Below are 72089 nucleotides of genomic sequence, written 5' to 3'. Positions count from 1 at the left end.
GTGAAAAAAGGAACTTGATCTACCATGGAAGACGATATCCTTGTGAACTATGTTTAAGTCCATGGAAAGGGAAACCATAGAGACTTTCACAAAAGATTTGGTACCCAATGCATTCATTATCATTTCGTTTGAATTCTTTTTGAATGGGGCTGATTCAAGAATGAACATCTGATTGTAATAGATGCAGTTTAATTTTATTTTTGAATTTTGTTTTTGTTATTAAGTTTGTTATAGAAACTGAGATGCATATATTTGTAAAGTTACATGGACCAATACTTGTTGAGAGTGCTAAATGAAGCATACTTGGATGTCCAACATTTTTATTCGATTAATGTTGAATAAGTTGCGTTAGATCCACAAAAATATATGGAAAAACTTTTTGATGTTGATAATAATAGGTTGAAATGGACTTAGATTCTTCGGCATTACGAATCATCATCTTATGCTGACAATTACTGAATTGTGTATAAAAGTTATAGGTTAAAATATGTTCGCACTCTTGATATATCCTTGAGTTTTGCATTTGTTTCTTGATAAAATTTTCTTTCGTTTATGCTCTGTCATATTTGAAATTTTTTGTCATAGGTCCCGCCATTTGCTTCTGTCAATTTGGTGTTGACGTGTTTCCTAATATATATCCGTTAAGCATTGAATAAGCGGTTAGGGACTGAGTTAAGTCTTGGCATTGCATTTTAGACCTTTCTATGGAATCATTAGTATCCATTGGCATTGGTCTCTGATAGAGTTTAATGGCTGCAGTTACAATTTGGCTGATGTGCAGAGAGAGGTTCTTTAAAATGCTAAAAAAAGGGCCACTTGCAATTTAAAGATTAGACCCTCTGTGTAAATATGATTGAAGTCACAATTTGTATGAAATCACAATGCTGACAGTTCATTTTTCTGTCATAATTTTTCAGCAAATAGCAAGTTTAATTAGTTATGCAGAGAGGTCTTTCATTATAATTTTTTTACACTAATATAATAACTCTTTTATATCTGCTATACTTCCTTGCCATGTTCCCTCATATATGTCCACATCGGTTTTTTGATGCTATCTGTCATTTATTATGTGCCTTCGTTATCTTCCTTGAGGTTTGACGTTGGCATGTGATATCTACAAATCAGTAAGTAATACTAAATATATGAATTTGATGAGTGGTGGCAAGGTTGTGCTAGTGTGGTAACTAGTGAGCTCTTTAGCCCCACCTCATATTTTGTATTTTTTGACTGGTATACCTTGCAGTTATACTAATTTTACTGTTTTTAAATTACTGCTTGTAGGTTATAGATGTCTGGTTTTAAATATGTCAACTTAGAAATGTTGGTGCAAATATGTTTTTGTGTTTTTATGCAGGTTGGGTACTGATTTGTGTACTGGTTGGAATGTTGTTTATTTAGGTTGCATACTATTCTGGCTTTTAAGCTTACATACTATACTGGTTTTTTTTTAATTCTTTTATTGAAAATTGAAATTCTGGTTTTTAAAATATTGTTTTTTTAAATTCTGGTTTCTTAAATTCTTGTTTTTTAAATTCTTGAAAGTGAAAATCATACATAAGCAACTAGTATATTTTTTGACATGTCTTGTGTACACTTAAAAAAGTTTATTCTGGTTCATCTTGTGTCTGATTTTTGAAGTCTGACAAGCTTCTTGCTTATGCTGTATTCCAATTGTCTCCAAGGAGTTCAAGGTGCAGACAACTTGGGATTTTCTAGTTGTTATGCGCTTTTCTGCTAATAAGAGTTTGTAATCATGTTTCGTTGTTTTTCTTTCTATTAATGGGGCAGATGTGAGTTGTTTGTTTAAGTTAGTGATGACTGATTGGGCTCTAGACTCTAGTTCATTTCAAAGGACTTACTGTCAGGTACATCAGCTTTACGGAGATATATTTTTTAATTAATTAATCTGAAAATTTCAGTTTTTCTCTTATCTAAGAATTGGTATGCTTTTATGTATCTCTTGATTTTGTTTATTCGTAGAAGATCATTGATTTAGACTTAAAAATATTATTTTCTAGATAAGTAATCAAATTATGAAATTTAATATTTTTAAAAGTAATTTGAAAATTAGTTTGAAATTGATTTGATTCTTTAAATCGATTTAAAACTAATTTGAAATTTATCTTGTTCTAAATTGATTTTAAAATAGTTTGGTTTCGAAGTGATTCATCAAATCAATTCTTAAATTTAATTAAAAATTGAACCTTTATACCGGTTAGGTTTAGTTTTTTCTTCAAACTCCTAATTGAGAATGCTATTAAGCATAATGTCCCAATATATTTATTGAACGTGCTAAGTGAAACAGATATATTTGTAAAACTACAAGCAAGCAGAAAGAAGGACGAATGTAGGTTGGGGCAAATGCCCCCACAAACTTCGTAGGTTCCTCTCTCTCTATATATATATAACACAAAAGTTAAATATAAATATTGTTTGATAAACTGAGAGGAAAACAGATAAGAAAAAGGAGAAGAACAAAGCTAATTTTTATTGATCTTAAAAACCAAGTTAAAAATAGTTACAATCCAGATATTTATAAACTTCTATACAACAGAATTAACTATAACTAACTCTAACAAAAAGTTAACTAACTCTAACAAAAAGTTAACTAACTAATCCTATTGAGGTGCCATTAGAAAACCCATTGTACTCCCTGAATTACTAACTAACACGAAATGGGTGCTGCAGGCAAAAGCTAAAAGCCCTTACAGACAAAATAGAAAATTGTTTTCATGGTTATACATTGACAATTTTGTTCGACTATGAAAAACTGGATTGTGAGCAATAGAAACAATACTCTAATTATCATAAAATATTATTGGAGTAGTGAAAGAAACTTGTAACTCTATCAGCAGAGTATAAATCCAAGTCAATTCAATGGAAGTATGAGCAATTTTGTGATATTCAGCTTCAGTACTAGACCTGGCAGTAACCTTTTGTTTGCGAGACCACCAAGAGACTAAGTTTGGACCAAGAAAAATGGAAGTCCCTGAGGTGGAGCGTCTGTCATCCAAATCAGACGCCCAATCAACATCACAAAATGCTCGAATGGCCAATGGATTTTTAACAAAAGCATGCTACAGAAGTAGACCATGAAACATAGTACTTTTAAGATATCTTAGAATCCTTTTCACCATTGTCTAGTGAGAATCCAAAGTAGCAACCATAAATTGGCAAACCTTATTGACAACAAAACAAATTTTAGGTCTAGTGAGAGTAGCTTATTGTAATGCACCAACTACAAACCTATAGAGAGAAGGATCATGAAAAACATCAGCACCATGTTTAGACAACTTGTAGTTAGAAACCATGGGAGGAGAGATTGAATGAGCTTCATCCATGTGAGTTTTGTGAAGCAAATTACGAATGTATTTACTTTGGGTCATTAAGATAGCACTGTTGGGTGGATATTTGATTTCCAAACCCAAGAAATAATCCAGATGACCAAGCTGTTTGAGAGAAAAAAATAGTATTCAATCTATTTGTGAGCTGTTGAATCAAAGTGGTTGAGCTACCTGTGAGAATTATATAATCCACACATACCAATAGATAAACAACATCCACTTGATGCCGATAGATAAATAAGGAAGAATCACTCTTGCTGCCAACAAACCCAAACTATAAAAGAGTAGACTTGAGTCTGTCAACCCAATTCCTTCAAGCCTATTTTAACCCATAGATAGCTTTATTTAGCTTGCAAACCAGTGACTTGCTTGTAACTTCAAAACTAGGAGATTGTATCATAAAAACAATTTCTTCAAGAGTACCATTTAGAAAGGCATTATTTACATCAAGTTGGAATAGTTTCCAACCATAGGACAGAGCAAGAGTAAGAATAATTCGAATAGTTACAGGCTTGATCACAGGAGAAAAAGTTTCATGAAAATCAAAGCCATGAACTTGATGAAACCCCTTAGCTACCAATCTTGTTTTGAACCTATTAATTGATCCATCAACATTTTCCTTGATCCTGTAAACCCATTTACAGCCAATGACCTGTCTGTTAGGAGGTAAAGATACTAAGTCCCAAGTATGATTTTTCAGCAAGGCATCATACTCTTGTTGCATAGCAGTGAGCCAATCTTTGTTTGCTAGAGCTTGTTTCACAGTTTTAGGCTCAAAATGAGTGAGAAAAAGTGAAAGGTGTAGTCTAAGATTATGAACACCATATTTAGACATTGTTTGCATAGGGTGGGTATTGACTGGGATAGAGTTGGGTATAGACACAAACTTTGAAGTAGACAAAGTAGGGTTAATAGACTTAGAATTTTGATGCTGAATAGGGATGGATGCATAAGAAGTGGAGGGACAAGGTACATAAGCAGTAATGATGGGGGAATTAGCAGGTAAGGGTGAAAAACCTAGAGGAATAAGAGGAACAAAGCTTGAATTAACATGTGATGCTTGAGATGTCTAAGGAATAGGGACAACAAAAGGTGGAGAAAGGTTAGGACTTAGGCTAAAATAAGAATCAAGATTTTTTATGGAATTAGAAGAAGAAGGAAAAAGATCAGTATAGGGAAATCTCAACTCATTAAATAGAACATCCTTAGATATGTAAATTCTACCAGAGGATGACAAGCACTTGTAACCCTTGTGAGACAAGGAATAACCTAGAAACAAACACTCTTGAGACCAAAAATTGAGCTTGTGTGTATGATATGGCCTTAGTAAAGGAAAACATGCACACCCAAAAGTTCAAAGAAAATGATAATTAGGCTATTTATTAAACAAAGTAACAAAAGGAACAACAAACTTGAGAGAAGCAGTGGGAAGCCTGTTAATAAGATAAAGAGTTGTAGTAAAGGCATAATCCCAAAATTGCAAGGGTCAAGAAGCATGATGCATCAAAGTTCAACCCAAATCAACTATGTGTATATGTTTTCTCTCAACCACACCATTTTGGTGATGAGTGTGGGGACAAATAAGTCTATGAGAAATACCAAAAGAGGCTAGAAGTCTAGAGAAAGGTTTGTATTCACCTTTCCAATCCGACTGAATACTCTTATTTTTGGTGTTAAGTTGTAACTCAACCATGGACTTAAAGTTTTGAAAAACAGAAATGGTTTCAGCCTTGGACTTTATAGGAAATATCCATGTGTACCTAGAGAAAACATCAATGAAGGAAACATAATATGTATAGCCAACATAAGAGGTAACATGGGAGGGTCCCCATAGGTTAGTGAAAATGAGTTCTAAAGATGAATAAACAAAAGTTGAGGTAACATGGTATTGAATATTGTCCAACAAATTGTTTATCAATGACCGAAGAATATGAACTTTCAACTTATGATCGCCACGAATTAAATTATAATCAAATTTCTTTGGGTAACCTATGAGCTTGACCCATACAACAAGAGGAACAAAACTCTGTGATGTTTTTATTCAGTTGAGAAATATTATACTATTTGAGAACAATTTTCATTACATGATCATTAGGATGTCCTAACCTAGCATGCCAAAGATTAACACTACTAGAAAAGGTAACATTAGAATTTGAAACAATATTAGAAGTATTATTGACAGTAGCAGCTGAAGTAGGAAACTCAACATTTGGAACAGATGCAGTAGTGGACATCAGCAGAGAAGGATTGCCTTGAAGCTTGAGGTTGTGAAAAGAATAGAGGCCATCAACACCAACCACTCCTTGTAGGAGAATTTTATTGGTCTCCTGAGATTTCACAAGACATAAATGAGGGTGAAACTCAAATAAAATAGAGTTGTCATTAGCAAATTGACTCACACTTAACAGATTTTTTGAAATTGAAGGAACATGTAACAACTTATGAAGCTTAAAGGTTATGGCAGTATCATTAGGAGAAACAAAAACTGAAGAACTAGTGTTGGAGATACTTAAACCTTCACCATTGCCTATGAAAATTTGCTCAGGTCCATCAAAATGAGTAAATTGTTTAATATTTTGAGAATCACCAGAAACATGGAAACTAGCTCGAGAATCTGGTATCCAAGTGGAGCCAAATGCACCATTACCATGAGAGGAGGAGTTTGTGAGCATGGCATTGGCCTGATTAGGACCAGGCATTGTGGACTTAGCATTGGGATTAACCCAAGTATTGGAGGATTTGGTTGAACCAATTGAATAGAGGATAGGTTGCAGCGTGGTGGGATAAAAAAAGGTTAGGGACTTATTTGGCTGAAAACCAATATCATTTATGAAATGACAGACATTGGCACTGTGCCCATACTTAAGACAGATTTGGCATTGAAAATTGGCAAACCGACCACCTCCACGACCTTTGCCTGAACCACCGCTACCACATCCAGAATTTTGATCAGAAAAGGTGTCGCAACCACCGCCACGACCATACGAGCCTCGAGAGCCACCGGAATCACTGTTTTTGTAAGTGTTTGGCTGCACATAACCTTGGGTGTAGTTCAACGGCACAAAGCTAACCAATTGAGCATCTCAATTATATCGTGTGAGCCTGGTTTCATAACCATAGAAAAGAACTTCGATTTCTACAATTGACGAAGTGTGCTTCTTACTCTCAATGACAGAAATTACCGGTGCATAATCAAATGGTAATCCTTCAAGGAGCACATCAACATACTCCTCATGCCGAACAAGAATACCTACACAAGCCAGTTCATCTATGTATCCTTTGATTTTGTGCAAATATTAATAAATCGATTTACCATCAAGAGTGACTGCACACATCGCAGTACGGAGTTGACGCGCACAAGATTTAGTGTGGAGATTGAAATATTCATGGATTTTGTCCCAAACATGATATGAATGGTTGGAACCTAGAACTCTTGACAACACATACTTCGAAAGCGTAAACTGCAGCCAAACAAGAAGTGTTTGGTCTTGAACTTCCTAGGTTCATACTCTGGATTGACACGATCAACAATACGATCATCCTTAGTGAGATAATAAGGTGGAACGACGGGATTAACGACAAATTGTTGCAGCTTGTGTGATTTGATCACTGGTTCGACGTGTTGTCGCCAGTGGAGATAATTCGAACAATCAAGCTTCTCTATAATAGAGTCAGGGAACGACTGAGAAATGAGATTTGACAGAGTGGAAGCCATGAAAGCACAGGACAGGACCTTGAAGAAACACAATAATTACAGAAAAAAGGGCTCTGATACCATTTTCGATAAACTGAGAGGAAAACAAAGAAGAAAAAGGAGAAGAACAAAGCTAATTTTTATTGATCTTAAAAACCAAGTTAGAAATAGTTATAATCTGGGTATTTATAAACCTCTATACAACAAAACTAACTATAACTAACTCTAACAGAAAGTTAACTAACTAATCCTATTGAGGTGCAGTTAGAAAAGCCTTTGTACTCCCTAATTACTAACTAACACGAAATGGGTGTTGTTAGCTTTGTTAGCAAAAGCTAACATCTCTTGAAGTAGATCTTCATTACATAATGGGTATTGTTAGCAAAAACTAACAGCCCTTACAAACAAAATAGAAAATTATTTTCACAGTTATACATTGACATATACTTTGACATATATTGATATATATACATATATATATATATATATATATATATATATATATATATATATATATCCCTGAATTACTGGACCACGTCATGCACTTTCTTCATCCCTTAACTTGGTAACCGGTTCTGTTAGTATGTAGCTATTTTGATATTTTAATTTTATTTTAACTTTACTTAATTATGTAATTCTTGAATATTTGAATCAGAAAAATGGAACCATTGAGGACAAGAACGACAACATCGACACCTCATTCTTGGTCAACTCTTTGTTCGATCCCTTCTCCAATCATCCTCCATTGTTGTTGCTGGAATTTATGTTTTATTGTTTGGATTTATTGCTGGTTTTAGATCTCTACCAAGTACAAGAGGATCTCGTTTGGGTTTGTGCCTAACTTGCTTGGTTATAGTGCATAGGGAGCTTGCAAATTTAGGATTCAATATTTTTTGATAATAATTATTTTGATATTGTTTGTGCAGACTTGGAGCATGGTGGTTATTGTTGATGTTGCATTTTGTCCCTTTGTGGTTTGAAGGTTCTGGCGGTGGCAGAATGAAGTTTGTTTTTCTTGTCGTGGACCGCATACAGTAGCAGCCTTGGCTAGTCGAAGTACTCTTCGTAGACAATAAAGACCATGCATGTGGTAATGATGTTCTCTGACGACGTGATATAGGTTTGATGGCAATGGCATGCCTTCAATTTTTCTAATTAAAAATAAAATAAAATTAAAAAAAATTAAAAAATCAAAATAGCTACAAACAAGGAGAAACCTGTTACCAAGTTGAGGGATTAAGAAGAAAGTGCATGATGTGACCTAATAATTGAGACAGAATTATAGTGAGCTTTCTAGAATGGGACCCTAATATTCCTGGTATCAACTTTATAGAAACTAGTTAAAAGAGTGTTTTTATTTTTAGGGTAAATAACTACTTTTATTCCTAAAAGTATAATTCGCTGACAAATGTGTCCCTGAAAAATGTAAATATAAAATTTAGTCATCAAAAGTGTTAAAAGTATGACAAATATATCCAACCATCAACTTTCATCCATCATCGTTAAAAAGTTGTCTACATGACACAGAGGGATGAATTTGTCACTAAAAAGATTGCCTACATGGCCATATTTAATTGCCAACGTGGAAACATATTTGTCATGTAACATTTTATTGGATTTTGATCTTCCCACATGAGAATAGGGATGTTTGTGACTTTTTCTTCATTCTTCACGCAACATTACGCGCCTCTTTCCCAAGCGTTAGCTCTTGGTCTTCTTCTCCTAAACTTCCATAATTGTTCCCCAAAGTGCTTTCTTTCCTTGTTTTTCTTCTTCTGGTGTTGTTTCATCTACTTTATCACACACCTAAGTATGGATTTTTTTCATCTACTCTCTTGTTTTTCTACACTTTTCTTCATTTTTTTGGGACTCGTATGGATTTTTTTGGACGTGTATGGCACTGTTGTCGTTGTTGGCTACTGCCTTTATCGTCAATGGTTGTTTTGGGGTTTCGACGACAATTGTAATGATGCTGTAACCATCATGTTCAATTTTGTGGTTTGGATTCAGGGTTATTAATTATTTTGTTAATTCCTTGGACATGTATCTCGGTGTGTAATAAGCATACTCGAATTACATCTAAAAAGGGTTGGAGATTCTATAACACAATCCCAATGGTTAACAATGTTTTTCTTATCCCAGTTAATTTCTATGACATATGATGATTATCTTTTCCAACTTTCAGAAGACCTTTTACTTCAATATTGCTACTGCTGCTTCTTTCAGAATTGCTTTTCTATGGACTATGGTCTTGTTTTATAATACTACTAAAATATTTTAAATTAAGGGTTTTTTTATCTTTATTAATTCTATTTGATAATAATTTTTAATCCACAATATTAATTATATTGTATTTGTATTGAGACATAATTTGATGCAATCCTACCCCCCAAGGGTATTGTATAGAAGACTCCAAGAAAAATGGGTCAGAGTGGCTAAAGAAGGCCTTAGGGTTCTCATGAACCTCAAGGTAGATTTTTGATCCCATGGGCCAAGGTTGGGTCCACTCTTCTTTGTAAATATTAGAATAGGTTTTCCTTCTTTTTGGCCTTCTATTTTGGCAATTCTAGTAGTATAAGATTTTAGCCTTGTATTTCAGGGCATTATGAGTAGTTTTTGTAGTAGAGACTTTTTTGTATTTTCATGTATTTTGGCAAGGGGTGAGCTTAGCTATTAGAGGGGCGTGTGTAGCTAAGCTCTAGCTTCTCATGGAAGTTTCTCAATGAAGCTTTTCAAGGAGGTGAGCTTAGCTATTAGAGGGGGTGTGTAGTTAAAATCTAGCTTCTCAAGAAAGCTTTCATTTAGTTAGTGACTGTCATACCCTAATTTCATCCGGGGACCATTGTTTATCGGCATGCGACCTTCGTTTGACCACCTCAAAATGTTTAACACCCATCGGGGTGGAATCCGTAAAGTTCCGAGATGTTTCAGTCAGAAACCGGCCAAAAACACAAAAACGGGAGTGATTTAGCAAAGTGGGGTGTGTGTAAATAAACTGTTACACTCTAATTTCATTTGGGGATCATTGTTGATCACTTCAGAAGGCTTAACACTCATCGCGGTGGAATCCGTAAATTTCCGGGACGTTTCAAAAAGAAAACAGCCAAAAACACAAAAGCAGGGGTGAACTTATCAAACATGGGGGTGCGCTCAAGAAACTTCATCCAGAACATTCTAGAAGGTGGGTGAACTTATCAATTAATGGGTGCGTTCAGGAATCATCCTCAAGAAGCCTCTGGGCGGCAACCACCTCCATTTTGTTAACAAATGGCATCCGGGGCTTCCGTAATGCTTCCGTAAAATTTCTGAAAATCTTGGGTTAACATATTTCACTTAATATTGGTGAAAGGGAAGAGAAAAAAGAGGAAAATCAAGTCTAAAATGCTCCCGCAAGGCTTTCGTAACTTTTCCATAAAGTACGAAAAGGGGGGGTGAACTTAGTAATTGGGTGCGCTCAGAAATGTTCCTCAAGAAGCCTCTGGGCGGCAAGCACCTCCATTTTCCCCTATAAATAGGGGAGGGAGGCTGTTTCAAAAATGTTCATGACCCCTAGGCTATGCATTTCAGCTATTTTGGGTGAAAAAACGTGTTTCCGTGAAGAAAATCCAAGCCGAGGTGTTGCCGTAACGCTTCCGAGACATTTCCGTGAGCAAGTCCGTGAAGATTTTCTGTTGTTCTTCATTTTTCTTCGTTCGTTCTTCGGTCTTCAATCCGTAAGTGTTCGAATCCGAGACTTTCAATTCATTTCTTGTTTTATTTGTTTTCATCTTCATCTCGTTTACTTTCAATTTTCTTTTCTTCCGCCCTTAACGAGCTTTTTACCGTTTATTTAAGCAGTTATCTCGCCTAATAAATGATAAAATGAATTTCAACCGATCATTTGTGTTGTAATCTCGTTTAATCACTGTTAAAATAAAATCCAACCGATCGTTCACGCAGTAACCTCGGTTAAATAAAAAAAAAGCAAAATAATAATAAAATAATCAAAATATCTTGAAAAAAAATAATAAAATAATCAAAATATCTTGAAAAAATAGTAATAAAATAATCAAAATCTCTTTGAATAAAATAATCAAAAAAATTAATCGGAAGTTTTTCTTTGGAATTTTCCTTGAATGAATTGACTAATAACCAAAGTGAAATTAAGACTAAAATCAACTCACAAATCAAGTTTTGTCCGCAAAAGTCACTTAAAACCGTTTTAAGGTCCAACGCCTTAAACGGTCTTTTTTGCTTTTATCGGTTAACATGGACCGTTCAAAAGCATAAAATCAACCCATAACTTCCGCTTTTGCAAGAACTACGTAGGTCTGATTTTCTCATCGCAATTGAGGATACGTAAGAGCAAAAGTCCTGCTTTTGTCGACCACCCCAAGAGATCGTTAATGGTCCAACACCTTAACGTTTATCTCCTTTCCAAAAATCAAAAGATTGTTTAATGGTCCAACGCCTTTAACGACTTTTGTTCGGTTAAAATATATCTTGCGAAAAAAGATAAAAAAACAACAACTTAACCAACGTTTAGTTCTAAAAGAACTACGTAGGTCTGATTTCCTCATCGCAATTGAGGATACGTAGGAGCGAGGGAAACACCCTTGTCGACCACAAAAAGATAAAAAATACAAAAGATCCATAAAAAACATAAAAACATAAAAAAGGGAAAATAAAACAAATTGAAGACATGATATTGCACATTTGATTAAAGGTTGTCGTCCTTTGTGACGGACACGTGGAGTGCTAATACCTTCCCCGTGCATAAAAACAACTCCCAAACCTTTCACACTTAAAGTTCGTAGACCACACGTTTCGGTTTTTCTGACGTTTTCCTCGAATAAACGTTGGTGGCGACTCCATGCATTTTCCTCCCATGGAAGACGCACCCGTGAGCCCCGCATCGTCCTCCCGCCGAAGGTAGGTTGTGACAGTGACCTAGGCTATAAATAGAAGCATGTGCTGTTATAACTTTGATGAATGAGAGTCTTGTGAGACACACTTCAAAGTTCAACTTCTCTCCCTTTCTTCCTTCAATTTTCCAAGCCATTTTCACTCTCTCTCTCTCTCATTCTCTTCCACCATTGCAGCTTCCTCTCTAAGCTTCTTATCCAAGACACTTTCTTGGTGGTGAAACTTCTTCTTCCAAGGCTTATTCCCTAGTGGATGACACCTCCTCTCCCCTCTTCTCCTTTATCTTCCGATGCAACTCCATGATTGAAAATCACCATTGAAGGACCTTAGTGAAGCTCAAAGATCCAACATCCATAGAAGTTTCTCAAGCAAGCTTCCATCATAATTTAGGACTAGGAATTGGATTAAGAAGTAACAATATATTTGTGTTCTATATATAACCTATGGACTAGCCTTTTGGGTGTAGGATTGAAGGAGAAATATATTCAAAATGGCTTAATTACATAGAGTAAACATTATGTGGACTTGTGGATTACAAAAACCCATAAAATCCAAACCATAAAATCCAAACATGTAATTTACACACTGAGATACATGTCCAAGGAATTTACAAAATATTTTTTGTGTTTCCATTTCAAGCTTCAATCCAAACCACATGTCATACAAAATATATTGTTTCTTGGGGATCTTGCCATGTTCACATATGTTATAATTCGCATTAGGGATGTTGAAGGATCATGGATAGGGGAAGAAGGCAAGAGGACCACAGCTGCAATAGCAAATCCAAAGCTTAACCCCTATATTTTTCCTTCTATTAGAGCCAAATTTGTTTGTTAATTAAATTTCCTAGTCATGGTTTGAAACTTTGTACTGGTTGTTGGATACCTAGATCAAACTTCTCTTATAGTATCAATTTACGTTCATGTCAACAATTTTTTATCTTATCCACGAGTACATGCAATTTTACTATCTGTTATAACATACATTTCTTTGAACTTATGATAATGTGCTAATTATATTTTAATGTATGTATATGCAATTTTGTTATACATATTGTTTGTATTTGTTTTTTTTATTATTATTATCATTATGAAGGAGGTTTGAGGCTTGGTGTGAATTGATTTACTGCTGTTAATTCACTGTTAACTTTTGTTAATTTTACTATCTTATTTGAAGGATGTTGGCTAGGAAGCTGATTTTAAAATCTAATTACTTGTCAGCCTAATGGCCCTAGAGGAAAAAGAAAAATAGTTGAATGATTACATATAAAACTTTAATAGGTAGACAAATGGAAGAAGCAGTACAGAAATCTTTCTTGATAATAATAACAATGCTTTGAATAAAATGTGAATTCTCTGTGTAAGCAATAAAATTCATTAATAAAAATGTTAATTGGTTTGTGTTATGCACGTGGAATTTGGTTTCAAGGGTTTATTGTCTTGCCTTGTATGGGGGATTACTTGCATGTAGACATGTGCTCAAGTTGATCTTGGTGACTTTTACCATCACTATCAACTTGTAGGATGTGATTAAATTTGTGCAGAGGCTAAACACATATCAACACTGTTGTTAGTCCCTTTTTTTTATAGATATATCAAAGCTTCAACACCCACATGTTTAAATTAATTTTGGAGAGTTCATTACTTGTTGCTCTTGTTAATTTTTATGTTACATATTTGTTGGATGAGATTAACTGCTATCAATCTACTCCACAAGTTGAACAACCTTCAACTAATTTGGAAATTATTCCAACTCCTAATGCCGAAAGTGCTCCAGCTCAAAGTGTTTCAACTCCAACTGTTGTGAGTAATTTTTACATATAATTGATTAGTTAATGTTAAATTATGTTATGCATAACTAATCACTATTTATTATTGTTTTAGAAAACAATCTTCATACCTCCACTAATGTCAATTGCGTTTAGACCTCCTCCAGTTAGGCCTCCAGCACCAATTCGAATTATAACCCCAAATGAAGTATCTCATAACAAGAACCAACCGAATTACATGAGCTTCATACCCACACCAGGATTGCCCAGCGCCAAGATTCGAAAAAGTGAAATATGAGATACATTTATTTTTGTTTATGGTAGATTGTGACTAATTATTATAATTTGGATAAATTTGTAATGATTGGTACACTGTTACAATGTTTATTTTAGTATTTTGGTACAATATTTATTTTGGATAATTTATAGTCACAAACAAATTATGGTTCATAATCACAATTATTGATATTATTATGTTTGTTTTAAATTATGTTTGCTAAAATATTTTTTTGAGTGATTATTGTGACATTATGGTTGTAAAGATAAAAAAAATAACGAAAATCTACCATAAAATAAATATTTTACCCTAAAATGAAATGGAATTACTAATATTTTCGTCCAAAATTTGTAACTTTTTGGTCTAATAGAATGTACTGACAGTTTGGTTCAAAAAAACATTACTGACAATTCCCTAAAAGAAAAAAATATTGACATTTTTTTTTCAACAAAAAGTTACTGAAATTTACGTCAAAAAATGGTATTTTTCTGACATTTTCATCCAATCTAGTCAGCATGACCACGTTGACAATCAATTTTATGACAAATGCGTCCCTCTGTGCCACGTAGGTAACCTTTTTAACGGTAATAGACAAAATTTAACGGCCGGATATATTTGTCGCATTTTAACACTTTCAAGGATTAAATTTTGTATTTACATCTTTCAGAGACACATTTGTCAGCGAATTACACTTTCAAGGACAAAAATGATTATTTACCCTTATTTTTATTTTTAAAAATAAACAAAAAAAATAATTAAAGAAAGTAGTAATAATAATGTTTTTAAGGGAAGTGACACTAATTATATTTTAAAAATTTTTGAAGGAAATAAAAATAATTATATATATATATTAAAAAGATAGTTTTATATATTAAAAAATAATTTAAAAATAAAAAATATGTAAGTCAAAGAAGTTATATTTATTAATAGTTATAGGTACACTTTCAAATTACGCCTTTTCACAAAATTATGAAGTTGTGGTACTTGGCTAGATGTATTGTCGTTGCCACATTGAAGCTGTAAGCTATGAGACGAACAAGAGAGATATGGATAACATCTCCTTATGATATTTTAGAAAGTAAGCTAGTTTTTATTGAGAATATTACATATATCTTTTCATATTTGTTGATATATATATATATATATTATTTTGCATTGTGAAATTTGAGAATGCTTTAGAATTTTCATAAACGCACTATCAATTTTTAGTCAAAACCATGATCTCCTAATCAAATTTCAAAATTAAACATTCTTCACTGTCATTTTTGCTCCTATGAAAATTATCCGTTTCTTTTAAAAATATATCAATCAAGATTGCATTACATTTTATTCAATTTAAATATTCCAATTCAATTTAGTATTTATGTACGTCCTTTTCTTTGATAATTTCTCTTAATTATTATTTATTAATTATTCATAAAAATTTAGGATATTAGGAAGGATGTAACCTCATATGTCATTACATGAATCATTAAGGCTTGCTAAAAGATTCATTTTTAGTTCTTAAAAACTCTTGAATTAATTTAATTAATGAAAATATGTATAAATTTTTTATAAATACAAGCCTGTCATATAAATTTTATTCATAAAAATTCTCAAGTCGCAAAACATAAAGGTATGTATGTCACAAGACACCGCATCATCAAACACCATAAACAAATTTCTATATAAATCTCAAAGGGTCCTATTAAGGGAATAAATACAACATAGATCCACAAAAATATTTATACACCCTTAGCTGGTCCCATTAAGACAACATAAATAAAAGACCAAGCGTCTTAAGTCCACCACTCCTCAGAGGCTACATCATAATATGCTCTCGTGTCAAGTGACACCATCATCACATCTCAATAAAAAAACAAGGCTAAGCTCAAAATATGAGAGAGAAAAAAAAGATCACATGTTTAAAGAGATATAGAAATCCTTTATTTCTTTTCAAGCATGTTCTAATACAACTCTCATGGTAACACATTATGCCATGTTCATTCTATTACTCTCGGAAGATTAATTTTACCTTTTGGGCGATTAATCCAAGTACATTCCTTAACATAGTCACACTCTATGATTTAACCATTCAGGGAGACTCAAATTAATCCTACAGAGGAAGTGTGATTTTATTAAAAATGGATGAACGTAGGTAGTGACTTACCTCAGTAAGACTTGCAAAGACGTTAACCTAGCTAGGGATTCACCCACCCATCAATTCTGTAGGCCGATTCAGCGTTAGCCACCACGACAACCTCTAGCTCTAGGTTGAGGGTCTTCTTAGCACCCACAACTTACGTGCCTAATCACATGCAATGTCATTCATTAATGCATGTATTGTATGATAATTCAAATCAATATCATTCGTCATCACAAATTCATTCACCTATCTAAACACCATAAAAGGTTATAATATCATAGATTCACCATTTATACGTTTATCACTCTCATGAACCCATGTATAGTTCAATAAGCATAGCAAGACATTCCAACATCTTGAATTCTTGCAAACAACCCACCAAGACTCATATGAATGTGAATCTCATGATCTCAACATAAAGTTCACTCTAATAATAAAACAACATCACCTCAATCGCTTGTCATATCATCATAAGTTCATTAAGATCTCAAAAAAATTAATTTATGCACGGAAAACAAGCATTAATCACATCCACATCAAAATTGGTCACTGGACTAAGACTGTTCATTGGATTCAAAATTGGTCATTGGGCTCGAAATTGGTCATTGGACTAAAAAATGGTCATTGGACTTAAAATGGTCACTGATGCAAAATTGGTCACTAGATGCAAAACTAGTTAGTGGACACAAAATTGATCAGTGGACGCGAAACTGGTCACTGGACACGAAACTGATTAGTAACTTGAAACTTGTCACTGGACATGAAACTAGTCACTGGATGCAAAACTGATTAGTAGACGTGAAATTTGTCTGTGGATGCGAAATTGATCAGTCGACACGAATTCTCTAGAATTTAAAATTATGTAGAATGGACTCTCATGGTTTCCAAAACAAATGCAAAACCTTTACTATCAAATTCAAACACATACGCAACATGAAAACTCCTTACAAATATGAATTTTTCATCAATATTCATCAAATAATCAACAACCCAAATTTCAAAACTCAAAACCTCAAATGCTCAAACTTCCATTTTTAACAACATGATTCATTTTCAACTGTTAACTTATTGGCAAGTGTACCAATTTTATCACAAGTAGTAAAGATTAAAATAGAAGTCCAAGTGTCGAATCCATAGGGACTTTGGATGTACTTAAGTGATGCAAACTCAATTATTAAGCAATGAGAAGAAGTAGAAGAGAAAAGGAATTGTAAGTGTGAAAATTGAGGGTAAAAGAAAAGAAGATAACAAGAAAAATAAATAATAGTTTTAAATGCGGAAAGATGAAGTCAAAATTCAATAATGTTGGGGGGCCTAGTATGCCAAAACTACTTATGATGTAATGTAAAAGATTTTCTCTATTTAATGAAATCCATGTTTCCATCCGCATCTACTCAATTATCCTATCTTTGGTTTCCTGCACGAAGGGCCTAGTTTATTTATCCTTTTCCCCCAAATTTCTTTGCAGAGACAAAAATAACAAACCACATTAAGATAAGAGATGCAAAAATTCTTTTGGGTAAAACAAATGTCAATCTATTTCTAGCAATGAATTTATTTAGATACCGTTCCTCAGTTTTTTAGAAAATAACCATTTTTCAATACATTACCCTCTAAACATTATATGGGTGATCAGACCATAATGATAGAAAAGCACATAGAAGAATAATAGAAACAAAATTGTATTAAATAGATAATAAGAAAGAATTACATTACAAGAGTTTGGCCTCTAGGCTCCCAACAAAAGGGGTTTAGCCTTTCATAGCTACGAGAGGCTTTACAGTTCAGGGGCTAATGGAAGAAGGGGATAGATGACTAATAGCAAGAAAAAGGGGAATGACTAAGGAAGAGGGTTTCCCCTAAGGGATAAGCTCAGGCTTTGGATAGCTCTGAAACTCGGTGTGTATTTTCCTTATGCTTTCTACTCCTTTTGTAGGCCTAAGATAGCTTACTTTATACGCTAAACTCGTGTTTAGCATGGGCTTTCATGCTAAGCGGGCATCTGGACTTCTTCATGGGCCTTCTCGCGCTAAGCCTGGGTTGTACACTAAACGAGATGCGCGCTAAGCCTAAACTTGCTCGCTAAGCAAGAGTGCACGTTGAGCCTAGGTTGCGCTGAATGAGCTATCCAATCCTTCTTCAATGCTTTTTCTTCCAGATTTGTCATCAATTTCCTCTAAAGTGCTTGAAATCTTTTTCTTTTGACTTCTGCTAATCAAAAATTGCAAAGATGTTAATTTCTTCGTTATTTCATTAAAATCAATAATAAAGTGAAGAAACTATTATCATTATTAGCCAAAATTGACTATCAAACTAGCTCAGATTTTGCAGTTATTAACTCCCCCAAATTAAAACATCTGCTTGTCCTCGAGCAAAAAACAATTGAAATAATGTTCCCAACTTTGCATTTCATCTTAGTTAATGCAATCATACATACATACTGTGGATCACTAAGGACTTTTTAGGCTTGTAACGTGGCTGGGCTAACAAGGAACTCATGGTTTTTCTTAGGATTCAAAGTTAGGTTCTAAGAGAGCACACACCCAAATTTTCCTGATAACTCATGGCTCATATTTTAGAGCCCTAACTTCTATGTTTTCTACTCTTAATGAATCTGTGATCATTAAATTCTTGACATGCAACAACAAATCCATGTTTGATCTTTATTTCGTTCCCTCACTGGAATGCCAGACTTGCGGAAGGCCAGAAGTTATGTCAAGACAACATATTTGGACACTTGAAATCACACAATCAATGCTTGGTGCACCAGGACCACTGGTAACAATGAAAACCTCTTCAATGTTGCTTATTAATTCATGCTTATATATCATGCTATTTTTTTCCCATGCAGAGACTCCCCAACTGTGCCATGACACATGTAAATGCCTGCGGTCAACACATGACCATTCTCAGAAGATTTGGACCGCCATTACAGTAGAATGTTGTGGTGGTTGATGGTGGAGTTGGGCGCAAATATGTTGTACAACCATGGTATCAATTCCTTGCAGATAATGATTTCTCCCACGGTGATGAAGTCTCCTTCTATTACATGAGCATTGATAAAATATGGGAAATTGTCATCCGCCGGAGAAAGAATTGAGAATATTAAGATTTAGTTTATGTACTTTGATTTTTCTATCTTTTTGTCTTTTGTGAACTACATGGTCTCTTTCTTATTTACTTATTTGACTTTGAACATCAAATATATTATAAATGTTTAATCTTTTTTATTATACACATTAGCTTAAATTTTATTTCTGTTTTACACATGAGTATTGGTTCATAAAAACATTTTTATTTTGTTTTCTAACTTCTCACAATACAATCTCTATTGTATGCACATGTTATTTTTATTTTATTTTCAACATGAATATTATTGGTAGAGCCAGAGTTAAGCATTCTACGCATGGAGTGTATTTCTGAGGCAGTTGAGATGTGTTACACATAAATTTTGGCTTTTAGATTTTGTTTTGTCATATGACATTGTTAAGGAATGTATGAGTGAGTTTTGAGTTTTCATGGTTTGAATTTGAATGAAATGAGTCTGTTTAATTTAATCTGCTATATTAGTAATTTATAACTGTTGTACTATGAATTTTTTGTTTGGTAAACTGAACATTGTTGATGGATGGATATTATTGTTTACTTTGCTCATCTTAGACATTCCATGCTACAGTCATCTCATATTTATTCGTTGCCTATTCTAGTGCTTATGTTTTACAAACCATGTAATATCCATGTTCTGTTTTCAGATTTACTTGATTAGAAGAAAAAAATCTTATCCCACCATGCTATGTTCTTACACCAGATTAATATATATAATTTATGTGTTTGCCTCTGTAGTTGTTCGATCTATGTCCACATATGACACAATCAAAGTTCTTATGTTTCATCGTTAAGCTTGATTACCATCACACGTTAGCCATTTTGTTGTACTAATTTGTTCGTATTAAATTCAATTATATTAACAACTTTGTTATATACTTAACTCAATCCTAATCTTTTGTCCTCTCCATTTAGTTATTTAACCCTCTATTTCTTTGTTTTCTTTTGCTATTTTGTCATAATACTGTATACCTATATTATTGTAATTATTATATCATATTAATCGCTTTTCTATTATCTTAATTGTCTTGATCGAAATTTGGACAAATAATTTTCCCTTTTTTCCCTTGCCATACATTTATATCTATTTTGTCATAGCACTATATACCTCTATTATTGTAATTATTATATTATATTAATCGTTTTTCTATGTTTGGAACTATCTATTTTCTAGGTTTGTTTCATATTATTTCCTGCAATTTTTAAAAGTTTTTACAAACATTCTACATAGTGTTTATGTAACTTACAGTGAAATGTCGCCTCGTGCATCGCATGGGCATTCAGCTAGTTGAATTTGAATTTCAACGTTCAGATAAATTGGTAATCGATTACCAATATATTGTAATCGATTACACCATTTAAAAATCAATTGAAACGTTGCAAATTCAGTTAAAAGCTTTTGAAATCAAACTTTGTCACTGATAATCGATTACAGGAAACTGGTAATCGATTACCAGAGAGTAAAAACTCTGGTAACTTAGAAAATTTCGAGAAAAACTTTTCTTGTAAAACAAAATTGTGCTATGTTTGGTTTTTGAAAAATTCTTTTCAATACTTCCCTTGTGAAATCATCTTCTCTTGAATCTTGATTCTTCTTGATGTCATTTCTTGAATCTTGAAAATAATTTTGATTTAATCTTGATCTTTGTTGACTCAATCTTGAAATCATTCTCTTGGGCTTTTTGTCATAATCAAAACTACTTGATTCATCATCATGAAGCTTGCTTCTACAGGAACAAGTCATGGTACTTATTGATTTGGAGCCTTTCATAATTTTATTTCAGCCACATTTTTGAAACAACAGGAATTAGATATGAATGCAACCTTCATTTATACTATGGAGGTGGGTGATGGGAGAAAGCTAGATTGTGAAGGGATATGTTCCAAATTGACATTGGAGATGCAGGGTCTAAAAATTCAACAAGATTTCTATGTCTTTGATCTTAGAGGAGTGGATGTGGTGTTGGGAATGGAATGGTTGGCTCGTTTGGGAGAAGTAAGAGCAAATTTTTGTGAATTAACTCTTAAAATTCCAGTTGCAAACAGATACCACACATTGAAGGGAGACTCGGCTTTAACTAGGGTTGTAGCCTCTTTAAAATCTATCCTAAAGACTCTAAGTGATCAAGATCAAGGATTTCTGGTGAAGTACTGTCACTTGCAAGGGGAAGGTAGAAAATCAGTAATTTATCCTGCTTGGACAAAATCAATTTTGGAAGAGTATGAATTAGTCTTTCAAGAACCTAAAGGATTACCACCCCCTAGGAGGCAAGATCATGCGATTCGGTTAAAGGAAGGGTCTAATATTCCCAACATCAGACCGTATAGGTACCCACATTACCAGAAAAATGAAATTGAAAGGTTAGTAGATGATATGCTTAACTCTGGTATAATCAGAACTAGTGTTAGTCCTTATTCTAGTCCTATAATCTTGGTGAAGAAAAAAGATGGTGGATGGCATTTTTGTGTAGATTATCAGGCTCTTAACAAGATTACTATACCAGATAAGTTTCCTATTCCTATTATAGATGAACTGCTTGATGAATTGGGAGGAGCGGTGGTTTTTTCAAAGTTGGATTTACATCCGGTTACCATCAGATCAGGATGCATGAGGAAGACATTCATAAAACGGCTTTCTGGACTCATGAAGGGAATTATGAGTTTTTTGTCATGCCATTTGGACTCACCAATGCATCTTCCACCTTCCAATCTCTTATGAACGAGGTGCTAAAGCCATATTTGAGGAAATTTGTACTTGTTTTCTTTGACGATATTCTGGTTTACAACAAAGGTGAGGATGACCATAAGGACCATTTACGGGCTGTTTTGGCATTGTTGAAGGAGAACCAGTTGTTTGCTAATAAGAAAAAAATGTACTTTTAGCCAAACTCAATTGGAATATTTGGGTCATATCATTTCTATAGAAGGCGTGGCAGCAAACCCCTAGAAAATTGATGTTATGTTGGACTGGCCTATACCCAAGGATGTTAAGGCTCTGAGGGGATTTTTGGGGTTGACAGGTTACTATATAAGGTTTGTTAAGGACTATGGTAAGATAGCCCGACCTTTGACTCAATTGTTGAAGAAAGATAAGTTTCAGTGGAATGAGGAAGCACAAGCTGCCTTGGAAAACTTAAAGCAATTGGTGGTTGAATTTCCTATTTTAACAGTCCCTAATTTTTCCAAAACGTTTACTATAGAAACTGATGCATCCAACAAAGGGCTAGGAGCAGTTCTAACGCAGGAGGGTAGACCTGTGGCTTTTCTCAGCCAAACTTTATCTGATAGGGCACAAACTAAGTCAGTATATGAGAGGGAATTAATGGCAATTGTGATGGCTGTCCAAAAATGGAGGCACTACTTGTTGGAAAGGCACTTCATAATTTTAACTGATCAGAAGAGCCTCAAATTCCTCATTGAACAACGAGTAATGGGCGAGGAATATTTCAGGTGGACCTCTAAACTCATGGGTTTGGATTTTGAGATACAATATAGACCAGGAAAGGAAAACGGGGTGGCTAATGCTCTCTCTAGAAAGATGACATTTTCAGCTTTGTCTCAGTCCACTTTGAGCAAATAAAAGATTGGGAAACTGAAATTCACCACAATCCTAAGCTCCAAGGAATCATTCATGATCTGATACAAGATATTAATTCCCATCCGGGCTATAAATTTCAAAACCAGAAACTGTTTTATAAAGGACGGTTAGTGCTTCCCAAAGGCTCTTCTCGAATTCCATTGTTGTTACAAGAATTTCACAATTCAACTGTGGGGGGACATTCAGGTTTCTTTAGAACCTATAAACGAATTTCAAAAGTTATTTATTGGGAGGGAATGCGGAAAGACATTCAGCAACATGTAGCTACATGTGAGGTATGCCAAATGAATAAATATCAAGCTCTTTCTCCAACAAGACTTCTTCAACCATTGCCTATTCCAAATCAAGTGTGGGCTGATATATCCATGGACTTCATTGAAGGGCTACCCAAGGCTCATGGAAAAAATGTCATCTTAGTAATGGTTGATAGATTGACTAAATACGCTCATTTCCTTGCACTTAGCCATCCCTTTTTACTGCAAAAGAGGTTGCTGAAGTTTTTATCAAAGAGATAGTTAAATTGCATAGGTTCCCTTCTTCAATTGTATCGGATCGTGACAAAATTTTTCTTAGCCACTTTTGGTCAAAATTGTTCCAATTGGCCGGCACTAGACTCAAATTTAGCTCTACTTACCATCTCCAAACAGATGGCCAAACCGAGGTGGTCAATCGTTGCTTGGAGACTTATCTGCGGTGCCTCACATGGACTAAACCTCAACAATGGCCTAAGTGGTTAAGTTGGGCTGAGTTTTGGTTTAACACCAACTACAACAACTCTCTGAAATTGACTCCTTTCAAATCCTTGTATGGTCGTGACACATCCCATCTTTTGAAAGGAGCCACTATTCCATCAACTATGGAAGAGGTAAACGTGATGACTAATGACAGGGACCAAATGTTACATGATCTCAAAGGAAATTTGGCCAAGGTGCAGAATCAAATGAAGAAGTATGCTGACCGATCTAGGCGTTCAATACCATTAAATGTTGGTGATTGGGTGTATCTCAAGTTACATCCATATAGGCTACGGTCATTGGCTAGGAAGACAAATGAGAAGCTTAGTCCATGTTTTTATGGTCCTTACCAAATCACAAAACAGATTAGGGCAGTTGCTTTTGAGTTAGCCCTTCCACCGGAGAGTAAAATCCACCCGGTATTCCATGTTTCTTTACTCAAGAAGGCTCTCTCCCCTTCAGCGAATCCTCAACCTTTACCACCTATATTATCGAAGGAGTTGGAGTTGTAGGTAACACCGGCTGCTGTAAAAGCCGTGCGTAACACTGCTGCAAGGATTGCCGAGGTGCTTATTCAATGGACTAACCTCCCAGACTTTGAAGCCACTTGGGAACCAGTAGACACCATCATGCACCAATTCCCGACTCTTTTGGGGGGGGGGGGGTATTGTTAGGCCTCTTATAAGTAAATATTATAAGAGGAGAGCCAAGACTTAAGATTTATTAATAGGACTGAATTGTTTCAGTTGTTGTTTATGGTAGTTATTTCAAGCAGTTGTTATTTTAATTAGATGTGTGTGTTTTTAGGATCATACGTAACTGCCTTAAGCAGTTATTGCAGAATAAATTTTGTGTGTGTTTTTAGGACCATACGTAACTGCCTTAAGCAGTTATTGCAGAATAAATTATGGAGTAACAGCTGGGGGGTTAGGCAATTTTTGGGTGGATTTTCGGGAAGGGAGAGACCAGACTCTCGAACATCTTGGGGGAAACCTATGTATTAACTAGTCTACTCAGTTTCCTGTGCAATTTGTAATTTCTGTTATGTTTCTTTGAATAAAATTCAGTCCTTATTCCCTTACCAGTTGATATCTATCAGAATGTTTCGCCAAAAGAAAATTGATAAAGCTATTGAAAGAGTTCCTGACATGGAGCCAGTTGATATGGACATCAATATGATTGGAGGAAAGGATGTGGTGGAGAGAGCTGATGTCGTTCGAAATTGTAAACCTAAGAGTGCCTCTTCGATGGAGGATTATAACAAACTAGACATTCAAAATTACAAGAGTTAATTAAAAAAATAATAAGAAATGATGAGGTTTGGATAAAAAAAGTAACATCAATATAATTTTTTAATAACTATATTGATTCTAACTTTATGTCCTCCTATACTAATCTTTCTTACAATAACATATTCTCATTCTTACTTTTGGATTTGAACAATAGATTTAAAATTATACATTAGTTTTCTGATTTTTTTTTTAATTAGTACAATTATTTTATGATATATAAATCTAATGACATGTTTAAATGAGATGTAATAATAAGCATATACTAAAAGTGAGTAGTGAGGGTGGAAGATTGGTTGAAGGGTTACACAGTTATGTGGATAACCAAATTAAGGGTGACAGTCCTGAAAACATCACGTCGAACAAGTAACAAACATAATTAATATAAGGGAAGCATGATTAGCTAGTCTTAGCACATAAGACAAATATTAATTTAATTTAAAAAATAAGGGAAAAATACATAGGGGAGAATATATTTGATATTTTTTATTCCAAAAGAATAAGAGAAATATATATGATGCACACATCTTGAAAAATATTAAAAAAAAAATATGTATATGTGTGATGAGAGAAAACAAACTCTAATAATCAATAAAAAAAGAAACAAAAAGTCTACCAAAATCTCAAATTTAAATGAGATTGTTTAATAGATATTTTATATTAAAAAATTTAATAAAATCCATCATAATCCTTCTTGAAAACATATTCATTGAAATTTGTATATTTTTTAATATCAAAAAACTTTTTATAAATTATAAAAAAAAATAATTAAATATCATCATATTTTATTGTCTTTCTTAAAAAATCTTAAAATTCTTAATTAAATATTACATGACTTATTAATACTATTTAAAAATATTATTAAATATCATAAGACTTTTACTTTTAAATTCGATTAAAAAATCTTTTAAAATTCTTTAAAATCCTCTGAAGTATTAAAATTATTAAGATGAAGAATGCAAGAAACGTGAAAGAAAGACGAATGTTCAATAAGCATTTTCCGGACAAATGGAGTGATGGGAGCAGAGAGCACGCAATGAAAATGATCCGAAAGCAAGGAGTGCCACTCTGCTTTCATCGTATTATACAACAAAATGGTTTGTTTCATCATATTCTGGATATTTTCGTTCTTTTCCACTTCTTTTTTTTTTTCTTTTGTCCTTAAATCTTTTGTTTTGTCTTTTTGTCAACCCCGAAAAAAGAAAATGAAAACTTGTTGAGAAAGTTTCACTCAAAGAAAAAAACTGCGCTTGTGACGGTTCGAAAGGCTGAAGAAGAAAGAATAGAAAGAGCTTCTTCTTATCACTCAAACCCAAACCCCATTTTTCGTGTTATGGGGTTAACAATTTGGAGTTGAAGAAGGCCTTCATCATTAACATACTCATACACTACTACATTGCTTTCATTTTTCTGAAGAAAAAAAAAATCAAAATATTAGTATTACAGTTTTCTCATCACTCTTGGACGGTGGGGTCCACCCCGTGTGGCTTTGTCTTCCTTTTGCAGTTTCCACTCTTTCCCAGAACAATAAATAGATAAATTTAAAGACTACAATGATAATATAAAACTTATTTTAGTTTATTTTTTTCAAAAAATAATGTCACAATACTTTATATTTTTAGAGACTAAAATGGTAGTATACCATGATTATACCTTCAAATTCAGTAAAATGATTTTTTTTACAAAATAAAAATAAAATTTCATGAAAAAAAATACTTTTTTTTTCCAATGAGGAGAATGAGAAGATAATAATACTATTTATATTTATGGAGAGAAAAGTGTTAGACTCTCAAACATATTTCTTTAAATATATTTTTTCTAATGAGTTAAAATTTATTGAAAACTAAAACAAAGAGAATAATTAATATGATGCAATGTCATAAAATTTTGTTATTTTTCATAAATTTCAATTGATAAAAAAATATGTAAAAAAATATATCAAGATTATGTTTCTGAGCATTTCTCTTTCTCTTCGGGAATTAACCAATCGATGAGATTATGTTTCTGAGCATTTCTCTTTCTGAGCATTTCAACTTAACCCTTCCATTTATCATGGATGAAAATATATAACCTAGAAGAGAAGAAGACAAAGTTAAAATTGAAGTGTAAATATTAGGAAAAAGCGAAGACACAGAAAAACGCACGTCATCGAACCTTCACAATGCAGCCACCACCCAAGGAAAATGACAAGGTAAACAAAAAAACAACACAAAAGCTCATTGTAATTTTTACTTGTTCTTTGGTTTTTCATCATTTTTTTCTTTCTTTTTATTGTTTGGTTTTTCGCTGATACTATGAACTTATATTGATGGTGAGTGAAGTTGCTACTGGGGTTTATCTTCTTTCTTAGAGCATTTTTTTTATTCGCGGGAATTTGCTCAACCAAATAAACTAAGTCCCTTACAAAATTTCATATCACTAGTTACTTGCTAAATTTTGAAGAATATTCTTTGTTAAATAAATGTAATAATGAGAAGCTTTCATGTCACGCTCCAAAACGGAGATTATGCTGACTTTAGGGTATAGTTGGTGAGTATTGATTGCAGCCATAATTATATGAGTAAATAACTTGCTGAAATTGCTCCTTCATTTGGGAACTAATAGGCTAATTAATTACCAAGCCTGTACTTATGAATCACATATGCACTGAGCTTGTTGTGGGTAATGGGGCTTCTTGATTTTACAAACCAATAGCAATTTCTTCAAACTCATTTTTTCCTATTAAGTGACAATCAATTGGAATACTAGTTTTGAAGCTTTGCTCAAGGTTGCTAGGTTATCACATATATGAACCTCAGTGGTTGTGTGTTGAAAGGGTTTACTGTGATGTGTTGTCTATCTAGTCTTGGATGAGCACACTTCATTTATAATAAGCAAAACAGAATCAGTATTAATTACAGAAAATCAATTTAATAATGAGTAATAAGACCAAATCCCTAATTGCTATCAAGTAATAAATAGGAGAATAAAATATATTCTAATATTGTGAAATGTGAATTGTGATTCCATTCATGTTTAGCTTTCCTGCTTCACTTGAGAATTACAATTTTCTTCTTACTTTTCTTGGATATCAAGTTTCCTCCAAAGAGGATTCAGTGTCTTCAGATAGAATGTCTACCTCAAGCAGAGCTAACCCAATTAGCATTTGCATTACCATACATCTCTGCAAGTCACTTATTTTTTCAGCGTAAGACTTTTCTTGAGGTTAATCAAATCAATGGCATGCTTTTCTTGAGGAAATATCTGGTTTTGTTATTGTGAGATGGTTAAATAATTTTTTTTTCCCCTTGTCTTTGTTGAAGTTTGACATTTGATTTTACAGGTTTATCTTATGTTTTGCATCTTAGAATGTAAACTTCTTCTGAAACTGAAATGTACAAGGCATATTTTCCCTTCATTGATTTAACTTGTTTGCAAGACGCTTTACTTATTTATTCCACATGAAAATGGGCGGTTTCTAGATTTTTTTATTAAAAACATTGTTTTTTTAATTTCGCTGTTCTTTGTAGTAGATATTTATTTATGTGTTTGTTATTCCTTGCAGGCTGGAGTTTGTGATATATGTGGTGCTAGTGGATTTGATGAAACAATTGTTACTTGTTCTAAATGCAACATAAACTGTGAACATTCGTAATGATCTTCCATTCACCATTCCCTTTTTTCTACTTATATTCCTTCTTTCTATGTCTTTGATTTTTCTAGCTAATTACTTTCTCATTTTGTTGCCTTTAAGAAAGCTTATTAATACTTAAAAAATAGACCAGTGGTACATGTATCTGCTATCTATTTGAATTTGCATACTTTTGTCAGGAAGCTTGAGAACTTGAAAAACCTCAAAAATACTATTTGAATAATTAGTAATATCAAAGAAAGATTAAAAAAACTTAACATTTACAATTTAATTTGGCCACATAATTTTACACATTTTCTATGACTTGACAAATTATTGCTTTTGACTTTTAACCTATGGTTTCAATATTTGCCTTTGTAGTATAAGTGCAGCATTAGAACCTTGTTTCTGAATCAATGTTATTTCCACCCCATTTCAGTTACTGCATGCGATTTAATACCTTAATAGTTCCTATAGACTGGATTTGTGAGCCTTGCAAATCCAAGGATGTTTCGACTTCACCACATGAAGTGAATCAGGGTATTGGCTTGAGGGCTTCTAAAATGCGACAGCCTGTCAAAACAGGGAAAGTGAAGTTCCTTCCCGAGGATGAAGTCCTTAGACTTTATTCTGGCAATTTTCCCTTGGCAACAACCCGGAAAACTTCTGTTGGGTCCAAAAATGTTGTTTCAAAGATTCCCTCACAGACTCCAAAACCATATCCTTGCATATCACCTCCTAAAGTACTTGGGAAGCTTTCAAGAAATGATGAAGTACACAAGAAGTCAATGACTAATCAACATGCTTCTTGCTCATTATCAAAAGGTGAGAGTTTCTCTCCTTCTTTATTGCCATCCCTATTTTTCTGTTCTTTCAGAAAGAACACGAATTCCTCTTAACATTTATGTTACATGTTCTTATTCTTAAAAGCACAAAATTTTAAGTGGAGGCTGAACTTGCCTGGGTTTTAATTTGATTTAGTGGAATTAAAATATTGTGCTTCCTGATACCTGTTAAGTCAGTTTCTTAGAGTCACTGCTCGGATTCAGTTTCTTGAAGTTAATAACTTGACTGGATTTTTCTGAAAATTTTATTATACATTTAGTGAGCTAGATTTAATTTTCATCCACTGACAGACTGTGTAGAACCACAGTGTGACTGGTTTAGAAAGAATGTTTAAAGCCTTTGCTGTGCAAGTTTACCATGAGGTATGTTTGTGATTTCTTTTTATGAGTATGGATCTTGTAGGACCGCCAAAGGAGTGTATAGGAGAAAATCAGCTACCCTTGGGTGGAGTGATACCTGGTAAAAAAGTCCAAACCGGTGATGCTCAGAAAGAAAATCCTACTAAAGGGCCTTTTGAAGCTTTATCAGCAGGAAAATCCTCCCATATTGTCGGTTCAGGTAGGATACTTTTCTTGTTATGATTTAATTCTTTGCTGTGCAAGTTTACCATGAGGTATGTTTGTGATTTCTTCTTATGAGACTATGGATCTTGTAGGACCGCCAAAGGAGTGTATAGGAGAAAATCAGCTACCCTTGAGTGGAGTGATACCTGGTAAAAAAGTCCAAACCGGTGATGCTCAGAAAGAAAATCCTACAAAAGGGCCTTTTGAAGCTTTATCAGCAGGAAAATCTTCCCATATTGTTGGTTCAGGTAGGATACTTTTCTTGTTATGATTTAATTCTTTGCTGTGCAAGTTTACCATGAGGTATGTTTGTGATTTCTTCTTATGAGACTATGGATCTTGTAGGACCGCCAAAGGAGTGTATAGGAGAAAATCAGCTACCCTTGAGTGGAGTGATACCTGGTAAAAAAGTCCAAACCGGTGATGCTCAGAAAGAAAATCCTACAAAAGGGCCTTTTGAAGCTTTATCAGCAGGAAAATCTTCCCATATTGTTGGTTCAGGTAGGATACTTTTCTTGTTATGATTTAATTCTTTGCTGTGCAAGTTTACCATGAGGTATGTTTGTGATTTCTTCTTATGAGACTATGGATCTTGTAGGACCGCCAAAGGAGTGTATAGGAGAAAATCAGCTACCCTTGGATGGAGTGATACCTGGTAAAAAAGTTCAAACCCATGATGCTCAGAAAGAAAATCCTACAAAAGGGGCACCATTTGAAGCTTTATCAGCAGGAAAATCTTCCCCTATTGTCGATTCAGGTAGGATACTTTTCTGGTATTGATTTAATTCTTTGTATTATGTCAGATGCTTTTTTCTATTGTTAGTTGCATTTACTCAAGTCTCTGTGTGCAAATGCGGGCATGTATATTAGTATGTATCATGATATTAGTCACTTGTGTGGGTTTTGAACCTATCATCTCTTATTTTATTCCTTTTATTTTTGCTCTCTCTTCTTTAGGTGATATCCGCCGTGCTGATGCTGAATGTAACAAATCTAATATTGAAAAAAGTGATCTTCGGAGTGTTCAGGAAAACTTAAACCTTCATTGTAAATTTTTACCCTCTTCATTTCCTGCTTGGAGGTATGTACCCCTCTTCCCTTGTCACTGATAACTTTTTTCCTTAAATTGCTCTTCCTGTCATTTGCATATTAAAATCCAATCTGTAGTAACTAGCGAGAATTAAAGTCTCAAATTTCCTTTCAATTTTATAGTTTACTATTTACTAATTACAATGACATCTTTCGAGCAATATCAGAAATGACTGTCAATGGGTGCATAAAAACTATATACATTTACATATGCGCAGTGTATTTTTGTGATCTCTTCTCTAACTTTGAATATTTATGTTTGGGGAAAAAAATTTTGCTCCCTCCCTTTATAGTGGCTAATATCAATTCCTTGTGACAAATACTGGCATCTTGGGGTATAAATATAATTACAAGCCATCACAATTGCAAAACTTGGATTCTTATTTTTACTAAATAAATGGTGGTGAGCTTGTAAAGTTTGTGATCAAGTCCCTAGACTTCTAATATTTTTTAAGTTCCTCCGTGTAAATGACATTCTATTAACAATTGTTAAACCATAGGAATTTGTATGAAAACTCAAAGTATTGGGACCTATAGAATTAGGTTTAATGTCATTAGGTCCCTATAGGAATAATCACACATTATAATTTTGTAACAATTCTAAATGCTTTTGACCTGTTGCCATGCCTAAAAATGACACACGAGATATTAGTTATTGAGAGAGAGATGATTGAAAATCTATTCAGGTGATTTAGACACTTGCATAGAAGGTTACTGCAGACACCAATGAGGAGAGGATATTGCATGATTTTTAACCTTGTGACAAGAGATAGAAAGGGACCAAGGACATTTAGGAAATTATTAAAAGGGATCTCATGATGAATAATATCCTTAAAAACTTGGTTTTTAACTGAGCAAATGGCATTGTGCAATCCATGTAACTAATCTCACCTAGTGATGAGGCTATTTTTTAATTGTTGTTATTATTACAAATCAACCTATTGCTGCTTATAATTATAAAAGCGTGGTTCTTGTGTGGGGTGATGATAGTTGTCCAGACATTATCCTAACAAATCCCTTCGACTCCATGGCGCACTTATGCAGATCACTGTCCTCTTGGCTGCTGCTAAATTATTGAACATTTACTTACTACCTCTTCCCTTTCTTGAAGCTGAATTTGTTATTATCAAATTGGATCTTTCTGGCTGCCCAAAAACAACTCATTGTAATAGATCATAGGCTAGATCCTTATTTCTTTTATTTTTTGGTCTATTGAATCCAATCTTTGATTGCCAAAGCATTATCTGAAAATAGAGGTTGTTATGGGTACCACGTGCAATGGTGCAAGTGCCAATCATTTGAGGAATGTATTGCAAGTATTATATGACACTTGCAAATGATTATGCTTTGCATTTAGTTGGGTGAAGGGTACAGTTTTATTAATTTGAAATCTAACATGTTGACCATTTTCTAGGGGTCAATTCCAAATTCTTCAGACTGCTGTATCTAGTGAATTTTATGATGGGCTTGAGGCCCAACCACCATGCATTGTTAACAAGAAAGCATACAAATTTTCAACAGAAATGCCATCAGTCCTTCAACTGGAGTCACTTCCTGTGTTGAATGCCTTGACTGACATATTCCAGGATAATTCTCCTAGGCTTCAGGATATTGCATTGTATTTCTTTCCATCAGAACTTACTGAGAGGTCAGCTTTTACTTCTTATTTTGATGATCCATTTTTTTTTTGTGCCGGCCAGGGCAGTATTTGTTGTTTATGCTACTAATACTACATGTTCTGAATTGAATGTAGGTCCAGAAAGAACCTGGATAGCATATTGAAGTTTTTGAATGCTGAGAAATCAATGCTGAGAAGTTATATTAATGGAGTAGAGTTGCTGGTATTTACCTCAAATCAACTTGACATGGACTCAAAGGGTACGTAAACTGTTTTTTGCATTAGCTCTGCTCTGCCACTTCCTTAACACCCTAATCTACAATTCATTTCCATGAATATTTGATACCAAAATTCAGATTAGAGAGAGCAGGTTCAAAATATTAAAATTTTCTTTTGAAAATTGTGGTTTGCTGAATTTGCTTGTCGTATTTGCCTGCATGGCTCAATCAGCATTTATTATTGCATTTTGTCTTGGCGAAGATGACATCAACTAGTTTGCACAGGTGCTATAGCTGCAGTAAATGCTGGACATTTCCTGTGGGGAATGTTTCGCCAAAAGAAAATTGATAAAGCTATTGAAAGAGTGCCTGACATGGAGCCAGTTGATATGGACATCGATATGATTGGAGGAAAGGATGTGGTGGAGAGAGCTGATGTCGTTCGAAATTGTAAACCTAAGAGTGCCTCTTTGATGGAGGATTATAACAAACTGGACGTTCCTCCAGGCTTTGAAGAATTTACCAAAATGTCTAAATGAAAATTTGCTGCAGAAAACCAGCACATGATTTGTGAGACCTTGCATATAGTGTAGTGGGCAACCTCAAATTCTGAAGAGACTTAACGAATTCAATTAAAACATCATCATGGTATTGGTATACTGGTGTAGTAAAAAATTATAGTTAGCTTGTATGTTCAGTTTCTGAACTCAGTTAAAATATCATCAGGATTTGGTATACTGCTACAGTCAGAAATCGTAGCTAGCTTGTTTGTTCAGTTTCTGAACTTAGTTAAAATATCATCAGGCATTGGTATACTACTATAGTTAGCTTGCTTGTACAGTTTCTGAACTCATTCTGACCAGGAGTTTGCACATGGCCTATGAATATATCAATGGAAGAATAGAATGTGCATTTGCATATTTTGGGTTCTTGTTTTTTTTCCCACTTGCTCTTTCTTCCGCACTTGTCCATGAGGGGTTAATTTAACCCAAAAACTGGGAATTGGTGAATCGTGTCACTTAATATGACCCGACAAAACAATTTAGCATTAATTATTTATTTTTCTATCCTTCAAGTTAACTCATAAAATATTGTTGAAAAAAGTTCACTGTTCCAAAAGTACATTGTACTTTTTAGGCGAATTTTTAAATGGTACTACTATATTGGAGTGCAAGGGTTGAGAAAATTAGGTGGAGAATTGTGTAGACTTTTGTGGTACTTATATTGCCAGTGTCGTTCACTTAAATAAGTAGTGATTGATATTTAAGATTGTATTTATTTTTTTTTTCTTAAGGGGGCGTATGGTGGGGTTGGAATTTTTACATTTCTGATAGTCATGAATTTTGGAAATCATCTCTCGTTGGAATGAATAAAACTTATTTGCTTAACCATAAACTTGAAGCTGAAATATAAATGTAATTTGTGAATTGGGACATTTGTTGTTTTATAAATTGTTAATAATTCTGTATATATATTATCTATCTTCTCATCCATATGACTATATGCTTTAAAGGGTGCTTTTAAAAGTGTAATGTCGATGGGTCTATGCATGAGAATGGCGGAAAGGCGGCTTGTTCAGAGATTCCTATGGCACTTGGTCTGGCTGTTTCATGAGGAATTTTGTTTCTGCTACAGTGTTAGTGGCAGAATTGTGAACAGGATAAGAACTTTGGCCATTCACATGGTTCTGTACAGATTAGACATATTTACAGAGAGACTAACTCTGGCTGATGCTCTCTAGATAGAGCTCATGCATAGCTTATAGGTTGAATCACACCGGACAGGGCCCTAGATTCTGTGGCTATTTACTTATTCAGGACATGTTGTCCATACCATCATCTCGTTTGTGTAGGCAGGTTTCTTAGGGCTTTGTCCTCCTTTATACCAAAAAGAAAGAAGAAATTGATAAATGCTTATTATCCCTTTGAATATTGACCTGAATATGTTTCTCCTTGGCACCATCACAACCATAGAAAAGGAATTATGATTCTCGAGGACATATTAGATAAATGGTAGAGATTGGGTTACTCTTCTAGTCTATATGGCAAGACACTGGTATATGAGAAATTCGAGTGTGCCTCATATTAAACCCTTAAACACTTCAGTGAATGGAAAGATGAGTACCCTTGATGATGGAATTAATTTTAAGGAACCTAAGTTACTAATTGGATTTGTTCTTATTTGTTAACTCCTTAAAATTTTAAGGAATCTAAGTGACTAATTGGATTTGTTCGTATGTACCTCAGAAAGGGGTCACCAAAAAGATATTTGGCATGTCACAACCAAGACATTATAAAAATAAATGTCAAGGAAATTCCAATAATTTTTATTTCTATGTATTTTTTTTAAATCGACAAATGTTAATTTTTTTTTTAGTAGAAGAGATAAATCCATAATCTTTTTCCTCTTCTCTTAGCATCTAGTCCACCTTATATCTCCTATATTTCTATGTATCTAATTTATGAAAGTTTAATTTTTCCTTTTTTGTACTTTAGATAAATAACAACTGAGTTTATTTTTTACCACATTCGAATTTTTTCATATAAAAATGACTACATAATTAAAATACTAATGAAATTTAGAAATTAATTAAAGGATTAGTAATAAGAAGAAATTAAAAAATAAAATGGGTTGTTAAAGGTCCTTACTTCTTAACATTGAAAAAAATTGAGGCAAGAAATTGAGGTTACTAGGTTAGTAAGGCCAACTTCTCTATATACACAATAAAATGTGATATATTGGTACTCGTTTATTAAGTCAAATTTTGTGAGATTTTCATGCTTATATTTTTATGCAACAGTGAAAAATGATAAGTTTGTTTAAACTTATTTGTTGATAAAAGTACTTCTTTTAACAAAATAAGTAATTTTGTTTTTTTAATGTTTGTCTAAATTATTTTTATTTAAAAAAAAACAATTTTCTATTTAAAACCTGGCAACAAGGGACCATCTTAGGTTATGTCACTTAACACAAATCCAAACAAAGTATAAAACCTGGCAACAAAGGACCATCTTAAGGAACAAAATTGCTAGCACAGGAATACGGAAAGACAGACAGAGTTGTAAAAGTAAATCTGTCCAAATACCATCACTTATCGACTCAAGTTTTTATCAGTGGCTCCTTACTGGTCTGATAGAGATGAGCCAAACTGAATGATCAGAAATTGGCCAAGACAAATTTTGAACAAGTTTACAATTACATTTTTTTGAAAGATTTCTATGCATTAGCATATGTTCACAACAATGGGGATCTAACTATCTAACTAAATCGAGCATGGCCAAAAATTTTGATATGATGCAACCTCCCCATCTTCGTAAAAATCTGGATGGGAAGTAATGTGTGCTTTAATGAGAAACTTTTAAACCTCCTGCAGATTTATGGTCTACTGATAATCTACCAACATCTTCCAAATTATCATTGGGCACTCTTTCATAAAAATGATCTCTGAGAAATTCCACAGCCATGAATGTAAGCGCTGAAGCTGGAATGTACCATGTAATCCTGGGGACGCTACCTCTAAACATCCCCTTCATGCCTTCTGTAGCCCATATATTGTGAATTGCATCTAACCAGCCATTATACCTAAGAAAATGTTAGACAGAAAATTACCATCAATTTAGCTTAGTCCAAGTTCATCAGAAACATGACCACTCAACTCACTCCACTGTCACAAAATAACCCTGTTTGTGACTATGAAAAGAAAAATTGAGACTAGGTATATCACAAGTTATTCTGTAGATGCCCACTATACTAGAAAATCAAACTCCAAGCCGATAAGTTCACAGACTATCAATAAAAAATATCCAGTATCCCGGTTGCAGGAACACATTGTGCATGCCATAACCAGTTAGAATATTTACTAAAGGAATTGATACCTCAAAGTTGAACCCTGCACTTGCAGTCTAGTTTTAACAACATCCAAAGGAGTGGTGAGATATGCACTGAGACCTGTTCAATTATAGTGAACAATACTGAGTTTTATGGAAGACAAAGAACACTGCAGCACTTATCATTTAAGGCAGAGCACTGGACATACCACCAGCTAATCCTCCTAAAACCAGGCCCTCAACTGAATTATTAACATGCCAATTTGGGCTAGATATCCATCTTTGCTCTACATAATCTTTAGCATCTTTCAAAGCTTCATAGAACACAACCTATAGAAAGAAAACAACAATAGCATATAAACAGTATTCAAATGCACGAAAAGAGATAATAATGGTTAGGAGCTATGACCTTATTTTTCAGAAATCAAGGCCAAGGTGATCACTAACACACCCATCTATAATTACGTGTGTTCACTCCAATAGACAGTAAAAATGCAGCAGTTCCTTTAACCCATTTAAGAGATAAACAAATATCTAAAAGCACAATATTATAAATCTGGGAGACTATATGCACTATGTAGTGTTTTTGGATAACACTTCCATTATAGAATTGAACAATATTCATTTGAAATGAAATGGTTCACTAATACTATCACAAGCAGAAGACTTTAAAAATAATGATATATCAAAGACCATATGAATTTAAATCTTATATCATTTCAAACAAATTTCATGAAAGCGCTCTTTTATTATTTCTTTTATATTCCAAGTAAAAACAGGAAGAAAAATGTGTTTTTTTAGTTCAGAACAATTGCTAGAAAAGATCTCTCTGGTTTTTCAAGTACAATGTCTTTGAGATTTAAAATAACATAATTATCTATTTATTGCTGAAACAAATACCAGGTGTGGCAGATGAAGTAATAAATCAGACCCAAAAAAGGAAAGAGCATCAACAAAAAAAGGGTTTCAATATGGATAAGAACAGCAGACCACCTTTCCGGATCAGCTCTATGAAGACAATACTTGATGTCAGAATATACAAAATGTGTCCATGCTTTCAAACCTCTATGTCCAATAATAAAAATATTCCTTACTTGAAATTTATTATTTCCATAGCCTATTTCAAAGTTTAGCTAGCAGTACAAAACAGAAGATAACTTGGTCGCATAAGACAAAGGACTTTTCATAAAAATGAATAGGAACTCAACAAAATAGTATAATATACTTAAACAAAAAACAAAAAATATATATAACAGATTATAGAAGAGTGGAAGTAGTAAAATCATGTGGGTTACATATAATACCATTAGGCCAGCAAATGGAACATCCCTTGCCAATGTAGACAAATATCTGCAGAAACAAGAAATATAAGGAATTAAAATCGTGCATGAAATTATGGGACCTAAAAAAGAAATATGTTTAGAATTAATTTAGTAATTGGCCCATTACAAATGGATGCAAACTCATTTCACAGCTTGCTGTTCAAAAATTCAAACTTCCTTATGACACTTATTGCCATATACAAAAAAGGAGAAATAAATCATGAAAAGGATGCCCTATTGGTGCCTAGGATAATATAATGAGAAAAAGGGCTTCTCTTATTTGTGGATTAAAAGATACAAGATCATATTTCTAGTGTGTACCCTGCATATAAACCCTTTAAGCCCTGTGCTTTCCATATTGAACAGCCTGCATGTAACATCCCTGTATAATAACCATATATTTGTGTGCCAGGCTTGATTGCGATGCCATCATTCACTACAACGGAACTCCAAGATGCAATTGTGCCTTGAATCTGCATGCGTTGCTTCATCACTTCACATGGAACATACACAAAAGAACCTAGAGTATCACCTGAAAATAGAGAGAAAAATAAGGTACTTTTTGAGCCCTTTGTTTGACACTCAAATGGTTCTAGATGTCATGCTCACAAAACCTTCAAATTTAGCAAGAACAGAAATTATAGTAGAGCAGGAACAGAATTATGGTAGTGCACCTAACTTATTCTGAACTTCTCTTCTTAAAAAAGAAAAACTTGGCCAAACACAATTCCAGTAAGCTCTAAAAACTAAAAGTAACTTTTTAACAAAGGAAAAGACAAAAATGAGCTTCCATAGAAGTGAATTGGGGCAGCTTCTACTTTTAAAGAGAAGAAAAGCCAAAAAAAGCTATGCCAAATGCTACCTGTGTAATTATGAGGAATGTGCAATAACAATTATTGATGTCCAAAACGGAATACTTAGGCATCTTGTAACTTACTGAGGAAATAATAATACAAATACAACAATAGAATGTGAGAGACAAAATGTTTTAACTTTTCAAAATCAGATGATCAGAAGATACAAAAGTATTACTAATTTACTATTAGATGGTTCAAATCAGCTTACCAACAGCTCCAGCAATGAAATGTGCCCAGTGGCCCCTAAGGCTAGGATGTGAATCCTCAATCCACTTTTTTGTGGACTCTATGACACCAAAATATGTTGCGCCAGTAGCAAGAGATCCAATAATACCAGGTGTTACACCCCTGTAAAAGCCTACAAAATTTTAAATCAATCACAAGGGACAAATCTCCAAGTTTATAGTCTAAAGTGTATGTTACAAAATTCGTTAATAAGTTTACAACAACAACAAAGCCTTATCCCACTAGGCAAGGTCATGTTACATAGATCATGAATAAGTTTAAATAGAGAAAAAATAAATGCTGAAGTTACCACTCATCTATCTAAATGCATGCTTGACTATGATCATTTTGCAGTCAAAATAGGCTTTCAAGCCAAAAGCACTCTCTTAAAAGTTTTGATTATATGAATTTCTGAAAGAAAAAAAAAATTAACTTAAACATGCATGAAATGTCATTTAACATGAGGAAATTTCATGATTAGAAACCATTAAAAAAACCTTAGCAGGGACAAAAATATTAAATGATCAAAATAGCATACCTTTTAATCCATCAACCTGCCACACATATCGCACCATCTGCAATATGTTTTTCTGGTTCTAACGGATGAATGATGTTTCCAGAGAAGGAGAAAAACTTTAGATGATGGAGCCATACATGAACAGAAGCTTTCATGTAACTTTTTAAATATGTGTGCATACGTCAACAGTACTTTCTAATTTATCTATAGGCTGCCATTATACCTGAATTCCATTTAGAATAGCTTGACTTTGTAATCGAGTTTTAACAGTATCCACTGGATGCATCATTCCTTCCCCAAATGCACCCGCAACAGCTCCCCACAGAAACTCTCTCCATACTTCAACAATATCAAATTAGTTCTAATCATAAATTTAAAAACAAATGAACAATTTTCTGCCACAATAAAGTTTTGTTAGGGAGGGATGAATGAGAAAATGAAAAGGGGGGTTATATGACAAAACAAAAGGTGTATAATGCAAAGAGATAAGATTTGTGTCCAAAGAAAAGGCTCAATTTTCTCATAGGTTGTGCCTCTGCCGACCAAAAATCCAGATAATGATACATAACACAATTGAGCAGCTCAGTCTAGACATATCATATTAGTGTGCATTTTAAAATCTGCATTCAATTGTTTTGACATAATGCTAAGCCTAGCCAATCCATTCCATGAACCAATTAAGCCAAGATTATGGGCCATAATATTGAAACTCACACAAAGCAACTTTCCAGTGGAAAAAATTAATTGTAAAATAACAACACTAAACCAAAAACCTTATGTCAATACCTAGAAGCCATGACTCAAACAAACATATACAAGAAATTTCTATTATAATTCTCAATTTCCCGTGAGACTGGGGGAAAATCAAGCACATTACATCACATTGATAAAATTGCAAATTTCTACAAACAGCAAAGAATATGCCTTCAGCATCAAGGAATTAGGAATTTATTCGCCATAAAAAAAAATTAGGAATTTATCCTAATCCTAATGGAGCTTAATTTTTGTACCCTCCGTTGGAAAATTTGAAATGCTGAAAATAAAAGAGAAGGTTCATACGATCCTTCGCTCGTTTAAAGAAACTCTTTACTTATTTTTATTGACAAAAATGAAAGCTAACAATGCGTAACATGCAAACGAAAGAAGTTGTTAATGCAATCAATGGCTTACAAAAGAAATGGCGATGCATAACGTTCTCCGAAGCTTGCGATTCGCTGGAAGTGGAGCTCTGAACCGCCATTGAACATGTAACTAACTGCGACCTCTCCTCTAGGGTTTTAAAAAGGTTTCTTGAAAAGAAAGAAGGTTCAGGAATATTAGAGGGCAAGAAACCAAGCAGGAAAAAGAATACTAGGAAATTGTTTTACAATTTAAAAAAAAACGTCACGTAAAATGAAAAGTTTATACAATGCTTATTAATATTTGAATTATTAAATATATATTAGTATCTTTTTTTGCTGAATGAAAAAAAAATTGCATTGGTATCTGAAGCATTTGTTAAATATTTGCATTAGGAGCAATAAAATATTTTTAAAAAATATATTGATATTTAAATTACAAGAGAAAAATACTTATAAAGTCAAAAAGTGATTATGCAGAAATTCTATTTTAAAGTAAACTTTCACACTATGTTTGGTATGGTGGAAATGGAGGGAGGAGAGAGGAAAGGAGAAGAAATATATAGGAAATGAAAAAAAAAATCTTGTTTGTTAGGATGGCAAAAACGAAAAGAAAAATTGTGTCTTAAAATTTATTTTTTATTTATTTGTTCCATCAAAAAGATTTTCATTGATATTATGTTTTTCATCAAACATAATTGTTGTTGTTTATTTGTAATCAATTGTTAGTGTGTAAAATAAGGGGATAAAAATAATTTTCAAATGAAAAACTTTTGAAAAAAAACATTTTAATTTTTAACCATCAATTTTTTTATTTTTTTATTTCTCATTTCTATTTTTTCTCAAACCAAGCATTCTTAAAATTTATTATATCTTTCACTTAAAATCACATATTTCATATAGTACTTATTAATTAACTTATATTCAGAAGACCATTTCTAACTATGAGTGAAGAGGGCTTTTCAAAACTTTAAAAATAATTCAAATTATTCATGTGGTGTTAGATGTTTATGTTGTTTTATATCATTGAGTTTACAAATTTAATTTTAAAACAAAATCTATTAATCTCTGTCTAGTTAAGAAGAACTTGGGAGGAAGGAGGAAGGAGAGAGATGAAAATTATTTAGTTTGTTTGATAAAAAAAAATATAAGTATAGAAATCATTTTAAAATTTGCAATATTCATTATACTATTTCTCACATATTTTAACTCATTTATTTATGTATCTCCTTATCTCTTCTTTATTTATTTATTTATTTACAGACAAGGAACCTTACGAGTGAAAGGTCCAACTATTATATCTCCAAGCAGTAATAAACTACAATCAGGTGAAAGACTACTAAGAATGGTGACACCAAGGCTGGGAATATGCCATATATAGTTGCTAACCAATTTGCCACAATATTTGCTTATGCATGCTTCACTCTAACTTTCCAATTTCTCCTACAAAAATTATGAATATGATGGATCAAGTTGTTGCAAGAATGGTTTAGGAAACATCCTTTGGAGATAAGACCCATAGCAACCTTTGAATCATTTTCAATAATAACCTTTTTGTGACCAACATTCCAAGATAAAAGATAAAGCTTATACAGCCCACCATAGTTCAAAGTCCAATACATCAACAACCCCAATGTTCCTCATAAAGCCACTAACCCAATTATATGACCAATACCTAAGCAAACTTGCACATGTAGCATTACTACCATGGAAAGTAACAGAATTGTCAACATTCCTTTGGCAGATTCCACATAACAAGAACTTCACACATTTGAGATTCATTTCTCAGGTCATTATTCTCACCTTTGCAAGTATTCTCATGTTCATAGGTCTACTCAACCTAAGTATTTATTTTACAAGCCTTTATAGGCTTCACCTTCCCACAACTTTATCAATAAAGTCACATACTTACTTGATTGTACTTACAAAACAAATTCTAGAAGAACCAATTCCCTGCACTTTTGGTTCCCCCTTACAAGTGCTATTTTATAATTTAAAATCTCTAGGATATTATTTAGATTTAAAAAGGATATTATCTTATTTATAGAATGTTGTTTAGAACTAAAAATATTATCTATAAATTAGATATTTATTTCCTCTTTTAAGATTAAGATGTTAGGTTTGTTCTTGAGATAAGAAGAATCACTCATTCTAAAGAAGGGGTCACCACCTTACATGATAAAGGGATGTCATGTGAAGGGAAGATTTGCAAATTTATCTAGCTTGTCTTAAAAACTTGTTGTGGATGTAGGGATGAGGGCCCAAACCACATTAAACAAATTTGAGATCGTAGATTTAAGGATGAAGGTCTGAACCACATAAAACAAATTTGTTATCTTTCTTGTTTTTCTTATGGTGTTGGTATTTTTGTTTGATGGTGTATTTTCTTATCAATAGGAATAAAGAGAGATGTGTGTTTTTCCCCAACAATGGTATCAAAGCAGATTGATCCTGGGACCTGGTGACCAAAGACGAGTATTGAAGAAGCTTGAAATAGCTAATGGTGGATCTATGTGGGGTTCTTATGTCGAAAGTCATCTTAGTAATGTAGAAGTCAAGCAGCATGGTCCAATGGCGGTTGTTAACGGCGGTGCAAGTTGAGACCATCCAATACTCATAGAGCAAATTGTGAGGATTATACCAATGAGTGAAAGATAATTGTGATGAACATCTAGAAGCAGAGAGTTGAAGATGAAATTAAAATTTTTAATTGAGAGAAGGATTGTTGGAAACAATTTAAATATGTGATTTCCAATCTCTAGGATATTGTTTAGATTTTAAAAAGATATTATCTTATTTCTAGGATGTTATTTAGAATTAAAGATATTATCTATAAATTAGAAACTTGTTTCTTCTTTTAAGATTAGGATGTTAGGTCTTTAATAGAAGTTATTGAGCTGAGAAGAATCATTCAGCTTAAAGAGGGAGTTACCACCCTAAGTGAGAAAAAGAAGTCACCTGGAGGGAAGGTTTGTAAGTTTGTCCAATTTGTCCTAAATACTTTGTTATGGAAGTACGGGTGAGGGTCCGAACAACATTAAACAAATTTGTTATCTTTTTTATTTTTATTTTTATGGTGTTGACCTTTTTGTTTGATGATGTATTCTCTCATCAATATGAATAAAGAGAGATGTGTGTTTTTTCCCAATAATTTCATAGAAATAAGAGGCTTACACATACTCAAGAGAGAGCAAACGACCTTTTTCATTGATGAAGAAATAAAGAATTGATTAACTTTTTTGTAAATATTTATAAAAAAAAAGTGATATTTTATGTAAGATTTTTATTATAACTTTAAATTATTCAGTAACTTTTTGAACTATTTGAAAATTTTCGATAGGTTTTTAAAAATATTTTCTCTTAATTGGGTTATAATCTTCCATTTGTTTTTTATGGCCATAACCATGAGTTGAAGATGAAGTCTATGCTTATGTCATTATTTGGTTTTGATGATGCATTGCAATTTTGTAATTTGGACTATTAGTAATGAACATTAGCCTTTAGTATTGTTGGGTTTAAATGCTTTAAAATGCATGATTGGGCGTGAAACATGCATATAAACTAGATTGCATCATGAATATCCTCTTCGGGTAATTCAAAGTAAGATTTGTAGTTTTTTTAAAGGCAAGTAAGATTCATAGTTATAATTAATATTATATTAAATTGGGTAATTTTTTTTAAAATACATAAGTCTTTAATCCAAGAACAAAATAATCCATCAATGGATCAATATAATCAATTATCTCATGACTATTTTTTTCATCTTTGCACAAGGTTTGCAAATAATCAACTATCCACTTAAGATAATTGATTATTTGTCCCTAAAGCAAAAATGAAAACGTGCACAGTTAATCGATTATCTCGTAACATAATCAACTATTATGCTATTAATGATACTCAGGTAAGACAACAAATAAAATAATTGATTATCCTTAGCAAATAATTGATTATCTTTGTTTGAAATCTATTCAAATGAATTTTCGATACTCTCTCAAAGTGATACTCATTTTTCATAATTCACTTAGAAATTTCAAAGCAAGTTTTTAAAGCTTTTGTGTGTCATCACTCTGAAGATTCATTGCTTGCAAAAAAAAACAAATTCTTAACTCAAGAATCAATGGATCTTGCTATGAAATCATGAAGGGGAGTTCCAATGCAATAGGATAAGTGCATCATTTTCATATTTTTCACTAATTAGGTGAATGTTTTCCTATTCTTTGCATTCTAGGTTTGTTCTTGAGAAGTGTTCTCAAGGTTTGTGTTTGTGTAGTAGATTTCTACATAGTCGTAGTGTATTCTTGTAGGTTTCACGAATAGTTGCATATGTGGATTGCATATTGCATGTGAGGAAGGATTACTTGTAATCATTGGTTTGATCCGTGTAAATCCAAGCTCGAGTTATTTGGATAAATTGGATGTAGATCACAAGTTGTGATTGGATCAGTATAAAAATTATTGTGCAATCTTTTCTCTAACCCTCATCTCTTTGCATTATTGTATTCGGTTCTTTGTATTCTTTTGTTCAATTGATCTAATAATTAATTTGATATTAATAAAATTGAACCTAGGAACCAAGTAGGTTATTCACAAAGCATCACATATCTCTTTATCAATTAAAGTGATCTTCAAATTTTGGATCCATCAAAGAAAATTTTGCAAGAGACTTTTCCAAATAAAAAGGTTTTCTAACAAAAAATTTAATCCTCCAATTCTCCCCTCCTATGGGAGATAAGCCAATATATTCAACAATTTTTTTAATTAAGTCTTTGATTAATTTTTTTGTTAGTAAAACTAATGATAATTAAACAAAAAAATCATTTAAAAAAATAAATATAAATTTAGGGACTTAATTAAATTTTATCAAACAATTATAAAACCAATCAAGTAATTTAACCTTTTTCAAAGTTCATTTAAGAAGTTAAAATAATATAATATTTTCAAAATAAGTTGAATGGAAGCTTGCATAACAAAGAATAAATCCCTTCCATTTTTCACTTGAGAACGAATCATATATTTTCTCCAAAATCATTAAATGACATTATTCAATTCAATTATTCAATCAAATATTATATTATGTAAACATATTATATTTTATTTTTCATTATATAATGACATTATTCAATTATATTTTTCCTATATCAATAAATTTTCAAAATACAATCAATTCCAATTTAATTGGTTAATTCATTTCTCAATTCATATAATAAATTATTTAGTAATCAAATATTAATATATTCTATTTTAATTTTTTTATCTTATCATAAATTCAAATTTTTTTTCTCTCATAATAAATTATATTTTTTTTCCATAATTGTAATTATAGTAAATGAATCTATGATCCAAAGAATACTATATCAGATGAGCTAAATATTAAGTGTATAATAACATTTAATAAGATATCAATTAGTTTGATAAATTTGTATTTTACGAATTGATTAGTCTAATTACATGTGTATATGTATAATATTTAACCTCAAATCAATTCGTATTTATAATTTTGTTTAGAGATTCGTGTTTATAATTAGATAACCAATTTTTTATAATTTATAAAATGCTATTATTAATTACATGTTTTATATAACCCATTCTATTGTTTTTGTTAAAAAAATTTATAGAACTGTTTTGTCGAATATTATACAATATTATTTATAATTATGATATATATTTTTTATTATTGTAAAAATATTATTGCAATTAATAACAGCATATGTTACTTTAAATGTAACAAAAAAATATTACTCTAACTACTACTAATTGATTACAAGTTAATAAACAAATAACAATCAATCCTTTTTTTAAACTCAAATCAATAACAATCATTCTATTACTTTATATTATCACCTTAAATATTAAAAACATATTTTCTTAAATATTATGTATTTCCTATAATTAAGTAATTCTATTATTCTATTACATTAAATTAAATACTTCATTAAATATTTTATTATTACCTTAAATGATTAAACAAGTGTTTCCATTTCTCGTTGATTTAGGTTTATACTTATTTTTTAATATATTTAGCCCTAAAGAGAACCATTAACATAAATATTCAGCCCATGGGATTTTAATTATTGCAATAATGACTATTTTTATTCTATTGTATTTTTAATCAATCAAATAAATCATCAAATCTTATGTAGATTTTAATTTTATATAATGTGAAATCAATTTATTAATTTTTTATAATGAGTGATATTTGTTAGTTGAACATCAAAACATTCCTTTTAAAATTTTTGCAAGAGTAGTATACATAATTATCTCAAGGAATAACAATACATGTGACAATCTTTTGTTCTCTATTGTGTCATGTCTTTCAATCTTTAACTCTATTGTTGACACTAAAATTATGAGTTCTATTTTATTTTTTCTTTTTACTTGATTCATCTTTTATTATATATCTCTTTCATTATTATTAATTTTGTTTTCTTACGGGTTAGTTTTTGGTTATGTACACATAATATTTTGGGAGACAATACTCACTTTGCCTCAAAAGAATTAGTCTACGATGGTTGGTTGAAGGATATCTTTTAGTGTAAAAAATTTGTATAGATTTTGTTTATTCTATTATAATTTTTTTTTTGTCAAAAAAGAGTTTCATTTATTTTTTATTTTTTAATCCTCTTCCTCTAATGTCATATTTTTTTTTTACTTTTATCATTTTAATCTATGACAACAACAATAAATAATATTTTTATTAAAATCGAATTAAATTTCAATCTTATTAATTTATACAAAAAAGTCAACATCACAATCAAATTAATCTTACTGCTTATTTAATTATTAATTTAATATAAAAATCTATTATAAAAGAATATTTTGTCACATGAGCAAATGTTACTTTTTGACAAAGATTAGTCATTAAAAAGTTATATATTTTGTACCAATTGTTAGACTAAATCTTTAACCTGTGATATTACAAACTACAAAAGAAATACAGGTTATTAACAAAATGCGGAAAAAAAAATCAAAATCATACCTCCAGCCATTGCCATAAAGAATTTCTTATTTTGGTTCTTCCAAGTTCTCTCTCTTTCTTTCTCTAGATGGTGTATCAGACTGAATTCGAAAGGGATGAGCTCAGGGGCCAAATTCATATGCTTATATAGGCATTCTACCATTAAAAATGCATTTACTAGCCATTACCACTCATTATTGGCTATTACAATTCATTAGTGGCCATTAATAATCATTCAATTTGGCTTCCAAAACTGACAAGCGTTACAGATTTTCAAAATGCTAGGACCAAATTATTACATTCTCCCACTTGGTCCAAACATTTTGACTTAATACTCAATCTTCTTAAGAAATGAATATACGAATCATAGCGATAGTTCCTCTTATAACGAGTAATATCATCCATGTATTACAATATACTCAATTTCCCAAGCAATATACTCAAAGTAATAATAAAACTTAATGAATAAACCCAATGTTTATTCTTGGTCCAAAACATAATTTTTCTCAAATAAATCAATGTGCACCCAAATATGAGAAAATATCATAATATAAAAGTTTCAATTTTAACATATAAGTATACAATCATAAAGTGGAACCAAGTCTCATTCTTTTTACATGATCCTTAAATTTAAACGGTGGCATGCCCTTAGTTAAAGGATCAACGATCATCAACTCAGTGCTTATATGCTCAATGACCATTTTCTTATCTTTTACTCTTTCTCTAATGGCTAAGTACTTAATGTCGATGTGTTTACTTCGACTTCCACTTTTGTTATTCTTAGCCATAAAGACAGCAGCTGAGTTATCGCAAAAAATTCTTAAAGGCCTTGAAATAGTATCAACTATCTTTAGCCCAGAAATGAAACTTTTAAGCCATACACCATGTGATGTAGCCTCAAAACAAGAGACAAACTCAGCTTCCATGGTAGAAGTAGCAGTCAAAGACTGCTTAACACCCCTCCATGAAATAGCTCCACCAACCATCATGAAAATGTACCCAGATGTTGATCTATGAGAGTCAACACAACCAGCAAAGTCTGAGTCTGAATAACCAATCACATCTAGATTGTCTGTCTGTCTATACATAAGCATGTAATCTTTGGTCCCTTGAAGGTACCTCAACACTTTCTTAGCATCTCTCTAGTGGTCAATACCTGGATTACTCTGATATCTTCCTAACATTCCAACTGCAAAAGCAATGTCAGGCCTTGTGCATACTTGATAATACATGAGGCTTCCAACAACTGAAGCATAAGGAATGCTTTTCATTTGTTCTCTCTCAAAGTCATTCTTTGGACATTGGTTCAAATTAAACCTATCACCCTTCACAATGGGAGCAACACTTGGTGAACAATCTTTCATCCGAAATCTCTCTAGAATTTTGTTAATATAGGTTTCCTATGATAGACCCAAAATACCTCGAGATCTATCTCTATGAATCTTAATGCCGATGACATAAGATGCATCACCCATATCCTTCATGTCAAAATTCTTAGAGAAAAATTGTTTCACCTCATGTAGCAAACCCCGATCGTTGGCTGCAAGTAAAATATCATCTACATATAAAACAAGAAAACATATTTTACTCCCACTGACCTTGTGGTATATGCATTGATCCATGGGGTTTTCATCAAAACCAAATGAAGAAATTATCCCATGAAACTTAAGGTACCACTAACGGGAAGCTTGCTTTAAACCATATATAGATTTATTAAGCTTGCAAACCAAATGCTCACCACTATTAGAGGAGAAACCTTCAGGTTGTTTCATATAAACCTCCTCCTCTAAATCACCATTAAGAAAAGTTGTTTTCACATCCATTTGTTGCAACTCAAGGTCAAAATGAGCAACTAATGTCAAGATTATACGAAGAGAATCTTTCTTAGATACTGAAGAAAAAGTCTCTTTATAATCTATTCCTTCCTTTTGAGTAAATCCCTTAGCAACAAGTCTTGCCTTGTATCTCTCAATGTTGCCTAATGAATCCCTTTTGGTCTTAAAGATTCATTTACATCCAATAGCCTTTGCCCCATTAGGCAACTCTACAAGGTTTTAAACTTTGTTACTCTGCATGGAATTCATCTCATCCTTCATGGCATCATATCATAAATTTGACTCTTTACAACTCATGGCTTGATCAAAAGTTTCAGGATCATTTTCAGCTCCAATATTATAATCAAATTCTTGCAAATATACAATATAATCACTAGGAATAGCTGATTTTCTTACTCTAGTAGACCTCCTTAATGTTGCATCAACATTTTCTTGGGGATCATGTTGTTCAACTGGTTGTTCATCATTTTCATGAATTTGATTATCAACTTGATCTACTGGATTATCAACAACAGTTTGTGGAATGCCAATCATGTGTTGTTCATAATCCCTTTGAACTTGAGGGGTATGAATTACAACCAATCTTTCATTTGATGTGGAAGGTTGAGATTCTATATAATCAATTTCAGAACCTAAGTCCCTCAATTGATCACTCCCACTGATCAAATCATTTTCAATAAATTTGGCATTTCTTGATTCCACAATCCTAGTAATATGATGTGGACAATAAAACCTATAACCTTTAGACCTTTCAGCATATCCAATGAAATACCCACTAATGGTCCTCGGGTCAAGTTTCTTCTCTTGTGGGTTATATATTCTCACCTCAGACGGACAACCCCAAATGCGCATATGTTTCAAACTCGGTTTCCAACCTTTAAACAACTCAAAAGGTGTCTTTGGGACAACCTTGGTTGGAACACGATTTAATATATACACTATCGTCTTTAGTGCTTCAGCCCACAAGGATTTACGAAGATTGGAGTTGCTAAGCATACTCTGCACCATGTCCAATAATGTCTGGTTCCTTCTTTCTACCACACCATTCTAATTTGGAGAACCAGGCATAATGTATTGGGCAACAATCCCATGTTCTTGAAGAAACTTTGCAAAGGGACCAGGTGCTTGTCCATTCTCAGTATATCTGCCATAGTATTCCTCCACCTCTATTTGACCTCACTATTTTTATTTGCTTGCCACATTGGTTCTCAACTTCAGCCTTAAAGACTTTGAAGGCATCCAATGCTTCGTATTTGTTATGAAGCAAATAAACATTCATATATCGTGAATAATCATCTATAAAGGTGATAAAATATTTCTGACCACGTGCATCCATATCTGGACAACAAATATCAGTATGAATTATTTCTAATATTCTTGAACTCTTGTTAGCACCTTTCTTAGACATGTTGGTCTACTTACCCTTAATGCAGTCCACACAAGTCTTAAAGTCAGCAAAATCTAGAGTATTAAGTACCCCATCTTTCACTAACCTTTTAATCCTCTCAATGGAGATATGTCCTAATCTCCGGTGCCATAACATAGAGGATTTCTCATTAATATTACACCTTTTAATACCAGTTTGAACATGCATAGAACTATAAGTGGCTCAAAATTATAAAATAACTCAAATAAAGACCATCAGACAAGATACCATTCCCAACACATTCAGAATTATAAAATAACTCAAATGATGTGTCTTTGAAATTAAAGGAATATCCAAACGGTACAAGTCTTGAAATAGAAATCAAGTTTCGGGAAAAACTTGGTACATAAAAGGTCCTTTCTAATTTTAAAATAAAGTCACTACTTAAAGTCAAAATGCAAGTTCCAATGGCCTCCACATGTGAGCCTAGCTTATTGCCTGATAAAATGCTTTGCTCACTTCCCATTGGTTTCCTTAGGTTTTGCATACCCTATAAAAAATTTGCAATATGAATAGTAAATCCAGAATCAATCCACCAGGTGTTAATATTAACACTAACCATATTAGATTCATAACATACTAATGAGATTGATTTACCTTTCTTCTCAAGCCATTTTTGGAACCCGGGGCAATTCTTCTTCATGTGTCCCTTCTTCTTGCAAAAGAAACACTTTGTCACCTTCTTAATATCAGCTTGAGGTGGTATTTTACCATTCCCCTTCTGATTAGCTTGAGACTTAATTGCTTTGTTCTTCCCATAAGCAGTAGTCAGCAATGCACTCTCACCCATCTCCATTACAAGCCTTTCTTCTTCCTGAACACACATGATCATTAATTCATTGATAGACCATTTATCTTTATGTGTGTTGTAGGAAATCTTAAATGACCCATATTCATGAGGAAGGGTGTTCAAAATGAAATGCACTAGGAAGGACTCAGACATATCAACCTCTAGTTTCTTAAGTTGAGCTGAAATATCTCGCATTTTCATGATGTACTCACGCACACCTTTCACACTAGTGAGCCGAAGAGAAGAGAACTTCATGATCAAGGTGCTTGCTAAAGTCTTATCTGAAGTGATGAACTGGTCATCAATGGCCTTAAGCAAGTCTTGGACCTTTTCATGCTGGTCAACAGAACCACGTATCTCAGCCGATATTTTGGTCTTAATGAACATCACGCTGAGCTGGTTGGATCGCTCCCACCGCTCATATAGCGCAACATCAGCTGGGCTACTTTCATCAGTGATTGCAGGTGGTTCGTCTTTCCTTATAGCATAGTCTATGTCCATCCACCCCAATTGTAAAAGAATTCTCTCCTTCCATATCTTATAGTTATCTCCTTTGAGTTCGGGAACATCACATTAAATATCTGAAGAACTAATAGTTTGAGAAGCTGCAAAATCCAAAGGCTTATGTCAAAATTTGAAGCATACTAATCTTAATTGTATCTTTTACCAATGTAAACATACCATAAAATTGAATCTTGTGACATAAAAATTGCCTGTGGGCTAAATTTTTAATTCAATCAGAAACAATTAAACCTTATGATAGAATAATCAAATTACTTGCTCAATATTCATGCTTTATGGGTACAACATGAAAATAATTTAATTTCTATCGTAAATATTTACTTTATGATAAAATCGACAAATTATACATACATCATGATGCCTGTGGGTAAATCATGAAAAATAATACGTCATTTTATCCCAATTAATTATACAGATATAATAAAAATTCCCGTGAGATAAAATTCATTATATAAGTATAATTAATTACAATATTATGTCTAATTCCTTATATGATCTTTAACCAACTTAATATATAATTTTAATCAAATATAGATGTTGTGACTAATCCATAATTAATCAAAATTATAAAGATCACTTAGACATAAAACTTCATTATATGAGAATAAATGGTATTTTGCATTTCGAAATCAAGATACAATTTAATTATGAATAAGATTCTCATATAATTTTATAATTGAAACATAATATTATGCATTTGATTTCATATATATATGCATAGAATAAAATTTTCCAGAATATATTCATGCATAAATTAAATGAAAATTCCAAAAACTGTAAAGCAAAATGAGTATATAACCTATTAAAAACGATTACATATTAGAAAAGTTTCACTAGTTTAGTGGTCTGCACATATTATAGCCTTCTTGAAGTCAAGTGTTCAATACTCAATTAGCACAAAACATAGCTGTGATATTACAAACTACAAAAGAAACACAGGTTATTAACAAAATGCGGAAAATAAAATCAAAATCATACCTCCAGCCATTGCCATGAAGAATTTCTTTTTTTGGTTCTTCCAAGCTCTCTCTCTTTCTTTCTCTAGATGGTGTATCAGACTGAATTCGAAAGGGATGAGCTCAGGGGCCAAATTCATGTGCTTATATAGGCATTCTACCATCAAGAATGCATTTACTAGCCATTACTACTCATTATTGGCTATTACAATTTATTAGTGACCATTACCACCCATTAACAACCATTCAATTTGACTTCCAAAACTGACCAGCGTTATAGATTTTCAAAATGCTAGGACCAAATTATTACACCAATAACATGGTTATAAAAAACATCAACTTTTTTTTAAATAAAGTCAAAAGAGAGCATGAAAAACATCATTAAAGTGAAGAAGATCCTACCTAAAATAATATGCCTAATAATAACAATTTTCTGAAGCATGTGTGCATATAAAATATATTTAAATATTTATTGACATATCTACTAACATACATTTATTAAAATTTAAACTAAATAATTAATAATATATTAAAAATTCAAAATAATATAAAAAATCTTATAAATTATAAAATGTGAATTTAATTCCCATATAAGACACAAGGTATTAAGCTAGTAAATTGTACAATAGAAAAATGTAATTTTTCTTATTGGCTCAATTATGATTTTGCTCCCTGATATTTGGAGTGAATCTAGTTTTTGTCTTCCAAATCTAAAAACATGGTTTTAGTAATATGTTTTTAGTTTTTAAGCACTAAATTTGAGAATTTTAAAAAAAAATCTAGACAGAAAATCTGAAGAACTAAAATCATATTTTTTTTCAAGTTTGAAAGACTAAAATGATCTTTTTAATTGTAAGACCAAAATCGGTTTCACCTTAGAAAAAACACAATTAAGCTTTTTTAAAAATATTATCAAATTACTTTTGAATTAACAGCTAGAATAAATTAATAGAAGTTAAAAAAATGGAATCATATTATAAATTTAAGTTCTCATTTAAAATTATGATGATATTATCTTTATATATGTATAAGTAGAAGTGAGGTAAATAAGTAATTTTCATTTTTCCGTTCTTTTAAAGATAAATGAGTAATTTATTAAACTTTTTTTTTCTCGTGAGTAATTTTAACTTTTTTGTTCTTTTTAAGGATAAAAGAGTAATTAAAAAAATCTTTTTTTAGCTACTAAAAACTTATCTCACTTGTTTATAAATGAATAATATTTTTTATATTATAATTATAACTATTTTCGGTGAAATATAGTATTTCATTTAATTGAATAATTTTTTATTAAATAAAAACACATCATATGTATACAACCTAAAATAAATAAATTTCCTTTTTATTTTTTATTAAATAGTTAAACTAAATATATGCCTAAAACGTTATATATATAGAACGTAAAATATACTTTTTTATTGGAACGTAAAATAAATATTATTTATTTATTATTTAATATATAAATAAATATGATTTATATAATATTATACTTTTATATATGTCTCCCATTTATAATTAAAAATTAAATAAGTAGTTGCTGTATATTTAAAAAAAGTTGTATTTTTTAACTATGCTAATGATAAAGTCCTGACTACGTTTATTCATAAACAAGTCTGATTATTAATTATTAAAATTGCAAAGTAAACTATGCTAATTACTTGTTTTAATTGATTACCCATTTTAAGGTTGAATTAAAATAATCACTCATTTTAATTGATAATATATATATATATATATATATATATATATATAACATTAAATTACTCATATATTTGATTATTGATTATATTTTAAACTATAATAATTACTAATTACCTATTAATATAGCATTTAATTTTAATATTCAAATTACGTTCTGAATCAAATCATGATACTATCATATCATAGAATATAATTATGATTCAACTTAATTTTAAGATATATATATATATATATATATATATATATATATATATATATATATATATATATATATATTAATAAATTTAATTCTTAACGGGTTATAATTTAATAAATAGTAATTTTTTAAATAGAATAATTTCGTTTCCCACTCTCAAATAACATTATGTCCAATAAAATCAATTTTCATATCGTAATAAAATAATTAATTTGCTTAGAAAATATAACTTTAAGATTATTAGTTTATTACGAGCATTTAGTAAAACAAAAAGGTTATGATGTACATAGCATAACTTTAATATTTTGGTTGAACATATTAAAATATAAGATTATTAGATTTGAATATAACTATTTTTTATACAATAATTATTTGAATAAAAAAAATATTTGAATCAAAATTAAAATCTCACAAAATAGGCTACCAGATTACAAATATATATATATATATATACCTTTTCAAATATAATAATTATTTGAATCAACTAAAAAAATTATTATTATTTTAATTGTTATGTAATTAAGGTCTAAGTACTGGGTTGTAGTTAATAAAATTTGTGATTTCAATATCTTTTACTATTTTCATAATCAATTTGTATTTAATGCATTTAATTTGGAGAAATAAATGTGTTCTTCTATTTGGACTATCTCTTGAACTATCACTTCTTTTTTATATTCATATTTTGTTTTATATAAAATTTTATAGGTTGACTTCATTTACCTAATCACTTCCTTCCCATTTCTTTCTTTTCTTGCAATTGTAATGGAATTTTTTTTAATAATCTGTTTTTTATTTGAGCAATATTTCTATTTAAACTTGGGATGACTTATAAGGTTTGATTATTTTATTTTTTTTATTTTTATTAGGATAGTTCCTTATAAGAATGGATTTTCTAGTAAATAATTAAGATCATTTTCTTCAATTTTGAATCCAAAGCAAGTATTTAACTTTTTTAGTACTAATAGAGGTTTCCGATAGTACTAATGATTTTTTTTTTTCTTAAGATGTTATAATGATTAAGAATCATTTATGGAGTAACATATTGAAATCCCAATCTTGTGTATGTGTATTTCTTGCAAAAGTTTTACAAGTAGATATTTCCGACAATGGTTACGAAAGAACCAATATTTATAATTGGGGACTACAAATGTTAAAAATTTGTAGATTTGACAATGAACAATTTATTGTCCGTTTAATGGTAATTGCACATTTTTTCTTATGTGGTTTTAAAAGTTTTTGGGGGAAGTTTTTATGAATTTTTCTTACTAAAGATTTGGATTTAGAGTTGTTGCTTATTTATGTTTTAGATTATCTTCTTCTTACTAATAATAAACTTCATTGTAATTTCAGAATAGTGACATATAAAACTTATACATACCTCCATACTTATTATATCATATATTTTTTTTAGTAATTATTGTACTTGTTTAAATGACTATGTTTTTTTATTAATATATTAAAGGTAAAACTTCTTACATGTAATGTGAGAGGTGTTTTTTTAATAGAAAAAACAATGTAGAAGCTTTATGAAGGTAATAAAAACTTCTATTCAAATACAAAAAAAAATTATTTGAAAAATTTATATCAAAACATTGGGTCTATTATGCTATAATGAAAAAATTATCATATTACATGTCCAAACTAAGTGAAATTAATATTAAATATTTTTTTAAGGGAAAAATAATATTAAAGATTGACATTATTATGTCTTAATATTAAAGATTGATTCTCTTTAAAATTACATAATAAAATTTTGGATTCAAATTCAAAATTTTATTTGAAAAATTAATATTTAAGATTGACTATTATGCTATAATGGAAAAATTCTCACATTACATGTCTAAATTGAATCAAATTAAGGGCTATTTAAATTTATGATATTAATTTTCATACTTCATAAAATGAATTTCATTTTGAAATAATAACAATCACACTAGATGGAGAGATTCAATAGTATGTTGATGAAAGATAATTACTTTTAAAGTGTTTATTACATGTTTAAAAAGATATGTGTGTGTGTGTGTGTCTGTGTTCATGTGTGCGTTGAGTCATCTACTAAAAAAACAAGTTTTACTAAAGCTAAGTTTGATCATCCAGTAAATATATAGAATAGAGTTCTAAAACAATTTTCAGCTATGAAAAGAATGACAAAAAACACTAAGAAAATGTATAATAAAACTGTTAAGAAGAGACTAGAAATAGTTGGTTTATACTGGTTCATTCACTCAAATAGAGTTACGTTCAATTCTCCTTTACACAACAGTAAAAAGTTTCACTAATTAAAACTTGATTATAAAACAAGTATTATGTTCGGTCACTTATGACTATACAAGTATTCTTCTAGCAACTTCTGACACTATCTTAAACTCCCTTGAGTTTTAAAAACCCAAATATTATTTAATACTAAGCTACTCTTGGCTTTCACAAACAATAATTTGAATGAATACAAGTATAGAATAACACTCAATGAGTGGATAAACAATGAAAACTTAAATGAATCGTCCAACGATTTCTATAGAGTTTTGTTTCAGAGATATTCTCGTTTTTTGTTGATATTTTTGTCCTTTTACTCTTTGGGTAGAGCCTGCCTTTTATGGACTTTAGTGAAGGTTCTGTTACAAAATTAGTGTTGAGTTCTTAAAATGATCGTTGTCTCACACTTGAAGATAAAACTACGTGACATGCTCTGATTCGAGAGGAAATGAACAAAGGTACAAATAGTGTCATGTACTTCTTGTCCTTGACAAAAGCAACTCTAGAAGAATATTCTATGTAGACCTTTTATTCTCTTTTATTCCATCATCTCCTTAAATTCAAATTTTAACAATTCAAATAAAGAGAGACACAATGAATTTTTATAAGCGATAATACATGTACTTCCCTTTTCGACTAGTATAATCTTTTCCTACTACATTGGACGTAATGAAAGTCTATACGAGACTTATACCAACTAGACACAAGTGTTGATCATACTCAATTTATAACATTGGTTAATATAACAAGTGAACACTCTTAGTTATATAACGCGTTGGATGTTGATTAGTAATTAACAAAATGCTTTCCTCTTTGAGTATGAACGAAATATGTAGATAATGTTTAAGTCCTTTAATAAAGTTGGTCTTGTCCATTTGTCATAAACTCATTAATTTTTCAACAATTTGTACTCTTTGTTAATCATCAAAATCTAAGATAGTTGTAAAGGGGCGTTCAGAACTAACACATTTAATCATATAATATAACAAAAATTATATAATCAAATCAAATATGGAAAGTATTTGATTATGCTTAGAGATACTAAAAAGGAAAAATTACAACTACTAATAAAAATTAATTTAATGCATTGTTAAATTCGAAAATAAAAATTGATTGTTATTTTTAAAAAACTTGAAACTAAAAACTAAAAATCACCCCAAATAGGATCTTAATGTTTAGTTTTTGTTAATTATTGGTTTATATTATCTAATAAGTTGTTTTAAAAATTATACTACACTTATGATTAAAATCAACAAATTAAATGAACTAAAATAATTTATACCAATAAAACAACGTATTTAAGTTTTCATAAAAGAATTGAAAATAAATTTTAACAAATATAATACCTTAGACAAATTAAATGTATTACCTATTACTATTAATAAGAATTTTTTGCTTTGACTATTAATAAGAAAATGCATATTACTAATAAATTTTACTATTTTTTAAATGCCTATTACTGTTAAGTAGATTTGAATAAACTTTTTTTTTTCAAGTTGATAAATTAGTATTAACAATTAAAATAAAATTAATGCATTGTTAAATTTGACATTCTAAAAATAGCAATTGGATAGAAATTTGTATCCTTCAATAAATTTTTAGCTATCAATAGTTAAAAATTAATGAAACCTAATAAGGAAAATATTTATGTCAAATTAATAATATTTTAATGAATCATTATATTGAAATTTAAAATCAAACTTCAAGTTTCCATATTATATTTTTTTATAGACTTTCCACATATTACAGTTGATAGCAATTATCTTTGAATACAAAATTAATTAAATGACCCAATTTGATGCATCTAATAAAAGTTGCATTTTTGTCATTTTAAAATTTATAGGAATAAATTTAAATTGATATAATACTTAACGTGATTATCTGATAAATCAAATTTATTTCATTTTTTTATAATTTAATATATATTTATTTTTGTATTAGGAAAATTTAAATTTATCGACAAGTTGATAAGTCTACTCATGTTGTAATGTTGAAACTCACTAATGTTTAAATTTAAAAAATTCCTTAAAAATTAGTAACATCTAGAATTCTTACAAATTGTATAAATGCAAAAGTTTTTAATGAATGATGTATGGGAAAAATAATTTGTTTCATATATGATATGCTTAAACTGTATTTTTTCATTCTTGAATAATAATAACATGACATGTTATCTTCTATTTTGTACCCATTACTTTTTAGGAATTATTGTTTGTTTTTTATGTTCATTTATACTAATCTTTCATACCCTAAATACAAAAATATCTTTTGTACAATTTAATGAAGTTAACCTTTCATGCATGAAGTACATTCCAACTAACCAAATGGGAGGTATAGCTTGACCCAACCAAACTTAATGTCTCTCATATATGATAAAGTGAGAATTACAATTAATGATAAAAATTATTCATAGAGATAAAAAAATTTAACAGTTTTTTATCCAATCAAAATTAAAATTCCTCTTACACAATTAATATATATATAATTACATAAAAAAGTAAAATTAAATCAACAAAACCAATATTATTTTCTCCATGAAAAAATTGTATTTACAATTTTTTATTTTTTATTTATTATCTTCTAACCTAAATAAATTATTTGATAATTTTCTTTTAATTGGATGAATTTTAATTTTCTTTTATACATTAATATGTATATGTCAATATATTAAAACAAAAATTATATATAAAACATAACACATAAGAATGGACAATTTTTTAGGCTTAAATATATTGTTGGTATATGATAAATGCCTATATTTTATTTTTGGTGCATAATGAATTTAATTTTTTTTTGTTTTCCATAAGGTATTATCTAAATAAATTTAGGGATCAAAACTAAGATTTTAAATTTATCAAAGACCAATAATGAAATTTAAATAACTAGAGACTAAAAACAAAATTTAAACATTTATCATAGACAAAAAAAATATTTAACCTTTTTTTTATAAAATCAAGTACAAAATTGTCACTTAATACAACAAGGATGAACAATTCACCTAAAATCACATTAATATCTAAATTATTATGTTGAGATTTTAATTTTGTATTATCATAATTTTAATTTAAATGTATTTCTATGCCTGTCTTTTTTTTAAATAATGTATTAAATATTTTATTTTATGAACTTATAAAGTATGAATAAAGTCTTAAAAAATGCAGTTAAATATATGATAAGTGAGAATTACAATTACTGATAAAAATTATTCATGGAGATAAAAAAATTTAACATAGATTTTTGTTCAATCAAAATTGAAATTCCTCTTAGACAATTAATGTTAGAGATAAGGGGGGCAACACAAATAACATGAAGACTAAAGCTTGAAGCTTGGGGAAAAGCTTGAAAATGTTTTGTCTTTTACATGTCTAACTCCTTTGAGTGACATTTGTATTGGTTGTTATCTTGTGTGTGGCATCTTAGTACATATCATATGTGTTATGCATCCTTCATCATCATAGTAAGTGTGAAGAAAAGTTTCTAAGTTAGAAAGATTTCTTCAAGAGGCAAAACTTTTTGTTTTAATCGATTATAGGGTTGTCATAATCGATTGCAACAAGTAGTTTGAAGCTTGGAGAGTTGAGTTTCATATCGGTTTAATTGATTACAGTAGTCTCATAATCAATTGCCCTATTGTTTGAGACAATGAATGATCTATTTAGGAGTATCTGCTTTAATTGATTACCAAGTGGTTTAATCGATTAGTTTTCTTTTGTTTAGTAGTTCATAAGTGAACAAGAACACTTTAATCGATTACTTTGAGTATCTAATCAATTACATTGTTCTTGAGTTATTTTCAGATGTTGAGAAAAACACTTTAATTGATTAAAGAGATAATCTAATCGATTACTTTGTAGATTTAATCGATTACAGGCAGTTATAACTATTTTCTCTATAAATAATAAGTTTGTGTTCCCTTCAACTTACATCAAGAGAATACTCAATATCTCAAAAATAAAAAAACAAGCCTCTGAATAAGCTAAAGATCTTGTGTTGTTATTAGTAAAAATAGAGAGAAGAAAAGAACTTTGTATCGTAACTCACAATTTCAAAATCATTTGATTGTGAAGACTTTTTCTTAGAAGTGAGTTGTGTTACTTTCTTGAGTTCAAGAAGAACACCTCATTAGTCAAGCAAGGTTTTGCAGAAAAATTGATCAGGTCGTATCTATCTTTACTTTTGGTTTTCGTGTATGATTTTACACATCTTTTTGTTTGTGCAGGAATTGCTTAAAGCATGCTATAATAAGTGTTGTTGGAATTTTAAAGGATCCTTATAAAATACCAATATAACTACCAGGAACACATTACGTTATATTATCAAGAAGAGTTTTAGAAATACCTGTATCCATAATGATTGATCAAACAAACGCAACGGAATATGAATCCGTAGGTGATTTCTGATCTATATACTCTTCTTAGGATCTGTTATGAAACAGATAACCGCCAAACAACGTAACTGGTGGCTTCATTGTTCTTCCTCAACCAGAACCTCTTTATTCCTTAACAAGACCTTCGTAACTCTTCATATGGGAAAAAGATAAACTATATGTGAGGACTTGATATATTGAGGACTATAGCCTTCTTATAGCGTATTAACCTAATAGGATTCTCATTATCCCCTAATGGACCAACACTGACATCTATTCATTTAAGTTTATATCCTTTGATTTAGTTGTCTAATGGGCTCACTTAATTTGATCACACAAAATAAAACCCACTAATGATAAATAGCTAATATAATTGTCTTATAATATTAGTCCACATTAATTATTAGAATAGAAAATTCCAACAATCTCCCACTTTGGCTACATATTGTAACAATTATATCAAAAATCATTGAGCGTGCATTTGTATGTTATTTATCTTTAGACTTCCACGTTAACAACCTGGTCCATCTCATGTATCAATAATGGAATCACTGTGTCTTTCATCACTATAACAAATGTAACTAGACCCCAATGACCACTACATCAATACACTCAATGATATAGGCCAATATGGATAAGCAACATGGAAATTACATGTAATATGATCTTAGTCATGCCTATTTTCAACTAGTCCAAACTTTATTCTTTATAGAGATCTATCCAAATACAACATAAATATTGCAAACAAAACAAGCTGATAATGAAATGATAAACTTCAACTTTATTTATGGAGAAAATCCAAACAACAAAATATTTGTAAACCATAAGATATAGAACATAAGTAAGACTCCCACTAAACTAAGGTACTATCAGGAATTACACCCATATAAGAAGTATGCTCATGAAAAACTTTAAGTGTCATATCTTTAGCAAGTGGATTAACTAGTATGAAATGAGTATCTATATGTTCTATACAAATATGTATTTTCTGGATTCTTTATTTAACAACTAAATACTTTATGTCAACAAACTTTTACTTGGTTGGATCCTTAATAAGACCGTTAAAATATTTTCTCAATAAACACCCGATGACTACTTAATGTTGGCGACAATAGGCAAGCCAGTTACAATAATCTAGCAATCATAAATTCTAATATGATGTCTCATAGCAAAATATTAACTCCACTAACATGGTTAAATGTGGATCCTTAGGTGGAGTGATTGTTATTAAGACATTCCAAAAAAATTAATGCATAACACACTTTACTACTTTCTAGTGTTGTATGCCAAGATTACTCATATATCACCTTAAGACTCCCACAAAAAATTATTTCAGGACAATAAAAAAATAAACTTAAGCATACATGATAAATTGTAATATATTGTTTTACAACAATAAGTCGTATGATGATAGTAGGATGTCATCAACATATAATACCAAAATAATAAATTTACTCCCACTAAACTTTTAGGACGCACAATCATCAACCAAATTTACCTCAACACCATAAGAGATAATCTTGATAAATTTTGTAATACCATAGATGAGAGACTTGTTTAAAAGCATAAATTAATTTCTTTAATTTGCATACCATAGACGTTAGATCATCTTAAACAAGGTTTTCTGGTTGCACCATATAAATTGTTTCATCAATGTTTCCATTTAGAAATATAATCTTTACATTCATCTATGCAAAACAATTATCAAAATGATCTATAGTGTTATTATAGTTCTAAGAAAGTATTTCTAGGAAATCAGAGAGAAAGTCTCTTTGTGATCAATGTCTTTCTTCTTGTAAAACTTTTGATGACAAGACAATCTTTATATATCTCAAAATTATCCATTGAATCCCTTTCAACTATAAATATTTATCTACAACTTATGGGTTTCACACTTTCAAGCAATTTGATGATATCCCAAATGTCATGTTCAACCATCGGTTTTATTACATCATTTATGACATCAATCCACTTGAACGCTAGAGCACAACATGACTTGATTAAGGTTAATTAGACATTCTCAGTCAACCTAATGTCATATTCATGTTCTTAAAGAAATATGACATAATTATATCAAATTACATTTTCCCTTTCTCTAGTGGATCTTCTTAATGACACTTCTTGAGGTTATTGAGTTTGAACTTTAGGTGGTGCTTGAGAGGGAATCTTAATGTTGTCTTGTCTTTTATTAATGTTAGGAGTAACATCATTATTTAATTATCATATCTGTTTCTTGAACAATGGTAAGTACAAAGGCTTATCTATTGTTAATAACAGATTATTCTTTAAAGACAACACTCCTTATGTTTCCTTTCCCTCCAAACTCAATTTCCTCAAGGAGTCTTGCATGTCTCAAACATGAACTTAAAGTGAGATTGTAAAACTTATACATGCGAGATCTTTAAATGTAACAAAAAAAATTATTAACTAATTATATTTAAGTCCAACTTACCTTCATGCAACCTATAAGACATTACTTCGACTGAACATCCCTAAATGTGTATATGCCTAATGTTGGAATTTCCCCGACTCATATCTATAGGATAATGACTAATTTAATTGGTACCCTAAAAGGATATAAATTACATTCTTTAATGTTTTTCCCCAAAGTGACTTTAAGGTTTGCCTAACATTACATGTTGTAAAACAATTTCACAATTATTGAAGAAAAAGACATGATGAACTCCAAAAATTGTATCTTATGTCATATATATCATAGTATTCCCCACGGTCACATTTAACAACCTTAATTTTCTTTCTTTTTCTTAGTTGAAGTTCAACTTCATCTTTCAAAGACTAAATGTCTAGAAATTTTTTTCATAATTTAAATAAAGAGGAATCATCTATGAACATAATAAAATACATTTGTTCATTTCATGAATCCATAAGGAATGGAACACAAATATATGTATGTATTAGTTCTAAGACATCCTTAGTTCTTTCAGCACTTGAATTTCATTTTATTTGTTTATTTTTCCTTTATATATTCAATATAGACTATAAGGCCCAACCAATATAAAGGATCCAAAATTTCCTATAACACAAGCATCCAAATTTTTTATTAAGAGATATGACTTAAGCGCTTATGTTATAAAGTAATGAAATTCTCATTTAATTTTAAGTTTTGTACCACCAAAAAATTTTTTACAATAGGAACACTTAAATATCCATAAAAGAACTCATAACTTGCAACATTTGAATCACACGAGAGACTACTTTATTATTTCTAATTGAACAAAAATAATTGAATTTGTCCAAATTAGAAAAAAAATTGGTTTAATAAATAGCTTAATATATGTCTCAACCACATTCAAATGAAATTGAGTCTTTTAAAGCAACATAAAAGTTCTCATAACTTCAACTATAACTTTATGTCATCATCCATATAGAAGAATCTTTAATTATCACTTGGCGGATGACTCCATAGGTAGCATCGATAGACATGTTTTTGTGAGTAGTAAAACCAAGATTTACCCACTAACATCCTTCGGTACAAAATTAAATTAACTTTAAAACAAACAAAAATGAAAAGTTTATTATTTTCACACACTAAATAGTTTAAATGTGACCTTTTTTATATGTCTCATCCTACAAAAGCAAAAAGGAAATTCCTTATCTTATTCTCTTGTTTTTTCTCTAGAAAAAAAATGCAATATCTTTAACTCTCAACAGACTCCCCTCAAACTCTAAATTTTATACATGCAACTTTGAGATTTAAATATTATGAGTAATTTAAACCATAGTAGTAATAATAACAACAATTAAGGAAGAGAACAATAAATATACAATGCATAATAATCTTTATGGTAAATTTCAAGATTCAAACAAGATACCTAGCACACCATTAATCCTTAATCTTTGGATTGAAAAAGACTAAGTGCAAGTGGTACTCTCAATACATTGATCAAACATTGGTGATAAGTCCTATCAAACAAAGATTGTCTTTGGAGACTCCATTGCTCACATGAAAAAACTTATATGATGATTATTCCGGTCAAATAATGATTGTCTTTGAACATTTCATTATTTACATGAAAAATCACACTATTTATAATTAACACATGCTTACCATCACAAGCATGTAATTATTCTGTCAAATTGTGTCTTCCTTTGGATTGAGCACAACTGACATGAATAATTTCATACAACATCTATGTAAATTTAATTAAATCAACTTATGCAACATATGTTACTTTGACAACATGTTGTTTCAATCAATTTAACAAAAAAAAATACAAGACAATTTAATATAATAAATGAGAGGTCTTAAAATTATATAACTTTCACATATAATTTAGTTATATAAAAATATATAACAATCTTTTGTAGAACATGTCAATCACAAATAAATCTAGTAGTAACATATCCTTTCCATTTATTTGTATGTCTAGTATTTTTTTAAATGGAACAGGTCAATATTTGATATCCTTTCCATTTATTTGTATCTTGTGAATGGAAAGGATATCAAATACTAGACATACAAATAAATGGAAAGGATATATTACTACTAGATTTTACACTCAATCATGATAGCAAAAAAATATAAAATATTAATTATGACAAGTAAATATTATATTCTTAAATTATATTTAATGTTATCATTGATTTATACTTAAAATACCCCAAATAAATATTGCATCCATAAATAATATTATTACAAATTTATGAAAGGAAATAAAAAAAATCATGTATAAATTCCGAAAAGTAATCTTTAAAAGATTTTATATAAATAAAAAATAAAAAGATTATTCATAAAAAATATTTCATTAGTACTGATTTATGTTTGTGATGTTTGTGCAATGCACCTTGGAGACTTGAGAAACTTCACTTCACCTTCAACTTTAATTTTCTCCCATGTTAGAAAACCAAGATTTATATAAATAAAATATATAATAATATTTATCCTTTAATTTATTAGCTTTGCAAAAAACATGAAGCACAAATTTTATCCAAAAGGAAGAGAAACAAACTAATACATGATTAGATGACATTAAAAGCTAATCGTCAGAAACCATGATCAGGAAAACAACAAAGCAACATTTCTTTTTTGATGAAATAGAAAAACAACCCAATTCTTACAAACTAGTCTATTGCAAAAAAGAACTTTAATTCCTAATAATCTAACCATAATGGTGGCTCTGATATCAATTGCTGGAATTTTAGAGGATCCTTATAAAATACCAATATAACCACTAGGAACACATTACGTTATATTATCAAGAAGAGTTTTAGAAATACTTGAATTCATAATGATTGATCAAACAAACGCAGTGGGATCTGAATTTGTAGTGGTATCATGGTTCTTAGGATCTGAGATAATCGACTAAGAACATAACCAGTGGCTTGATGGTTCTTCCTCAACTGGAACCTCTTTATTCCTTAACAGTACCTTCGTAACTCTTTAGATGGGGATAAGAAAAACTATATGTGAGGGCTCGGTATATTGGGAAGCATAGTCTTCTTATAGTTTATTAACCTAATATGGTTCTCATTATCCCCTAATGGACCAACACTGACATCTGCTTATTTAAGTCCATCTGCTTATTTAAGTCCATATCTTCTGATTTAGTTGTCTAACAGACTCACTTAATTTGATCACACAAAATAAAACCCACTAATGATAAATAATTAATATAATTGTCTTATAATATTAACCCACATTAATTATTGGAATAAAAAATTCCAACAGGTGTTTCTAGTTTAGGCTAAGAATATGGTTCTCTTAGGCTCTTATTCACAAATGACCCCAGTGTTGGGTGCCTAAGTCTCTTTTTCCGGGATGAGAATTGTAGATTGACTATGATTGCTTGTAAGAATTCTTGATGCATAGTGGAAATCTAATTCTGGTTTTAGATTATATAACTGGGTTAGCTTCTCTAGTAGTAGAGAGTGAACCAGTATAAAAAGATTGTGTATTTTTTTCTCTTGATCTCATATTTTTCTCTCATTCAAGTATTAATCAATTTTTCAAAAAGGTTCAAGTTTTATATTTGTGAAAGAAATGATGTTAATGAATGATCTTGTTTAAGAGTAGATTGATTTCGGTTCATAAAGTTTTGTGATATGATCCATACAAAATAAGTTTTGTTTTGTAACTCTGATTTTAAAAGTACGTTTTGTTTTGAAAACCAATTCACCCCTTCTTGATTTATTGAGTTTCATTGTCTTTTTTCAATTAATATATATTTAATTACATAAAAAAATAAAATTAAATCAACAAAATCAATATTATATTTTCCATGCAAAATTTGTATATACAATTATTTGTTTTTTATTTATGATCTTCTAACTTAAATAAATTATTTGATATTTTCTTTTAATTGGATGAATTTTAATTTTCTTTTATGCATTAATATGTATATGCAATATATCAAAATAAAAATTGTATATAAAACATAACAAATAAGAATGGATAATTTTTAGGCTTAAATATATTGTTGGTCCATGATAAAATAAAATTTTGTTGTCTTCCATAAAGTATTATCTAAAAAATTTCAAGGATGAAAAACAAGATTTTAAATTCAAGGATCAACAACTAAATTTAAATAATTAGGGATTAAAAACAAAATTTAGACATTTATCATAGACCAAAAAAAATTTAACCTTTTTTTTTATATAAAATCGAATACAAAATTTTCACTTAATACACAAGGATGAATAATTCACCTAAAATCATATTAATATCTAAATTATTATGTTGAGATTTTAATTTTGTATTATCATAATTTAAATATAAATGTATTTTTATGTCTGTCTTTTTTTTAAATAATGTATTAAATATTTTATCTTATGAACTTATAAAGTATGAATAAAATCCTAAAAAATGCAGTTAAATATTTTTCACGAAAGTATGAAAAAATATTTAGACTTAACTTATCATATATTAGATATATAAAATATAACATACATAATGAACATTAAAAAAAAAGTAGGAGGATTTATTTTGAATTGACAGGGATAAAAAATTTTACTAAAAAAATTATCTAATTAAAATTAAAATTTCTTCTATATAATTAATATATACTTATTTGCATATCAAAAATCAAATTAAATCAACATAACCAACCAGTATGATTTTCTCATGCAAAATTAGTGTTTAAAATTAATTTTTAAGCAAACAATTATTCAATTTTTATTTATTATCTTCTAATTTAAATAAATTATTTATAATTTTCTTCTACCTGGACAAATTTTAATTTTATTTGATAAATTGATATGTATATTATAACATACTAGAATAAAAATTATATATAAAATATAATACAAAGGGATGTTTTTTTCTATATATAAAAGCAAACAAGAAAATTTCAATTAATTCATGGGGATGAACGACTTCCCTGAAAATGTATTAATATCTAAATTATATTATGATGAAATCATTTTTTTATTATAGCAATTTTCATTTAAACGTATTTTTTATGATTATTTATTTCCCGACCTCAACAATATAATGAATGTTTTATTTCACAAACATAAAAAGTATGAAAAAATAGGGATGAATGTTTTTCATGAAAATATGAAGAAAAAATTAGACTAATTTAAAATGTAAAATATAACACATAAGCATATTTTTTTTTATAAAACAATGCAGGGAAATTTGTATTGAATTCACACGGATAAATTTTCTTGCTATAGATTTTTGTCAAATCAAAGTAAAATTTAATTTTCATATTTAATATATGTTTAATTACATTCATCATCATCATTATTATTTTTGCAAGAAAAATTAGTGTCTAAAATTAATTTTAAGTAAATAATTATTCATTTATATATTATTTTCTCACTTAAATAAAGTATTAATGCTTTTCTTCTACCTAGACAAATTTTAATTTTCTTTTAGGCATTCATATGTATAAAAATTATATATAAATATAGCACAATTATGAATATTTTTTTATTAAAGAAACTAGAAATTTCCACTTAATTCACAAGATAGATAATTTACATGAAATCACATTTATATGGTAAAATTATATTTTTTATTATAATAATTTTAATTTAAATATACTTTTTATGGTTATCTCTTTCTTAATTTAAATAATTTATTAAACGCTTTATTTTATGAACATGAAAATTATGAAAAAAATATAACAAATAGTGATGAATATTTTTTAATGAAAATATGAAGAAAAAATATAACAAATTACATTCATTCAATATAAAATTCAAATAAAAGTTCTTAAACATTATGTATATCTCGTGCAACTTGCATGAGTCAAAATCTAATTTTTCTTATTACAATAGGTGACTTCATAATAATTTAATATTTAATTGTAATTTTAAAATTTCTCAATATATTCATCATTTTTAAAATTTTCTCTCTATACATTAAATTATCTTATCTCTTAAAACCTTCACTTTCTTAAATTGTTTTTCAACTACTCTTATGCTGTCATGTATTTTTCTTAAGTTTTTAAATTTATTCCTTCTTCCTAATCTAATTTTTTTTATTCAAAAATTGCTTATAAATTTTATTGCCTTTTTTTTTTCTCAATGGGAGGAAAAGAACCCCATAACTGAAATTAATAACGCAAGGAAAAATGATTCACTTACATCCTTCATAACAAAGTTAGAAATCAAGGGAGGAATAACATCATAAATAATAAGCTGTCTATCTAGAGCTAAATCAAAATTGACAAACTTATCAACTAGTTGATTTCCTTCTCTGAAAGTGTGCTTCGAAGTGAAAATACCTCCCAACAAGAAGATCGGACTAATTTCTAGAGTAAAAATCTTTTTATTCCTTTTAACTTGTGTTTTTATTTTTTCTTGCTACTAGTTGAAGCATCGACGATGAGAAGGTTATTGCCTCTTTTTCCTTTTTGTTTTTACATAAAAACCTTTTTTTATTCCATTTAATGTTTTTCTTACTTGCTACTGGTTAAATAACCGGGGCTTGTGGCCCATTCCCGTAAGAGAAAAAAAGTTAAATAAAAATGGTTAAAGTATTCTGGTAGTGCTTTATCTTTATTTTGAGGTTTAATTATTTATATGATTGATATATCTTTGTATTTTTTATTTCTTATAGTTTTAAAGTATTTTTTTTAATTTTCATAATTTACATTTTAATTTTTTTAGTCCCTATAGTTTAAAAATTATTTTTTAGTCTTTATGATTTATATTTTAATTTTCTTTTAATCCTTATAATTTAAAAGTGATTTTTTTAGTCCTTATATTTTATATTTTAATTTTCTTTTAGTCTTTATTATTAAAATATGAGTAATATTATTAATTATAATTAACTATAAAAATATTACCATTTTTAAATTATAAAGACTAAAATGTATGCATGAAAATATAAAGATCAAATAAGTAATTTAACTTTATTTTATATTCTAATTTGGTTCTTTATTTTATGAAAGATACACAATTGTCCCTTATTTTTATTTAGATTGTAATTCAGCCGTTTATTTTTTAAAAAGTGCAAATATTTATTCTTGAAATATTGTTTTTTTTAGGTGTGCTTGGTTTGGGTGTATATTTTTCAAAAATAATTTTTATTTTTAAAATTTCAAGATTTAGAAATTCAAAAATAAAATACTTTAAAGTGCCATCATATTTTTAATTATTTAGAAAAGATTCAAAATATAATTTGTTGTTTCTAGTTGAGTCTATTTTTAAAAATATTTTTTAAATTTGAAACACATATATTTTTACTTGAATTTTTTTATTTTAGTCAAATAAAGACAAAGGATAATAGACCACATGAATATTTTAGTCAAATAAAAAAAAGATGAAATCACATTTTATTTAATTAATTAATTATAAATGTAAATTACAAATTTACAGCGTAATTTTGCCACTATTTACTTACCTAGTTAGTAGTAACAAATCACTTGGAAAAAATTGAAAAGAGCATGGATATGTGACAAGACAAGACAACACAACAACACACGTTGTACAGTGTGATGCCCAAACCGAGACCACTTCGAAAGAGCGAAACGCAGTGTTAGCATTGTTCCTCAACAAAAAAAAAAAAAGAAGAAAAAAGACTCAGTTGTGTATCGTTGCAGCTCTACTAGCTAGGGTTTCGCAAGTGCGATCGAAGAAGAACGATGGCGATGGCTGCTGCTCTGCGTCGCGAAGGAAGGCGTTTGACCCAACCAATCAACGCCCTCCGTTCCTCTCTCATCTCTCAGTCAGTGTTTGTTCCCCTTTCTCTCGTTTTACTATTCTTCATCAAAATTCGTCTCTTTGATTTTTCCTGATCTCGATCGGTCGATGCCACACACTAATCGATTCGAACATTTTTCATTTTCTCTCTTTCAGAGACCAATCCCCTCATGGCGCGCGCTTCATTTCCACTCAAGTGGGTACGATCCGTTTTTCTCTTAATTTCGTTCTACAGTTAGGGTTTTTTTTTTTTTTTTTTAATTTCAAACGTTATGTGTTATGAATAATGCAGTGAGAAACCGAATGAAGAGTGTGAGGAATATCCAGAAG

General features: G+C 30.6%; 4 protein-coding genes across 4 annotated transcripts in view; 3 read left to right on the top strand and 1 right to left on the bottom strand.

Moving 5' to 3' along the window:
* The window catches only part of LOC100797971 (chaperone protein ClpB1), a 9663-nt gene extending 9444 nt beyond the window's left edge, over positions 1-219 (top strand). The window contains 1 exon segment of the mRNA XM_041014661.1: positions 1-219. This exon segment is cut by the window's left edge and continues 460 nt beyond it. The gene's annotated coding sequence lies outside the window, so the exon portion shown is untranslated.
* A 26587-nt stretch (positions 220-26806) lies between these two features.
* LOC100796899 (uncharacterized) lies at positions 26807-33703 on the top strand. The gene is made up of 11 exons (XM_006578484.4): positions 26807-27030; positions 28384-28469; positions 28889-29274; positions 29698-29853; positions 29951-30106; positions 30204-30359; positions 30457-30615; positions 30816-30939; positions 32362-32595; positions 32701-32825; positions 33069-33703. The coding sequence occupies exons 1-11, from the start codon at positions 27001-27003 to the stop codon at positions 33320-33322; spliced, it is 1866 nt and encodes a 621-aa protein (XP_006578547.1). The 5' UTR covers positions 26807-27000; the 3' UTR covers positions 33323-33703.
* A 2142-nt stretch (positions 33704-35845) lies between these two features.
* On the bottom strand, positions 35846-40873 carry LOC100790921 (S-adenosylmethionine mitochondrial carrier protein). Its single transcript, XM_003522946.5, has 9 exons — positions 40702-40873; positions 39755-39870; positions 39553-39610; positions 38998-39147; positions 38254-38464; positions 37915-37960; positions 36820-36940; positions 36659-36731; positions 35846-36365 (listed from the first exon to the last, which is right to left on the bottom strand). Exons 1-9 carry the CDS (start codon positions 40769-40771, stop codon positions 36128-36130), a joined length of 1083 nt encoding a protein of 360 aa, XP_003522994.1. The 5' UTR covers positions 40772-40873; the 3' UTR covers positions 35846-36127.
* Positions 40874-71521: 30648 nt separating this feature from the next.
* LOC100790402 (ATP synthase subunit gamma, mitochondrial-like) overlaps positions 71522-72089 on the top strand; it is a 6074-nt gene continuing 5506 nt past the window's right edge. The window contains exons 1-3 of the mRNA NM_001414683.1: positions 71522-71784; positions 71916-71959; positions 72052-72089. The exon at positions 72052-72089 is cut by the window's right edge and continues 115 nt beyond it. Coding sequence (NP_001401612.1) covers positions 71702-71784; positions 71916-71959; positions 72052-72089 — 165 coding nt within the window. The 5' untranslated portion in view covers positions 71522-71701. The remainder of the gene's footprint in view (positions 71785-71915; positions 71960-72051) is intronic.

This window comes from Glycine max, chromosome 4 (assembly GCF_000004515.6).
Source record: "Glycine max cultivar Williams 82 chromosome 4, Glycine_max_v4.0, whole genome shotgun sequence".
Taxonomy (NCBI): Eukaryota; Viridiplantae; Streptophyta; class Magnoliopsida; order Fabales; family Fabaceae; genus Glycine; species Glycine max.
Note: the sequence above shows the minus strand (reverse complement) of the source record. Positions and strands in the feature narration are given on the sequence as shown.

Bases quoted from the DNA above. Each gene is read 5' to 3' on its own strand.
- LOC100796899 (XM_006578484.4), top strand. From the start codon at position 27,001: ATGCAGCCACCACCCAAGGAAAATGACAAG. The intron at 29,854-29,950 runs GTAGGATACTTT...TGGATCTTGTAG, and splicing joins CTCCCATATTGTCGGTTCAG to GACCGCCAAAGGAGTGTATA. The intron at 30,616-30,815 runs GTAGGATACTTT...TCTCTTCTTTAG, and splicing joins TTCCCCTATTGTCGATTCAG to GTGATATCCGCCGTGCTGAT.
- LOC100790921 (XM_003522946.5), bottom strand. From the start codon at position 40,771: ATGGCGGTTCAGAGCTCCACTTCCAGCGAATCGCAAGCTTCGGAGAAC. The intron at 39,611-39,754 runs GTATAATGGCAG...TTCATCCGTTAG, and splicing joins CTATTCTAAATGGAATTCAG to AACCAGAAAAACATATTGCA. The intron at 38,465-38,997 runs GTAAGCTGATTT...CTCTATTTTCAG, and splicing joins TTTCATTGCTGGAGCTGTTG to GTGATACTCTAGGTTCTTTT.